At 46.9% G+C, this 69,696-nt stretch overlaps 4 protein-coding genes and 2 pseudogenes across 4 annotated transcripts; all 6 read right to left on the minus strand.

Moving 5' to 3' along the window:
• Positions 1-8,767: 8,767 nt before the first annotated feature.
• On the minus strand, positions 8,768-10,055 carry LOC147896268 (uncharacterized; annotated as a pseudogene).
• A 1,508-nt stretch (positions 10,056-11,563) lies between these two features.
• On the minus strand, positions 11,564-12,430 carry LOC147896269 (uncharacterized; annotated as a pseudogene).
• Positions 12,431-19,843: 7,413 nt separating this feature from the next.
• On the minus strand, positions 19,844-43,437 carry LOC147896270 (uncharacterized). Its single transcript, XM_087382248.1, has 8 exons — positions 42,487-43,437; positions 42,270-42,424; positions 42,006-42,197; positions 39,132-39,397; positions 35,651-35,805; positions 21,876-22,012; positions 21,439-21,581; positions 19,844-20,046 (listed from the first exon to the last, which is right to left on the minus strand). Exons 1-8 carry the CDS (start codon positions 43,435-43,437, stop codon positions 19,844-19,846), a joined length of 2,202 nt encoding a protein of 733 aa, XP_087238374.1.
• A 113-nt stretch (positions 43,438-43,550) lies between these two features.
• Positions 43,551-50,206, minus strand: LOC147896271 (uncharacterized). Its single transcript, XM_087382249.1, has 5 exons — positions 50,068-50,206; positions 49,227-49,365; positions 46,236-46,692; positions 43,946-44,029; positions 43,551-43,568 (listed from the first exon to the last, which is right to left on the minus strand). The coding sequence occupies exons 1-5, from the start codon at positions 50,204-50,206 to the stop codon at positions 43,551-43,553; spliced, it is 837 nt and encodes a 278-aa protein (XP_087238375.1).
• A 1,880-nt stretch (positions 50,207-52,086) lies between these two features.
• LOC147896272 (uncharacterized) lies at positions 52,087-54,712 on the minus strand. The gene is made up of 3 exons (XM_087382250.1): positions 54,614-54,712; positions 53,017-54,474; positions 52,087-52,254 (listed from the first exon to the last, which is right to left on the minus strand). The coding sequence occupies exons 1-3, from the start codon at positions 54,710-54,712 to the stop codon at positions 52,087-52,089; spliced, it is 1,725 nt and encodes a 574-aa protein (XP_087238376.1).
• A 254-nt stretch (positions 54,713-54,966) lies between these two features.
• Positions 54,967-57,184, minus strand: LOC147896273 (disease resistance protein Roq1-like). The gene is made up of 3 exons (XM_087382251.1): positions 56,997-57,184; positions 56,416-56,735; positions 54,967-56,155 (listed from the first exon to the last, which is right to left on the minus strand). The coding sequence occupies exons 1-3, from the start codon at positions 57,108-57,110 to the stop codon at positions 54,967-54,969; spliced, it is 1,623 nt and encodes a 540-aa protein (XP_087238377.1). The 5' UTR covers positions 57,111-57,184.
• Positions 57,185-69,696: the final 12,512 nt, after the last annotated feature.

Raw genomic sequence — 69,696 nt, forward strand, 5'->3', positions numbered from 1 at the left:
GCCTCCATCCATCATCATGTTCAAGCCCTCTTTGTCACCTAATTGTGCTCGAGAGCTGCTTTCCACGCTTTAGACTACACCTCTCATCGAAATATAACCCGAGGACCTATGCTATCGAAATATCCATCCCACACTTCCCTCCCATTCCCTTCACTCTCCACCAGCCCCTTTCCTCTCTCTACTAACCCCTTCCTCTCTCTACCACCCCTCTTCCATACCTCCTCCCCACCACCCCATGTTTCCTCCCCCCCACACACTCTCTCTCCAACCCAACACTCTCTCTCTTATTCCCCTGACTCCTCACATTCTTTGTCTAAGTTTCTCCACTTACTCTATTCCCCCCTCACCTCTCCCTCTCTCTAACACTCCCTAACTCTCTCTCTCTACCCCCCATTGTGGCTCATGCCACTCGCACACCCTCCCATGCCATCGCACACCTCGAGCAACCTCGTGAGTTGTGTGTCTTGGGTGCATGGGGCGTGAGGCACCCTGATGCCCAAGGCATGCACAATGCGAATTGCTTGCAGTGCTCGTAACGTGCGGGGTATGAGATGCTCGTAGTGTCCGAGACACTAGGGCACCATGTGCAACCCTCGTTGTTGGTCGTCAGGTCACTAGTGCCAATTCACCACTACAGCCACTGCAAAGCCATCCTTGCTATACGAGTGTTGCCACCGTGATCCTATCACCATCGTACCACTTTGCTACCATCGCACCTCTGTTATACTTCCCAAAGTCACCTTTGCTCTCTCAAATCCTATGCCACCTTGATCAACATGCCAGTGCCTTAGGTCCTTGAGAGAGAGAGAGAGAGAGAGAGAGAGAGAGAGAGAGAGAGAGAGAGAGAGAGAGAGAGAGAGAGAGAGAGAGAGAGAGAGAGAGAGAGAGAGAGAGAGAGAGAGAGAGAATTAATCAAGGGTATTAGGTAGGTTAGTACTAACTAACCATAGTTATATTAACCTTGTAATCTAACTGATAGGTTAGTGGAAACTACCTATAGTTGGCACCATAGGTTAAGTTAGTTCACCTAAAACAAAAAAGGACCCAATTAAAAAAAAAGGAGAAGAAGTTGCCCATTTTTTCCCCTACTTTGAGGGCCCATATCTTGGTCATTTGGAGGCCAATTTGCACCCCGATCAAACCCAAATTTCATTTACGCAAAGATCTACATTAAAATATGCATTTTGGATCAATTTGCCATCATTTTGGCCCCGTTTGTTGCCTCCATGTAGGCACTGATTTTGACTCGTCGATTGCATGTTTTTTGCCATTTTTGGGCTACGAAGGTTGAAATCAAATGCGGATTTTACAGCCATATGCACCCACTTGAAGGACACAATCAAGGATTGTGTATGCACCTAAGATTAAGAACAAGGCTAGCACCTATCTACTTCTGAGGACTTTCTTATACCCTCGATGCTCCCTAAGAGTTCAACCTATCCCCATTGACAAGCAACATGGAGGACCAACAATGCGCTAAAGTACTAGATGATGAAGCGGGTGCCAAAATTTTCTTCAATCAATGACGAAACAACTACAAAAACAACAACAATGACAATGGGATACTTTGATAATTTGGAAATGCCAAAGTACAATCGATATGGGGATCCTATAAGATTCCTTCAACTCTTTGACATAGCATGTTGTGCTAGCAGTGACCAATCAAATGAGACTAAAACAGCATGGTTTCCCATGGCCTTAGCTGATGAGGCCTTGGAATGGTATCTAGATCTTCTAGTGGAGGAAAGAGCCACATGGGTATTTGAGAAATTCAAAAGGAGGTTCCAAACCAAGAGGCTACAAGATCATCCCACCTTGAAGTATGGAAATGTGCTAGAAAGAGAAAGTCAGAACATACTTGGGAAGAATGAAGAGATTGATAGCCAAGTGTGTTCCCCATCTTGATGGGACAAGTACCTAATTCCACGGTTCATTTCTAGGCTCTAAAATTCCATACGCAAAGAAATGAAAAAAGTCAGAAGCTATGTGCAATTCAACGATGCTCATGAAGCTACAATTGACATCGAGGATGACATGACCAACTCTGACACCAACATTGATGACCATAAATCAAGTCATCACGACAATAAATTTTCCAAGAGGGGAAGCACTTCAACAAAGGATTGCACCACTGAGGATTGAGTGGAAGCCATGGCCTTAAGGGTAAAGGAAGAAATTATGGATGCCATAGAGTAAAAGTTGTCAGTCTCTCAGTGACCACAATACCCTAGAAGAGAGAATGTATGGTGCCCACACTATATGGCCAACCACATGGCCAATGACTGATGCCCAATCTTGAGGAGCAGATTTTAACCCACCAAAAGTGGCCCAACCACCAAAGTTATGCTATGCCATTTGCAATGTTGTGGGTCGTGATGTAAACACATGCTTCTACAGTATGAGGGTTGCATAACCCCGGCCCTAATAGTACCAACATGCATCAATCCCAGTACAGACACAGCCCTAGCACTCACGCCCAATGTGCAAGTGCTTAGGCTCAATCATTTGTGAGGACACAAGCACCCCAACTATTGAGAAATCCCAACACCCCATAGTTTCCTTGAGCTACCTTGCTCCAATATTCCCAATGCAACAAATCCAACTTGAGAAACTGGAGCTACAATATGAGTATGAATAGAATACCCTATGTACTACATGAATGGGGGTAGAAGGACTCATTTCAATGTATGCCAATCAAGTAAGACTGACCACATCTTGAGCACCCATCAAGTGCTTCAAATATAGAGAAAACCATCGGACTATTGAGTGCCCACACAAAGGCAGTCCAAATACTTTTTAACCTATGTGCAGAGATTGCGAAGGGCATGCATGCATGGATTGTCCACTCAAAGCAAAGCCACAAAAGCTTAATGAAACAAAGCCAAATATGCTCCATTGGAATCAATGGCATCAAAAGTCATAGTCTAGCTACACCAAGTGTTTGTGTCCTAGCCTACACTGGTGATAACAAGGAAGCAAATGAAAGCAACATGACAAAAACTAGTTTTTGCTTAGAAAACAAAGAGTCCAAAAGACAAACAAACCTTGCCAAACCCTAAATAAATTGAGGAAATGCCAAGCACATCCATCCCCAATGCTCTTCAAGAAGCAAAGGAAGTATACCCCAATGCTAAAGTGGGGAAAGCTTGGTATCAAGCCTTGAAGTAATGGGGTAAGGCACAAACATGAAAAATTTGAGGTAGACCAGAGAGAAATAGGAAAGGTAGGGAACCAACACCACACCATATTGACATGGTGATTGAAGCCACCACCAACCCAAGCGTAATGGATCTACATGCAACTCATCCCCAATTTGATGGCACTGCACTTGCCAGCTTGTTTAGTTGTCTCATCACAATGCTAATTGGAAACTTATTGAGAAATTGTCCTACAACATGGGAGAATTTCAAGGACTGGATAGAATCAGCACAATGCTTCCCACCACTGAAATTTGAAATTTGGTGCTAGGGGTATCCCGCTGGAGCATAAAGCCTTTGGTCAGTCCCTTGCAATAGTGGATGGTGGGGTAGGTGCCAATATTCTAGCAAAAGACCTCTGTGAAGAATGGGGACTACCACCAATGAGGAATGCCACATTCAACATACACCACTAGTCAACCACACTAAGATGAGGCCACTAGGAATTGTTGACAATGTGTTAACAAAAATTGTGGGAGTCAAGTTCGCCATACAACTCACCATACTAAATCTTCCTCAAGGATAAATAACATACAAAATATTGTTGGGGAGGCCATGTCTTAGAGAGGCTTTGGTACTCCATCATAATGGCACTAATAGGATCACAATCCATATTAAAGATACTACCTGTGAAAATAAATATGAAAATTGGGGAAATCAAGCCCACTATACCAAGAAATATTGATGATACATCTTCCACCATAGCCACCAGTCATGCATCACTTTCAACATTGAAAGAACTCAAACCCATAGAAGGTGATAGCCAAAGTGATATTGCATACAGGCATTGGCCACAATTATAACTGCAAGACAACCCAACATTGCCAGATGTGGATGCACAGATGATACAACTACAACCACTAATTTGGGATGAAGAATTAGAAGTAGTGGATGTACCTATTTTCATGGCATGTATAGAATGGGACAATGATCCAAAAGAGGCCATCATTGAAGGCTATGATGAAGATTTTGACTCAGATATGGAATAGAAGTGGATAATGCCACATTATAAGGTCAAGTCTTTGATAATGACTTGGTCATCCTTCATGCATTAATGGCGACAGACTATAGGCCCTCTGGTAGAAACAAATAACAGACTGCCAAGGAAGAAGAAAAAGGGCGTGCAATGCTAGAAGGCTAAGGTGGAGCATTATAATGAGTTTGAAAGGATGCAAGCTAGAGAGGATTACCAAAATTCGAGAGACTCCGTTCGAGCGAGCATAGATAGACTTCTGGTGATTTAGGACATTCATTAATGTTGTAAAGGCATCAAGCATTGTTGACTTTCATTCTTGCATGAAAACAATAACTGAGTTTACAGATTGCACGGGAAGGACTTCATTTACATTCTTGGCTAAAGCATCATTAGTAATAGTTTCAGGGCTAACTTTTGCGGCCCATGTCCTACGAAGTGAATATATAGAAATCAATGCTCTCATACAAAAGGAAGTACTCAAACAAGCACCAAAGAAACAAAAATGTTCACATGAAAACCAATTGATTCTACTAAAAAAGCAATCCTTCCCAAAATAGTTTGGACTGGCAACATGTCTAAATGGATCCCATGTGATTTAGTTGTTGCAATCGATATTTGTAATATCAAAAAAGTAAATGGCAAAAATGTGAGCAATTGGTTTTTAGACATTAAAAAAACAATTTTCAGAAAAAACTTGCATCTAAATTATCACAAATATGTACAAATCAATTCATTATCCTCTACTCTCTTATGTTTCATACACATTCTTGCACACAAAGTAAATTCATGCAAATGGAGAGAAGCAAGGGTACTTAGCATGTGTACTAAAAATCAAAACCATAGATTTCATTTATTTAGGTATAGATACTTTGATACCATGATAAATCCCAAATTATATCATAGATATATTTCAGAAAGCCTCTTCAAAAGTTTAGCAGTACAACCGCATATGTATTCCAAATACATGCTCTTGGAAAAAAGCTATCCTATGTAGTCTCAAAGTTTAACCAAGTCTACGACCAATACTTGGCTGATTTTGACGACAAGCCAATGCTTGGAACAATTGAACCTTGGTAAGAGCGGCCTAGGGCATGAAATCATGCACTTTGTCACTCAATCCCAACACATCAATGAAGACAAAGTAGATGTGCTTGTATGGAACTTACATCCCTTTCTTTGCATCTCACTGCATGGTCCTTGCATGGAACATACATCCCTTTCTTTGCATCTCACTACATGAAGTCAAGAGCATCAAGGGAACTTTGATATTGTCACAGTGTATGTTAGGCCTTGAGCAATTGAGCTCTCTATACACACATGAAAAAGGTGCATTTCATTAGGAATAATTATTTTCTCTTGGACCACTTCTGCATTCAAACACTAAGCCTTTTGAGTCCTCTCTTGAAAATCTTTACTCATCTTGGTCTAGAGTAAACATGGCTCATTGCTGTAGCGCTCTTGGGAACATGTGCCCTACATATGCACCCTACACATGCAAACTTCCTTCCTCCGCAAGCACAAAACCTGCTTGCTGTAGCTCTCCTTATCATGTTTTTAAATGGAATTCGCAACAGAAACCTTCCACACCCCACACAAATGACCAGGCACACCAAGGATAAATTGATCGACATTCCATTTATGAGCTATAGAGGTATTGCAAAACCACACAAACTATTCTTTAATACCATTGGGATCCTATCTTCTCCCCATGAAGCAAGTTATGGGAACACCCTTTTGACCCAAAGTATTTTATCAATGCTCCACATTTAGTCTTCATTTTAGTAATGAACCCAAATCATGTCACCACACTACATGGCTCTATTCTTATGATGGCCAATTTGCATCATGTGCATCAGTCTCTTTGCACAGATTGTCATCTTCTTATATACTAGAGAACCTAGGTCTCCTTCCACTAACTGGCCACTTGTTGGTAACATAAATATACTCTGGCCTATGTCTATCATGCTCCATCATTGCAACAAGAGGGGTAGAGCCCTAGTTTGATCCATTGATGGCCTTAACATTTTAGGCATTTAAAGGCCAGCTTCTTCTTGAACACCATGGGCTACATCAGCAACCTTTTGTAGAGACATTGTTGGAAACCCTAGTCAACATCACCTCCCTTAGTTTATCTAGAATAGGTCCTATTCTCAAATGCTTGTCAACCATGTAGGCATTATAGTGTGCACTTTGTGCTACAAACAAAACCAAGTCCATAGCATTAGCCTCATAAAATCTTATATAACCATGAGTATCCCTCATGTTGGAATGCTTGACCTCAAATAAATTCACAGCATGGAAAAACCCACTATCCTTATGTTGTTGAAGGAAAGAACCCCCCCATCGGGAAACCTGTACATCCCATGCCAACCAATTCTCAAAGTCAGGCAACTCACGTTCTTTTACATGCATTGGTGTCCACCACTTCCTAAGAGTCTCCTTATAGATCTTTGTACTAGCATTAGTTGTTGCTCTCCTTTGATTTTCGCATAGCTGCTTGTGCTCTTTTTGAAATGGTGTCCTAATGCATCTCCTTGTGTGCTCTATCATGCTCATTTCGCAATGGAATCCACATGTCCTGTCTTTACTCTCCATTACATTTATAGGCCCACCATTATACACATTTCTAACTGCAAGGAAATTTGCACCTGCATCATTAGCCATGAAGCCTTTAAACTCTAGTAAAGGGGAACCCATTCTTTAGAAATTAGTCATTAAGGAGCCTCCAAAACTTTATCTATGCACCATGATCTTCAATCTTAAATTCACATGTAGCAATCATCAAAAATTCTCAGAAGGATGCCTCCACTCTCTACTTAGAAAGATGACTTAGAGGAAGAAGATTACTATCGAGATCTATTCTGGATTGAAAGTTATATGAAGAAGATAAATGCAGATGGTTGTGGTATTCGATCGCGGAATGTTATTTGCCGTGTTGCAGATGCAGACCTAATAAATTTGTAGAGGTCTTCTTGGGCCATTGTGGGTTCTTGTGGTGGGGTGTGATAGCCTTGTGCGAATTTTGTGGTGTAGAGAGATGCGGATGATTGTGGTTGTAGACTTGTGGACTAGTTTTCATCATTCTTGCACAAGCTTGATTCTTTATTGTTGTACCCTAATAAACTAATTTCAGGATATCTTTTAATCTCCTTATCTTTTCCAATTAATGAAATGCCAAGAGTCAATGAAGATTAAAGCAGTGATGAGGGGCAATACCAGATCAAAGATCGGATGGAGCGCCTACACCATGTATCTGGTTCATTGCAACAAAAGGTAACTTTTTGCAAAGTTGTAGATGAGAAGATTTGAGGTTTGTTGTGGATTGATGCAGTCGATTCGGGTACTATCATTGCAATAATGAGGCAAAAGCTGTACATTTATGTACCAATTGAAGCTTCTTCAAGAGTGGGGCATCTCATGCCTACTATTTCTCTTTATTTATGCACTCATAGGTTCATTGCCTCAGCTCTACCTAAAAGGATTGTACTTCTTCCTATTTGCACATGCACATAAGGCATCTGGCTTCTACTCATGCGCATTGTGGATCCAAATAGTCCATTGTGAGTGCCATGTGTTAAGGCATAAACATGCATGTCTATCCTTAAGCTATGATGCCACTGGGTGTATGCATGTGATGCCAAAGTGTATGAGCCTCTCATGAAAGGTATGGATCTTCATATATACATGTGATTCATACAATACAATGGGAAATCAATTATACTTCTTCTCCATTCTTGTCTCGTGTCTTCTTGATTATAGCATTGAGAGTCTCTTGTGTATTTTGTCCCTATTGTGGCTGAGGACCCAGTAGTGATACTCCATAGGACCTCCTAAAAGCCAATCTCATCCAACTCCTTGGTGGCCTCCTTGTTTCCAGCAATCAAAATTTCCATGAAAATGTATTTTACAACACTACCCTCAATATTTTTGCAAGATGCAAAGAGGTCTCTTTAGCACATTTTGCAAGATGCAAAGAGGTCTCTTTAGCATTGCATCCGAATAGGTTAAGATATTGCAGGGAGCTGAGGTTTTTGAGGGTAGATGGAATCTCCGCCAAGCTCGTGCATCCGGATAGGTCAAGAGATTGCAGGGAGCTGAGGTTGCCGAGGGTTGATGGCAGCTCTGCCAAGCTCGTGCATTCGGATAGGTCATGAGATTGCAGGGAGCTGAGGTTGCCGAGGGTTGATGGTAGCTCTGCCAAGCTCGTGCATCTGACTAGGTGAAGAGATTGCAGGGAGCTGAGGTTGCCGACGGTTGATGGCAGCTCCACCAACAAGCTCGTGTATCCGACTAGGCAAAGAGATTGCAGGGAGCTGAGGTTGCTAAGGGTTGATGGTAGCTCCGCCAAGCTCGTGCATCCGGATAGGTAAAGAGATTTGAGGTAGCTGAGGTTGTCGAGGGGGCTTGATGGCAGCTTCGCCAAGCTCGTGCATCCGAATAGCTTAAGATATTGCAAGGAGCTGAGGTTGCCAAGGGTTGATGGCCGCTCCGCAAAGCTCGTGCATCCGAATAGGTCAAGAAATTGCAGGGAGCTGAGGTTACTAAGGGTTGATGGTAGCTCCGCCAAGCTCGTGCATTCGTATAGGCGAAGAGATTATAGGGAGCTGAGGTTGCCGAGGGTTGATGGCAGCTCCGCCCAGCTTGTGCATCCAGATAGGTCAAGAGATTGTAGGAAGGTGAGGTTGCCGAGGGTTGATGGCAACTCCGCCAAGCGCGTGCATTCAGATAGGACAAGAGATTGTAGGGAGCTTAGGTTGCCAAGGGTTGATGGCAGCTTCGCCAAGCTCGTGCATCCGGATAAGTGAAGAGATTGCAGGGAGCTGAGGTTGTCGAGGGTTGATGGTAGCTCTGCCAAGCTCGTGCATCCAGATAGGTACAGAGATTGCAGGAAGCTGAGGTTGCCAAGGGTTGATGGCAGCTCCACCAAGCTCGTGCATCCGGATAGGTCAAGAGATTGCAGGGAGTTGAGGTTGCCGAGGGTTGATGGCAGCTCTGCCAAGCTCCTGCATCTGACAAGGTGATGAGATTGCAGGGAGCTGAGATTGTCGAGGGTTGATGGCAGCTCCACCAAGCTCGTGCATTCGTATAGGTGAAGGGATTGTAGGGAGCTACGATTGCCAAGGGTTGATGGCAGCTCCACCAAGCTTGTGCATCCGGATAGGTCAAGAGATTGTAGGGAGCTGAGGTTGGCGAGGGGGCTTGATGGCAGCTCCGCCAAGATCATGCATCCAAATAGGTTAAGATATTGCAGGGAGCTGAGGTTACCGAGGGTTGACGGCAACTCCGCCAAGCTCGTTCATCCGGATAGGTCAAGAGATTGCAAGGAGCTGAGGTTGCCGAGGGTTGATGGCAGCTCTGCCAAGCGCGTGCATCCAGATAGGTCAAGATATTGCAGGGAGCTGAGGTTGCCAAGGGTTGATGGCAACTCCGCCAAGCTCGTGCATCCATATAGGTGAAGGGATTGTAGGGAGCTGAGGTTGCTGAGGGTTGATGACAGCTTCGCCAAACTCGTGCATCTGTATAGGTAAAGGGATTGTAGGCCATTGACATTGCCAAGGGGGCTTGATGGCAGCTATGCCGAGCTCGTGCATCCAAATAGGTTAAGATTTTGCAGGGAGCGAAGGTTGTTGAAGGTTGATGGCAGCTCCGCCAAGCTCGTGCATCCACAAAGGTCAAGAAATTGTAGGGAGTTGAGGTTGTCGAGGGTGTATGGCAGCTCCACCAAGCTCGTGCATCTGGATAGGTCAAGAGATTGCAGGAAGCTGTGGTTGCCGAGGGGGGTTGATGGTAGCTCCGCCAAGCTCATGCATGCAGATAGGTAAATAGATTGCAAGGAGCTGAGGTTGCCGAGGGTTGATGGCAGCTCTACCAAGCTCCTGCATCTGGATAGGTCAAGAGATTGCAGGGAGCTGAGGTTGCCAAGGGTTGATGGCAGCTCCGCCAAGCTCGTGCATCCATATAGGTGAAGGGATTGTAGGGAGCTGAGGTTGCTGAGGGTTGATGGCAGGTCCGCCAAGCTCGTGCATCCCGATAGGTCAAGAGATTGCAGGGAGCTAAGGTGGCCGAGGGGGCTTGATGGCAGCACCACCAAGCTCGTGCATCTGAATAGGTTAAGATATTGCAGGGAGCTGAGGTTGTCGAGGGTTGATGGCAGCTCCGCCAAGCTCGTGCATCCGGATAGGTGAAGAGATTGCAAAGAGCTGAGGTTATCAAGGGTTGATGGCAGCTCCGCCAAGCTTGTGCATCTGGATAGGTCAAGAGATTGCAGGGAGCTGAGGATGCCGAGGGTTGATGGCAGCTCTGCCAAGCTCGTGCATTTGACTAGGTGAAGAGATTGCAGGGAGCTGAGGTTGCCGACAGTTGATGGTAGCTCCGCCAACGAGCTCGTGCATCCGACTAGGCAAAGAGATTGCAGGGAGCTGAGATTGCTGAGGGTTGATGGCAGATCCACCAAGCTCGTGCATCCGGATAGGTAAAGAGATTGCAGGGAGCTGAGGTTGTCGAGGGGGCTTGATGGCAGCTCCGGCAAGCTCATGCATCCAAATAGGTTAAGATATTGCAAGGAGGTGAGGTTGCCGAGGGTTGATGGCTGCTCCGCCAAGCTCGTGCATCTAAATAGGTCAAGAAATTGTAGGGAGCTGAGGTTGCCAAGGGTTGATGGCAGCTCCGCCTAGCTCGTGCATCCATATATGTGAAGAGATTACAAGGAGCTGAGGTTGCCAAGGGTTAATGGCAGCTCTGCCAAGCTCGTGCATCCAGATAGGTCAAGAGATTGTAGGGAGGTGAGGTTGCCGAGGATTGATGGCAACTCCGCCAAGCGCATGCATCCAGATAGGTCAAGAGATTACAGGGAGCTTAGGTTGCCGAGGGTTGATGGCAGCTCCGCCAAGCTTGTGCATCTGGATAAGCGAAGAGATTGCAAGGAGCTGAGGTTGCCGAGGGTTGATGGCAGCTCCGCCAAGCTCGTGCATCCGAATAGGTCAAGAGATTGCATGGAGCTGAGAATGCTAAGGGTTGATGGCAGCTCCACCAAGCTCGTGCATCCGGATAGGTCAAGAGATTGTAGAGAGATGAGGTTGCCGAGGGTTGATGGCAGCTCCGCCAAGCTCATGCATCTGACTAGGTGAAGAGATTGCAGGGAGCTGAGGTTGTCGAGGGTTGATGGCAGCTCCACCAAGCTCATGCATTCGTATTGTAGGGAGCTATGGTTGCCGAGGGTTGATGGCAGCTCCACCAAGCTCGTGCATCCAGATAGGTCAAGAGATTGCAAGGAGCTGAGGTTGGCGAGGGGGCTTGATGGCAGCTCCTCCAAGCTCGTGCATCCGAATAGGTTAAGATATTGCAGGGAGCTGAGGTTGCCAAGGGTTGACGGTAGCTCCGCCAAGCTCGTTCATCCGGATAGGTCAAGAGATTGCAGGGAGCTGAGGTTGTCGAGGGTTGATGGCAACTCCACCAAGCACGTGCATCCAGATAGGTCAAGAGATTGCAGGGAGCTGAGGTTGCCAACGATTGATGGCAGCTGTGCCAAGCTCGTGCATCCATATAGGTGAAGGGATTGTAGGGAGCTGAGGTTGTAGAGGGTTGATGGCAGCTCCGCCAAGCTCGTGCATCCATGTAGGTAAAGGGATTCCAGGGAGTTAAGGTTGCCGAGGGGGCTTCATGGTAGCTTCGCCAAGCTTGTGCATCCGAATAGGTTAAGATTTTGCACGGAGCTGAGGTTGCTGAAGGTTGATGGCAGCTCCCCCAATCTTGTGCATCCACATACATCAAGAAATTGCAGGGAGCTGAGGTTGCCGAGGGTGGATGGCAGCTCCACTAAGCTCGTGCATCCAGATAAGTCAAGAGATTACAGGGAACTGAGGTTGTTGAGGGGGGTTGATGGTAGCTCCGCCAAGCTCGTGCATGCAGATAGGTAAAGAGATTGCAGGGAGTTGAGGTTGCCGAGGGTTCATGGTAGCTCTACCAAGCTCGTGCATCTGGATAGGTCAAGAGATTGCAGGGAGCTGAGGTTGCCGAGGGTTGATGGCAGCTCTGCCAAGCTTGTGCATCTGGGTCGGTAAAGAGATTGTAGGGAGCTGAGGTTGCCGAGGGGGGTTGATGGCAGCTCCGCCAAGCTCGTGCATCCGGATAGGTCAAGAGATTGCAGGGAGTTGAGGTTGCCGAGGGTTGATGGCAACTGCAACAAGCTCATGCATCTGGATAGGTAAGGAGATTGCAGAGAGCTGAGGTTACCGAGGGTTGATGGCAGCTCCGCCATACTCGTGCATCTGGATAGGTTAAGAGATTGCAGGGAGCTAAGGTTGCTGAGGGGGTTTGATGGCAGCTCCGCTAAGCTCGTGCATGTAGATAGGTAAAGAGATTGCAGGGAGCTGAGGTTACCGAGGGGGTTTGATGGTAGCTCTTCCAAGCTCGTGCATCTAAATAGGTTAAGATATTGCAAGGAGCTGAGGTGCTGAGGGTTGATGGCAGCTCTGCCAAGCTCGTGCATCCAGATAGGTCAAGAAATTGTAGGGAGCTGAGGTCACTGAGGGTTGGCCGCAATGTGGCGTCTTCGCCTCTCGATAGGTAAAGTCTTCAGAGTTCCGAGGGAAGGACCTGTGAGGTAGTAGCAGAAGAAGAAGGTGCAAGTTTAGTAGAAGTAACAAAAATGAGAGAGTGCGAATAGGCATATTACAGAGGGATATTTTGCAGAAGTTTAGTAGAAGTGAGGACCTGTGAATTAAAAGACCCCTCGTTTTGAATGCACGTGGTACACCATAATTTTGCGAGGTGAACCCCTTGATGCCAAGGTCACGTATCTCAGCGACAAAGGATGTAGATGAGAGAACTAGCATACGAAGAGGAGGAGGACACAAAAATTTTCCCTGTAGAAGCTGAAGACGTGGAGCCTTCCCATGCACACTTGGAGTAATAATGTTGACAAGACAAGACGAATTTCAAAAAATTTTCAATATAAGTACTTGTGAGCATGCCTTGTGTATAATGTTGACAAGAAAAGATGAATTTCAAAATAAAATAAAATTATAATGCCTATATATTTTTAAAACAATTTGTTTAAAAACTAATAATAATAATTCTCAAAAAGGAATTTCCCCAAAAGGTTCTATATATTTTCAAGAAGCTTTTTTTTAATAATCAACAACAGTTTTAAAAATTAAACAATTTATCCCAAAAAAAACACCCACATATGGCGCATCACATCTGGGGGAGGCCCCCCATATGCTACGCATGCCCAATGTGGGGAGAGGGAGGAAGTCAGGGGGGAGTAGGGAGAGGGGGAGGGGGAGTAGGCACTTCACATGTGGTGTGGGTGAGGGGGAGAGGGCAGGAGTGAGGTGAGTTATGAACTTGCTGGTGGCGTGATGATTAGAGTTGTAGATTGTGATTTTATTTCCCACGGATAGTATTGTCCACATAAAGAGAAAGTGGTGGATGACAAGTTAATGCATTGGGATAGGAATAAGGTTAGAAGAGGCATGTCTAGATTATAAAAAACAATATGTAGTGGGTTTTTAAAATACCCTTGAACACACAAGATATGGGGTTTTTACACAATGAATACTCGAGGGATATGTTACAGCCCGTAGATGTATAAGGAGCTCAAGTTGGTCAAACTTGATGGCAACTTCGCCAAGTTTGTGCATCCGTATAGGTGAAGGGATTGTAGGGAGCTGAGCTTGCCGAGGGTTGATGGCAGCTCCGCCAAGCTCGTGCATTCGGATAGGTCAAGGGATTGCAGGGAGCTAAGGTTGCCGAGGGGGCTTGATGGTAGCACTACGTGTCTCATGGAACACAACCTGGACTGTGCTGAGGAAGTAATGCAACTAAGGTGCCTCACACAGAAGGTATAGGATGTGGTCCTAGTCACAAGAAGGGCACGTGACACAGAAGACCCACGATGCAAAAGCTCCGAAATGGGCTGGTTGTGCAATCTGAACATGATATTGTGTGGTAGATGATGCCTGAGGTGTCCTTGAAGGGACGAGGGAATTACCAGGGGTTTCCATGCTTTAAGGAGAAGGCCTTCATTTGCTCTAATTTGATAATGAGCATCAAATAACAATATGAAAGAGAATTCTTAGAAATAGAATGGAAAGAATCCACCTAGCATAGATTAGATGTGCCAATTAGTTGCATAGCAAGGCTTGAAAATCTCTCTTCCGGAGGTCCATCAATTAAGGGGTGCCTGGCGAGACTTTCAAGATGGATTGAGGCATGGCAGAGGCAACTAATAGAAGAGGGCAAATTGCATGGAACCTGGCACTGTCTTCTGCGCTAAGACTGTGTTATTTGCCACATACCATGGGAGTGCAGGGCTTGGCCTACCGCTGTTCACAAGCTAAGGTGGTGAGATGAGCCAGCAGGATCCAGGCTGGTCTGAATCAAGATGATAAGGGCATCGGGGTTGCTGATCACAATCAAGAGAGGCTTAGAAGAAATTCGTTGGCAGAGGCTTGAAACAGATCATTGCATCTGCTAGCAAAGGCTATTGATCGCAGGTACTCATGGCAAATTTCCGGCACCTTGGCTCTGTTTGCAAAAATCGAGGCAACAAGTTGACGATAGAGGATGCAAAGGGGGCCTGTTCGATCACCAAGTCATGCAGGCAGGTATGCAATAGGATCGGTTGGTGCAGGCCATCGAGAATGATGCAAGGTGGAGGTTGACGAGAGGCACATGGTGGCTGGAAGAAGATGGCGCAATCACGTACGGCAGAAAATGGCAAAACAGAATTCTAGATTTCACGTTTTTTTGATTTGGATGCCTAGTGCTGGGTGGTGGTTACCAGAAAATTAAAACGTGGGTTTAATTAACCCTTGGGTAGTATACGGTTGGGCCTTGGGTATAGGGCTGGTTCCCCTTTAGGTACCCTTTTATAAGGTGCTTAGTGCCAAAAGGTGTGCCTATTCGAAGGGGTGTGACCCTTGGAATAGGTCTACCTTTTCATGAAGAGGTGTGACCCTGTTTTCAAAAGGGGTGTGCCCACACGAAAAGAGGTGTCCTTTTTTCCACAATGGGGTGTCTCCGTTGGGTGAGGAGTCAAAAATCTTCATCAAAAGGTGTGTCCAATGGTGGAAAAGGTGCGTCCCTTGGTTTTGGGACATGGCAGCTTCGCCAAGCTCGTGCATGCGGATAGGTAAAGAGATTGAAGGGAGCTGAGGTTGCCGAGGGTTGAAAACAGCTCCGCCAAGCTCGTGCATCTATATAGGTAAAGGGATTGCAGGGAGCTGAGGTTGCCGAGGGGGCTTGATGGCAGCTTCGCCAAGCTCGTGCATTCGAATACGTTAAGATATTGCAGGCAGCTGAGGTTGTTGAGGGTTGATGGCAGCTCCGCCAAGCTCGTGCATCCGGATAGGTCAAGAGCTTGCAGGGAGCTAAGGTTGCCGAGGGTTGATGGCAGCTCTGCCAAGCTCATGCATCCGGATAGGTCAAGAGATTGCAGGGAGCTGAGGTTGCCCAGGGTTGATGGTAGCTCCGCCAAGCTCGTGCATCTGACTAGGTGAAGAGATTGCAGGGAGCTGAGGTTGCCGAGGGTTGATGGCAGCTCCCCCAAGCTCGTGTATCCGACTAGGCAAAGAGATTGCAAGGAGCTGAGGTTGCCAAGGGTTGATGGCAGCTCCGCCAAGCTCGTGCATCCGAATAGGTAAAGAGATTGCAGGGAGCTGAGGTTACCGAGGGGGCTTGATGGTAGCTTCCCCAAGCTTGTGCATGCGAGTAGGTTATGATATTGCAAGTAGCTGCGGTTGCCGAGGGTTGATGGCCGTTTTGCCAAGCTCGTGCATCTGAATAAGTCAAGAAATTGCAGGGAGCTGAAGTTGCCGAGGGTTGATGGTAGCTCCGCCAAGCTCATGCATCCGTATAGGCGAAGAGATTACAGGGAGCTGAGGTTGCCGAGGGTTGATAGTAGCTCCACCAAGCTCGTGCATCCAGATAGGTCAAGAGATTGTAGGGAGGTTAGGTTGCCAAGGGTTGATGGCAACTCCGCCAAGTGCATGCATCCAGATCGGTCAAGAGATTGGAGGGAGCTTAGGTTGCCGAGGGTTGATGGCAGCTCCGCCAAGCTTGTGCATCTATATAGGCGAGGAGATTGCATGGAGTTGAGGTTGCCGAGGGTTGATGGCAGCTCTGCCAAGCTCCTGCATCCCAATAGGTCAAGAGATGCAGTGAGCTAAGGTTGCCAAGGGTTAATGGTAGCTCCGCGAAGCTCGTGCATCCAAATAGGTCAAGAGATTGCAAGGAGCTGAGGTTGCCGAGGGTTGATGGCAGCTCTGCCAAGCTCGTGCATCTGACTAGGTGAAGAGATTGCAGGGAGCTGAGGTTGCCGAGGGTTGATGGCAGCTCTGCCAAGCTCATGTATCTGACTAGGTGAAGAGATTGCAGGGAGCTGAGGTTGCCAAGGGTTGATGGTAGCTCTGCCAAGCTCGTGCATCTGGATAGGTCAAGAGATTGCAGGGAGCTGAGGTTGCCGAGGGGGCATGATGGCAGCTCTACCAAGCTCGTGCATCTGAATAGGTTAAGATATTGCAAGGAGCTGAGGTTGCCGAGGGTTAATGGCAGCTCCGCCAAGCTCGTGCATCCGAATAGGTCAAGAAATTGTAGAGAGCTGAGGTTACCGAGGGTTGATGGCAGCTCCGCCAAGCTCATGCATCCATATAGGCGAAGAGATTGCAGGGAGCTGAGGTTGCCGAGGGTTGACGGTAGCTCCGCCAAGCTCGTGCATTCGGATAGGTCAAGAGATTGCACGGAGGCGAGGTTGCCGAGGGTTGATGGCAACTCCGCCAAGCACCTGCATCTAGATAGGTCAATAGATTGAAGGGAGCTTAGGTTGCCGTGGGTTGATGGCAGCTCCACCAAGCTCATGCATCTGGATAGGCGAAGAGATTGCACAAAGCTAAGGTTGTCGAGGGTTGATGGTAGCTCCGCCAAGCTCATGCATCTAGATAGGTCAAGAGATTGCAGGGAGCTGAGGTTGCCGAGGGTTGATGGCAGCTCCACCAAGCTCATGCATCTGGATAGGTCAAGAGATTGCAGAGAGCTGAGGTTATCGAGGGGGGTTGATGGCAGCTCTGCCAAGCTCGTGCATGCGGATAGGTAAAGAGATTGCAGGGAGCTGAGGTTGCCGAGGGTTAATGGTAGCTTCGCCAAGCTCGTGCATTCGTATAGGTGAAGGGATTGTAGGGAGATGAGGTTGCCGAGGGTTGATGGCAGCTCCGCCAAGCTGGTGCATCCGGATAGGTCAAGAGATTGTAGGGAGCTCAGGTTGGCAAGGGGGCTTGATGGAGCTCCGCCAAGCTCATGCATCCGAATAGGTCAAGAGTTTGCAGGAAGCTCACGGTGCCGAGGGTTGACGGTAGCTCTGCCAAGCTCATGCATTCGGACAGGTCAAGAGATTGTAGGGAGCTAAGGTTGTCGAGGGTTGATGATAGCTCTGCCAAGCGCATGCATCCGGATAGGTCAAGAGATTGCAGAGAGCTGAGGTTGCCAAGGGATGATGGTAGCTCTGCCAATCTTGTGCATTCGTATAAGTGAAGGGATTGTAGAGAGTTGAGGTTGCTGACGGTTGATGACAGCTCCTCAAAACTCGTGCATACGTATAGGTAAAGGGATTGCAAGGAGCTGAGGTTCCTGTGGGGGCTTGATGGCAGCTCCGCTAAGCTTATGCATCCGAATAGGTTTAGATTTTGTAGGGAGCTGAGGTTGCTGAAGGTTGATGGTAGCTCCGCCAAGCTCATGCATCCACATAGGTCAAGAAATTGCAGGGAGCTGAGGTTGCCGAGGGTTGATGGTAGCTCCACCAAGCTCATGCATCCAGATAGGTCAAGAGATTATAGGGAGCTGAGGTTGCCGAGGGGGGTTGATGGCAGCTCCGCCAAGCTCATGCATGCAGATAGGTAAAGAGATTGTAGGGAGTTGAGGTTGCCGAGGGATGATGGCAGCTCCGCCAAGCTCGTGCATGCGGATAGGCAAAGAGATTGCAGGGAGCTGAAGTTGCCGAGGGTTGATGGCAGCTCCGCCAAGCTCATGCATCCGTATAGGTGAAGGGATTGTAGGGAGTTGAAGTCACCGAGAGTTGATGGTAGCTACGCCAAGCTCGTGCATCTGGATATGTCAAGAGATTATAGGGAGCTGAGGTTGCCAAGGGTTGATGGTAGCTCACCAAGCTCGTGCATCTAAATAGGTTAAGAGATTGCAGGGATCTGAGGTTGCAATGTAATTTCTAAACTATGTACCACTCTGTGCAATTTGTGAACCAATCATTTCCATCATTTTGAGTACCCATAAATGGTGTGAATAGAAATAACAATAGCTTTTGGAAGCCATTTTCACTACCCATAAATGGTTGAAGAGATCGCAAGGAGTTGAGCTTGTTGAGGGCCGATGGCAAGTACATAAAATAAAAAACGATCGGCTTTTTGGCAGTGGCGTGATGATCAGAGTTGTAGATTGTGATTTTATTTCCCACGGATACTATTGTCCACGTAAAGATAAAGTGGTAAATGACAAGTTAATGCATTGGGATAGGAATAAGGTTAAAAGAGGCACGTATAGATTACAAAAAACAATATGTTGGGGGTTTCTAAAATACCCTTCAACACACAAGATATGGGGTTTTTACACAATGAATGCTCGAGGGATATGTTATGGCCTGTAGATGTGTAAGGAGCTCAGGTTGGTCAAAGTTGATGGCAGCTCCTCCAAGCTCGTGCATCCGAATAGGTGAAGAGTTTGCAGGGAGCTGAGGTTGCCAAGGGTTGATGGTAGCTCCACCAAGCTCGTGCATCCATCGTTAAGATATCGTAGGGAGCTAAGGTTGCCGAGGGTTGATGGCAGCTCCGCCAAGCTCGTGCATTTGGATAGGTCAAGAGATTGCAGGAGTTGAGGTTGCCGAGGGTTGATGGCAGCTCCACCAAGCTCGTGCATGCAGATAGGTTAAGAGATTGCAGGGAGCTCAGGTTGCCGAGGGATGATGGCAGCTCCTTCAAGCTCGTGCATCCGGATAGGCCAAGAGATTGCAGGGAGCTGAGGTTGTTGATGGCAGCTCCACCAAGCTCATGCATTTGAATAGGCTAAGAGATTGCAGGGAGTTGAGGTTGCCAAGTGTTGATGGCACCTCTGCCAAGCTCGTGCATGCGGATAGGCGAAGGGGTTGCAGGGAGCTGAGGTTGTTGAGGGTTGATGGTAGCTCCACCAAGCTCGTGCGTCTCGATAGGCGAAGAGATTGCAAGGAGCTGAGGTTGCCGAGGAGGGTTGATGGCAGCTCTGCCAAGCTCGTGCATGCGAATAGGTCAAGAGATTGTAGGGAGTTGAGGTTGCCGAGGGTTGATGGCAGCTCCGCCAAGCTCGTGCATGCGGATAGGTCAAGAGATTGAATAGAGCTGAGGTTGTCGAGGGTTGATGGCAGCTCCGCCAAGCTCATGCATTTGGATAGGCCAAGAGATTCCAAGGAGGTGAGGTTGAGGAGGGCTGGCGGCAATGTGGCGTCTTGGAGTACCGATAGGTAAAGTCGTCGGAGTTGCGAGAGAAGGACCTGTGAGGCAACAGCAGCGGAAGAAGGTGCAAGTTTAGTAGGAAGTAACAAAAATGAGAGAGTGCGAGTAGGCATATTATAGAGGGATACTTTGCAGAAGTTTAGTAGAAGTGAGGACCTGTGGAGGGATATTTTGCAGCTCTAAGCGTGGGCATGCTTCCCGTCTTGTGGAGGACATCGACGTTCAATTGCTGCACACCCATGTTTATGGTTTGTAAGATCTGGAGCTTGGGCATGCTCCCCAATTGCAATTGCAACAATGGACGATCGAAGTAGAAGGGTATTGTGATGGAGAGGTAGCGAAGCTGGGCCTTTGAGTGGGCAATCAATCTGATTCATTTCCGCTGTAAGGAAACGAAGCTCTACCAAGCTCATGCATCTGGATAAGTCAAGATATTACAGGGAGCTGAGGTTGCCAAGGGTTGATGGTAGCTCTGCCAAGCTCGTGCATCCGGATAGGTCAAGAGATTGCAGGTAGCTAATGTTGCTGAGGGGGCTTGATGGCAACTCTGCCAAGCTCGTGCATTCGGATAGGTTAAAATATTGCAAGGAGTTGAGGGTTGATGGCAGCTCTGCCAAGGTCGTGCATTTGAGTAGGTTAAGAGATTGCAGGGAGCTGAGGTTGCCGAGGCTTGATGGTAGCTCCGCCAAGCTCGTGCATCCGGATAGGCAAAGAAGTTGCACGGAGGTGAGGTTGAGGAGGGCTGACAGCAATGTGGCATCTTGGAGTCTCGATAAGTAAAGTCTTCGCAGTTGATGGTAGCTCCGCCAAGCTTGTGCATCCGAATATAGTCTCTCTCTCTCTCTCTCTCTCTCTCTCTCAACCAAGGCTATCATAGGAGTAGAACAGACGAACAAGAAATACATCAAGAACCGATGTGGAATTCGGAAAAGTAGGATTGACTTGCAGGACACTGTATTGGTTTGTATAACACATGCATCAGCCAAGTGCATCACATGAGCCTCTTGCAAGGTATTTTTTAGTTGAAGCGATCGGAAGGAGTTGAGCTTGTTGAGGGCCGATGGCAAGTACACAAATTTTTTTGAAATACTTCATTAATTTCTAAACTATGTACCACTTTGTGCAATTTGTGAACCAATCATTTCCATCATTTTGAGTACCCATAAATGGTGTGAATGGAAATAATAATAGCTTTTGGAAGCCATTTTGACTACCCATAAATGGTCGAAGAGATCGCAAGGAGTTGAGCTTGTTGAGGACCGATGGCAAGTACATAAAACAAAAAACAATCGGCTTTTTGGCAGTGGCGTGATGATCAGAGTTGTAGATTGTGATTTTATTTCCCACGGATACTATTGTCCACATAAAGATAAAGTCATAAATGACAAGTTAATGCATTGGGATAGGAATAAGATTAGAAGAGGCACCTATAGATTACAAAAAACAATATGTAGGGGGTTTCTAAAATACCCTTCAACACACAAGATATGGGGTTTTTACACAATGAATACTAGAGGGATATGTTACGGCATGTAGATGTATAAGGAGCTCAGGTTGGTCAAAGTTGATGGCAGCTCTGCCAAGCTCGTGCATACAGATAGGTGAAGAGTTTGCAGGGAGCTGAGGTTGCCGAGGGTTGATGGCAGCTCCGCCAAGCATGTGCATCTGGATAGGTTAAGATATTTGACGGAGCGGAGGTTGTCGAGGGTTGATGGCAGCTCCGCCAAGCTCGTTCGTGCAGATAGAATAAGAGATTGCAGGGGGCAGAGGTTGCCAAGGGTTGATGGCAAGTCCGCCAAGCTCATGCATTCGGATAGGTCAAGAGATTGCAGGGAGCTCAGGTTGCCGAGGGTTGATGGCAGCTCCACCAAGCTTGTGCATCTGGATAGGCCAAGAGTTTGCAGGGAGCTGAGGTTGCTGAGGGTTGATGGCAGCTCCGCCAAGCTCGTGCATCCATATAGGTTAAGATATTGCAGGGAGCTGAGGTTGCCGAGGGTTGATGGCAGCTCCGCCAAGCTCGTGCATGCGAATAGGTAAAGAGATTGCAGGGAGGTGAGGTTGAGGAGCGCTGACAGCAATGTGGCATCTTGGAGTCCCGATAGGTAAAGTCTTTGGAGTTGCAAGAGAAGGACCTGTGAGGCAGCAGCAGCGGAAGAAGGTGCAAGTTTAGTAGAAGGAACAAAAATGAGAGAGTGCGAGTAGGCATATTACAGAGGGATACTTTGCAGAAGTTTAGTAGAAGTGAGGACCTGTGGAGGTATATTTTGCAGCTCATTCTGTCCAACAAGCTCTAAGACTCTAAGCGTGGGCATGCTCCCCGTCTTGTCGAGGACGTCGACGTTCAATTGCTGCACACCCATGTTCATGCTTTGTAAGATCTAGAGCTTGGGCATGCTCCCCAATTGCAATTGCGCTCTAAGGATGTGATCCATTTGCGCTCTAAGGAAGCATGTTGTGAGCATGCCTTGTGTAAGTACTTGTGAGCATGCCTTGTGTATAATGTTGACAAGAAAATATGGATTTCAAAATAAAATAAAATTATAATGCCTATATATTTTCAAAAAAATTTGTTTAAAAATAAACATAAAAATTCTCAAAAAGGAATTTCCCCAAAAGGTTCTATATATTTTCAAGAAGTTTTGTTTTATAAATCAACAAAAGATTTGTAACTTAAACAATTTATACCAAAAAAAACACCCACATATGGCATGCGTCACATCTTAGGGGAGGCCCCCCCATATGCTACGCATGCCCAATGTGGGGAGAGGGAGGAAGTCAGGGGGGAGTAGGGAGAGGGGAGGGGGAGTAGGCACTTCACATGTGGTGTGGGTGAGGGAGAGAGGGCAGGAGTGAGGTGAGTTCTGAATTGAATCTTCTTTTTGTCATGGCATTTTTCTACATACAAATTGAAAATGATAGGCTTTTGGCTGCTGGCGTGATGATCAGAGTTGTAGATTGTGATTTTATTTTCCATGGGTACTATTGTCCACATAAAGAGAAAGTGGTGGATGACAAGTTAATGCATTGGGATAGGAATAAGATTAGAAGAGGCATGTATAGATTATAAAAAACAATCATTATGGGGTTTTATTAAATACCCTTGAACACACAAGATATGGGGTGTTTATAGAGTGAATACTCAAGGGATATGTTACAGCCTGTAGATGTGTAAGGAGCTCAAGCTAGTCAAAGTTGATGGAAACTCTGCCAAGCTCATGCATCTAGATAGGTAAAGAGATTGTAGGGAGCTGAGGTTGCCGAGGGTTGATGGCAGCTCCGCCAAGCTCGTGCATCCGACTAGGCGAAGAGATTGCAGGGAGCTGAGGTTGCCGAGGGTTGATGGCAGCTCTGCCAAGCTCGTACATCTAGATAGGTTAGAAGATTGCAGGGAGCTGAGGTTTCCGAGGGTTGATGGTAGCTCCGCCAAGCTCGTGCATCCGGATAGGTGAAGATATTGCACGGAGCTGAGGTTACCAAGGGTTGATGGCAGCTTCGCCAAGCGCGTGCATCCGAATAGGCCAAGAGATTGCAGGGAGCTGAGGTTGCCGAGGGTTGATGGCAGCTCCGCCAAGCTCGTGCATCTGTATGGGCGAAGAGATTGCAAGGAGCTGAGGTTGCCGAGGGTTGATGGCAGGTCCGCCAAGCTCATGCATCCGAATAGGTGAAGAGTTTGCAGGGAGCTGAGGTTGCCGAGGGTTGATGGTAGCTCCGCCAAGCCCATGCATTGGGATAGGTGAAGAGTTTGCAGGGACCTGAGGTTGTCGAGGGTTGATGGCAGCTCCGCTAGGCTCGTGCATCCATATAGGTTAAGATATTGTAGGGAGCTGAGGTTGCCGAGGGTTGATGGTAGCTCCGCCAAGCTCTTGCATCCGTGTAGGTGAAGAGTTTGCAGGGAGCTGAGGTTGGCGAGGGTTGATGGCAGCTTTGCCAAGCTCGTGCATCCAGATAGGTCAAGAGATTGCAGGGAGCTGAGGTTGTCGAGGGGGCTTGATGGCAGCTCTGCCAAGCTCGTGCATCCAAATAGGTTAAGATATTGCAAGGAGCTAAGGTTGCCGAGGGTTGATGGCAGCTCTGCCAAGCTCGTGCATCCGAATAGGTCAAGAAATTGCAGGGAGCTGAGGTTGCCGAGGGTTGATGGCAGCTCCACCAAGCTCGTGCATCCGTGTAGGTAAAGAGTTTGCAGGGAGCTGAGGTTGCCGAGGGTTGATGGTAGCTCCGCCAAGCTCGTGCATCCCTGTAGGTAAAGAGTTTGCAAGGAGCTGAGGTTGCCGCCGAGGGTTGATGGCAGCTCCGCCAAGCTCGTGCATGCATATAGGCTAAGAGATTGCAGGGAGCTGAGGTTGCCGAGGGTTGATGGCAGCTCCGCCAAGCTCGTGCATTCGGATAGCTCAAGAGTTTGCAGGGAGCTGAGGTTGCCGAGGGTTGATGGCAGCTCCACCAAGCTCGTGCATTCGGATAGGCCAAGGGATTGCAGGGAGGTCAGGTTGAGGAGCGCTGATGGCAATGTGGCATCTTGGAGTCCCGATAGGTAAAGTCTTCGGAGTTGCAAGCGAAGGACCTGTGAGGCAGCAACAGTAGCAGAAGAAGGTGCAAGTTTAGTAGAAGGAACAAAAATGAGAGAGTGCGAGTAGGCATATTACAGAGGGATACTTTGCATAAGTTTAGTAGAAGTGAGGACCTATGGAGGAGTCCCGATAGGTAAAGTCTTCGCAATTGATGGTAGCTCTGCCAAGCTCGTGCATCCGAATATAGTCTATCTCTCTCTTTCTCTCTCTCTCTCTCTAAACCAAGGCTATCATAGGAGTAGAACATACGAACAAGAAATACATCAAGAACTGATGTGGAATTGGGAAAAGTAGGATTGACTTGCAGGACACTGTATTTGTTTGTATAACACATGCATCAGCCAAGTTCATCACATGAGCCTCTTGCAAGGTATTGTTTAGTTGAAGAGATCACCAGGAGTTCAGCTTGTTGAGGGCTGATGGCAAGTACACAAATTTTTTTGAAATACTTCATTAATTTGTAAACAATGTACCACTTTGAGCAATTTGTGAACCAATCATTTCCATCATTTTGAGTACCCATAAATGGTGTGAGTGGAAATAACAATAGCTTTTGGAAGCCATTTTGACTACCCATAAATGGTTGAAGAGATCGCAAGGAGTTGAGCTTGTTGAGGGCTGATGGCAAGTACATAAAATAAAAAACGATAGGCTTTTTGGCAGTGGCGTGATGATCAGAGTTGTAGATTATGATTTTATTTCCCACGGATACTATTGTCCACATAAAGATAAAGTGGTAAATGACAAGTTAATGCATTGGGATAGGAATAAGGTTAGAAGAGGCACGTATAGATTACAAAAAACAATATGTAGGGGGTTTCTAAAATACCCTTCAACACACAAGATATGGGGTTTTTACACAATGAATACTCGAGGGATATGTTACAGCCTGTAGATGTATAAGGAGCTCACGGTGGTGAAAGTTGATGGCAGCTCTGCCAAGCTCGTGCATCCGGATAGGTCAAGATATTGCAGGGAGCAGAGGTTGCCGAGGGTTGATGGTAGCTCCGCCAAGCTCATGCATGCAGATAGGTAAAGAGATTGCAGGGAGCTGAGGTTGCCGAGGGTTGATGGCAGCTCCGCCAAGCTCCTGCATGCGGATAGGTTAAGAAATTGGAGGGAGCTGAGGTTGCCCACGGTTGATGGCAGCTCCGCCAAGCTCGTGCATCTAGATAGGTCAAGAGATTGCAGGGAGCTGAGGTTGCCGAGGGTTGATGGCAGCTCTGCCTAGCTCGTGCATCTGGATAGATCAAGAGATTGCAGGGAGCTAAGGTTGCCGAGGGTTGATGGCAGCTCTGCCAAGCTCGCACATGCGGATAGGTAAAGAGATTGTAGGGAGCTGAGGTTGTCGAGGGTTGATGGCAACTCTGCCAAGCTCATGCATCTTGATAGGTCAAGGGATTGCAGGGAGCTGAGGTTGCCGAGGGTTGATGGCAGCTCCGCCAAGCTCGTGCATGCGGATAGGTAAAGATATTGGAGGGACCTGAGGTTGCCAAGGGTTAATGGCAGCTTCGCCAAGCTCGTGCATTTGAATAGGCTAAGAGATCGGAGGGAGCTGAGGTTGCCGAGGGTTGATGGCAGCTTTGCCAAGCTCGTGCATCTGGATAGGTCAAGAGATTGCAGGGAGCTCAGGTTGCCGAGGGTTGATGGCAGCTCCACCAAGCTCATGCATCCCGATAGGTCAAGAGATTACAGGGAGCTCAAGTTGCCGAGGGTTGACGGTAGCTCCACCAAGCTAATGCATCCTGATAGGTCAAGAGATTGCAGGGAGCTTAGGTTGCCGAGGGGGGTTGATGGTCACTCTACCAAGCTTGTGCATGCGGATAGGTAAAGAGATTGCAAGGAGTTGAGGTTGCCGAGGGCTGATGGTAGCTTTGCCAAGCTCATGCATCCGGATAAGCGAAGAGATTGCAGGGAGCTGAAGTTGCCGAGGGTTGATGGTAGCTCCACCAAGCTCGTGCATCCGTATAGGTGAAGGGATTGTAAGCAGCTGAGGTTGCCGAGGGTTGATGGCAGCTCCACCAAGCTCATGCATCCGGATAGGTCAAGAGATTGCAGGGAGCTGAGGTTGCCGAGGGTTGATGGCAGCTCTACTAAGCTCGTGCATTTGGATAGGTCAAGAGATTGCATGGAGTTGAGGTTGCCGAGGGTTGATGGCAGCTCCGCCAAGCTCGTGCATCCGGATAGGCCAAGGCATTGCAGGGAGTGAAGGTTGCCGAGGATTGATGGTAGCTCCGCCAAGCTCGTGCATCTGGATAGGTCAAGAGTTTGCAGGGAGCTAAGGCTGCCGAGGGTTGATGGGAGGTCCGCCAAGCACGTGCATCCATATAGGTCAAGATATTACAGGGAGCTGAGGTTGGCGAGGGTTGATGGGAGCTCCGCCAAGCTCGTGCATGCGGATAGGTCAAGAGTTTGCAGGGAGCTGAGGTTGCCGAGGGTTGATGGCAGCTCCGCCAAGCTCGTGCTTGCATAAAGGCCAAGAGATTGCAGGGAGCTGAAGTTGCCGAGGGTTGATGGTAGCTCTGCCAAGGTCATGCATCCGTATAGGTGAAGCGATTCCAGGGAGTTGAAGTCACCGAGGGTTGATGGTAGCTGTGCATAGCTCGTGCATCCGGATAGGTCAAGAGATTGCAAGGAGCTGAGGTTGCCGAGGGATGATGGCCGCTCCGCCAAGCTCGTGCATCTGGATAGATCAAGAGATTGCAGGGAGCTGAGGTTCCCGAGGGTTGATGGCAGCTCTACCAAGCTCGTGCATGCGAATAGGTAAAGAGATTGCAGGCAGCTGAGGTTGCCGAGGGTTGATGGTAGCTCCGCCCAGCTCGTGCATCTCGATAGGTCAAGAGATTGCAGGGAGCTGAGGTTGCCGAGGGTTGATGGCAGCTCCTCCAAGCTCGTGCATGTGGATAGGTAAAGATATTGGAGGGAGCTGAGGTTGCCGAGGGTTAATGGCAGCTTCGCCAAGCTCGTGCATTTGAATAGGCTAAGAGATTGCAGGGAGCTGAGGTTGCCGAGGGTTGATGGCAGCTTCGCCAAGCTCATGCATCTGGATAGGTCAAGAGATTGCAGGGAGCTCAGATTGCCGAGGATTGATGGCAGCTCCACCAAGCTCATGCATCCCGATAGGTCAAGAGATTGCAGGGAGCTCAGGTTGCCGAGGGTTGACGGCAGCTCCACCAAGCTAATGCATCCCGATAGGTCAAGAGATTGCAGGGAGCTTAGGTTGCCGAGGGGGGTTGATGGTCGCTCTACCAAGCTTGTGCATGCAGATAGGTAAAGAGATTGCAGGGAGTTGAGGTTGCCGAGGGCTGATGGTAGCTTCGCCAAGCTCATGCATCCGGATAGGCGAAGAGATTGCAGGGAGCTGAAGTTGCCGAGGGTTGATGGTAACTCCACCAAGCTCGTGCATCCGTATAGGTGAAGGGATTGTAGGGAGCTGAGGTTGCCGAGGGTTGATGGCAGCTTCACCAAGCTCATGCATCCGAATAGGTCAAGAGATTGCAGGGAGCTGAGGTTGCCGAGGGTTGATGGCAGCTTCGCAAAGCTCGTGTATTTCGATAGGTCAAGAGATTGCAAGGAGCTGAGGTTGTCGAGGGTTGATGGTAGCTCCGCCAAGCTCGTGCATCCAGATAGGCCAAGGGATTGCAGGGAGCGGAGGTTGCCGAGGATTGATGGCAGCTGCGCCAAGCTCGTGCATCCGGATAGGTCAAGAGTTTGCAGGGAGCTGAGGTTGTCGAGGGTTGATGGGAGCTCCACCAAGCCCGTACATCCATATAGGTCAAGATATTACAGGGAGCTGAGGTTGGCGAGGGTTGATGGGAGCCCCACCAAGCTCGTGCATGCGAATAGGTCAAGAGTTTGCAGGGAGCTGAGGTTGCCAAGGGTTGATGGCAGCTCCGCCAAGCTCGTGCATGCGTATAGGCCAAGAGATTGCAGGGAGCTGAAGTTGCCGAGGGTTGATGGTAGCTCCGCCAAGGTCGTGCATCCGTATAGGTGAAGGGATTGTAGGGAGTTGAAGTCGCCGAGGGTTGATGGTAGCTGTGCCAAGCTCGTGCATCCGGATACATCAAGAGATTGTAGGGAGCTGAGGTTGTTGAGGGTTGATGGCAGCTCCGCCAAGCTCGTGCATCTAGATAGGTCAAGAGATTGCAAGGAGCTCAGGTTGCCGAGGGGGCTTGATGGCAGCTCCACCAAGCTCGTGCATCAAGATAGGTCAAGAGATTACAGGGAGCTGAGGTTGCCGAGGGGGGTTGATGGCAGCTCCGCCAAGCTCGTGCATCCGGATAGGCCAAGAGATTGTAGGGAGCTGAGGTTGCGGTGATGGCAAGTCTTCCAAGTTGTGCATCCATATAGGTGAAGAGATTGCAGGGAGTTGAGGTTGCCGAGGGTTGATGGCAGCTCTGCCAAGCTCGTGCATCTAAATAGGTTAAGAGATTGCAGGGATCTGAGGTTGCCGAGGGGGCATGATGGCAGCTCTTCTAAGCTCGTGCATCCGGATAGGTAAAGATATTGCAGCGAGCTGAGGTTGCCGAGGGTTGATGGCAGCTCCGCCAAGCTCATGCTTTCGGATAGGTCCAGAGATTGTAGGGAGCTGCGGTTGCCGAGGGGCCTTGATGGCAGCTCCACTTAGCTCATGCATCCAGATAGATGAAGAGATTGCAAGGAGCTGAGGTTGCAAAGGGGGGTAGATGGCAACTCCGCCAAGCTCGTGCATCTGGATAGGCGAAGAGATTGTAGGGAGCTGAGGTTACCGAGGGTTGACAGCAACTTCGTCAAGCTCGTGCATCCAAATAGGTTAAGAGATTGCAGGGAGCTGAGGTTGCCAAGGCGGCTTGATGGTAGCTCCGCCAAGCTCATGCATCTGGATAGGTGAATATATTGCAGGGAGCTGAGGTTGCCAAGGGTTGATGGTAGCTCCACCAAGTTGGTGCATCTGGATAGGTCAAGAGATTGCGGGTAGCTAATGTTGCTCAGGGGGCTTGATGGCAGCTCCTCCAAGCTCGTGCATTCGAATAGGTTAAAATATTACAAGAAGTTGAGGGTTGATGGCAGCTTTGCCAAGCTCGTGCATTTGAGTAGGTTAAGAGATTGCAGGGAGTTGAGGTTGCCAAGGGGGGTTGATGGCAGCTCCGCCAAGCTCGTCCATTCGGATAGGTGAAGAGATTGCAGGGAGCTGAGGTTGCCGAGGGTTGATGGCAGCTCCACCAAGCTCTTGCATTCGGATAGGTGAAGGGATTGCAGGGACGTGAGGTTGAGGAGCGCTGACGGCAATGTAACGTCTTGGAGTGCCGATAGGTAAAGTCTTTAGAGTTGCGAGAGAAGGACCTGTGAGGCAGCAGCAGCAGCGGAAGAAGGTGCAAGTTTAGTAGAAGTAACAAAAATGAGAGAGTGCGAGTAGGCATATTACAGAGGGATACTTTGTAGAAGTTTATTAGAAGTGAGGACCTATGGAGGGATATTTCGCAGCTCTTTCTGTCCAACGAGCTCTAGGACTCTAAGCGTGGGCATGCTCCCCGTCTTGTCGAGGACGTCGACGTTCAACTGCTGCACACCCATGTTCATGCTTTGTAAGATCCGGAGCTCGGGCATGCTCTCCAATTGCAATTGCAACAATGGACGATCGAAGTAAAAGGGTGTTGTGATGGAGAGGTAGCGAAGCTGGAGGCCTTCGAGCGGGCAGTCAATCTGATCCGTTTGCGCTGTAAGGAAACGAAGCTCCATGCTTTTCAGGAGTCGAGAACATGGTTGACGAACTGTTGTCGAGACGAACAGGCATCCGAATAAGTCAAGAAATTAGAGGGGGCTGAGGTTGCCGAGGGTTGATGGCAGTTCCGCCAAGCTCATGCATCCGTATAGGCGAAGAGATTACAGGGAGCTGAGGTTGCCGAGGGTTGATAGCAGCTCCACCAAGCTCATGCATCCGAATAGGTCAAGAGTTTGCAGGGAGCTGAGGGTGCCGAGGGTTGATGGTAGCTCTGCCAAGCTCGTGCATCTAGACAGGTAAAGAGATTGTAGGCAGCTGAGGTTGCCGCGGGTTGATGACAGCTCCGCCAAAGCTTGTGCATTCTGATAGGTCAAGAGATTGCAGGGAGCTGAGGTTTTCAAGGGTTAATGGCAACTCCACCAATCTTGTGCATTCGTATAGGTGAAGGGATTGTAGAGAGCTGAGGTTGCCGACGGTTGATGGTAGCTCCTCCAAACTCGTGCATCCGTATAGGTAAAGGGATTGCAAGGAGCTGAGGTTGTCGAGGGGGCTTGATGGCAGCTCCGCCAAGCTCATGCATGCAGATAGGTAAAGAGATTGCAGGGAGCTGAGGTTGCCGAGGGTTGATGGCAGCTCCTCCAAGCTCATGCATACGGATAGGTTAAGAGATTGCAGGGAGCTGAGGTTGGTCAAAGTTGATGGCAGCTCTGCCAAGCTCGTGCATTCAAACAGGCCAAGAGATTGTAGGGAACTGAGGTTGCCGAGGGTTGATGGCAGCTCCGCCAAGCTCGTGCATTCAGATAGGTAAAGAGATTGCAGGGAGCTAAGGTTGCTGAGGGTTGATGGCAGCTCCGCCAAGCTCGTGCCTCCGGATAGGCCAAGGGTTTGCGTGGAGCAGAGGTTGCCGAGGGTTGATGGCAGCTCTGCCAAGCTCGTGCCTCCGGGTAGGTCAAGAGATTCCAAGGAGGTGAGGTTGCCGAGGGTTGATGGCAGCTCCGCCAATCTCATGCACTCGGATAGGCCAAGGCATTGCAAGGATTTGAGCTTGTTGAGGGCCGATGGCAAGTACACAAATTTTTTTGAAATACTTCATTAATTTCTAAACTATTTACCACTTTGTGCAATTTGTGAACCAATCATTTCCATCATTTTGAGTACCCAAAAATGGTGTGAATGGAAATAACAATAGCTTTTGGAAGCCATTTTGACTACCCATAAATGATTGAAGAGATCGCAAGGAGTTGAGCTTGTTGAAGGGAGTTGAGGTTGTCGAGGGTTGATGGTAGCTCTGCCAAGCACATGCATCCGGATAGGTCAAGATATTGCAGGGAGCTGAGGTTGCTGAGGATTGATGGCAGCTCCGCCAAGCTCATGCATGTGGATAGGTCAAGATATTGCAGGGAGCTGAGGTTGCCGAGGGGGGTTGATGGCAGCTCGGCCAAGCTCGTGCATGTGGATAGGCCAAGAGATTGCAGGGAGCTGAGTTTGCCGAGGGTTGATGGCAACTCCGCCAAGCTCATGCATGCGGATAGGTAAAGAGATTGCACGGAGCTGAGGTTGCCCAAGCTTGATGGTAGCTCCGCCAAGCTCGTGCATGGGGATAGGTAAAGAGATTGCAGGGAGCTGAGGTTGTCGAGGGTTAATGGCAGGTCCGCCAAGCTCATGCATACAGATAGGTCAAGAGATTGTAGGGAGCTGAGGTTGCCGAGGCTTTTTGATCGCAGCTCCGCCAGGCTCGTGCATGCGAATAGGCCAAGGGATTGCAGGGAGGTGAGGTTGAGGAGCACTGACTGCAATGTGGCATCTTTGAGTCCCGATAGGTAACATCTTCGCAATTGATGGTAGCTCTGCCAAGCTCGTGCATCCGAATACAGTCTCTCTCTCTCTCTCTCTCTCTCTCTCTCTCTAAACCAAGGCTATCATAGGAGTAGAACATATGAACAAGAAATACATCAAGAACCAATGTGGAATTGGGAAAAGTAGGATTGACTTGCAGGACACTGTATTGATTTGTATAACACATGCATTAGCCAAGTGCATCACACAAGCCTCTTGCAAGGTATTGTTTAGTTGAAGAGATCGCAAGGAGTTGAGCTTGTTGAGGGCCGATGGCAAGTACACAAATTTTTTTGAAATACTTCATTAATTTGTAAACTATGTACAACTTTGTGCAATTTGTGAACCAATCATTTCCATCATTTTGAGTACCCATAAATGGTGTGAATGGAAATAACAATAGCTTTTGGAAGCCATTTTGACTACCCATAAATGGTTGAAGATATCGCAAGGAGTTGAGCTTGTTGAGGGGTTGATGGCAGCTCCGCCAAGCTCGTGCATCCGAATAGGTCAAGAGTTTGCAAGGAGCTGAGGTTGCTGAGGGTTGATGGCAGCTCTGCCAAGCTCGTGCATTCGTATAGGTGAAGGGATTGCAGGGAGCTGAGGTTGCCAAGGGTTGATGGTAGCTCCCCCAAGCTCATGCATCCGGATAGGTCAAGAGGTTGCAGGAAGCTGAGGTTGCCGAGGAGGGTTGATGGCAGCTCCACCAAGCTCGTGCATTTGGATAGGCCAAGAGATTACAGGGAGCTGAGGTTGCCAAGGGTTGATGGCAGCTCAGGTCGTGCATCCAGATAGGCAAAGGGATTGTAGGGAGCGGAGGTTGCCGAGGGTTGATGGTAGCTCCGCCAAGCGCGTGCATATGGATAGGCGAAGGAATTGCAGGGAGCGGAGGTTGCCGAGGGTTGATGGCAGCTCTGCCAAGCTTGTGCATTCGAATAGGCCAAGGGATTGCAGGGAGGTGAGGTTGAGGAGCGGTGACGGCAATGTGGCATCTTGGCATCCCGATAGGTAAAGTCTTTGGAGTTGCGAGAGAAGGACCTGTGAGGCAGCAGCAGCGGAAGAAGGTGCAAGAAGGAACAAAATGAAATTGAAAATGATAGGCTTTTTGCTGGTGGCGTGATGACCAGAGTTGTAGATTTTGATTTTTTTTCCCATGGATACTATTGTAGACATAAAGAGAAAGTGGTGGATGACAAGTTGATGCATTGGGATAGGAATAAGGTTAGAAGAGGCATGTATAGATTATAAAAAACAATATGTAGGGGGTTTTTTAAATACCCTTGAACACACAAGATATGGGGTGTTTACACAGTGAATACTCAAGGGATATGTTACAGCCTATAGATGTGTAAGGAGCTCAAGCTAGTCAAAGTTGATGGCAGCTCCGCCAAGCTCGTGCATCCGGATAGGTAAAGAACTTGCAGGGAGGTGAGGTTGCTGAGGGTTGATGGCAGCTCCGCCAAGCTCGTGCATCTGGATAGGTAAAGATATTGGAGGGAGCTGAGGTATCCGAGGGTTGAGGGTAGCTTCGCCAAGCTCATGCATGTGAATAGGCTAAGAGATTGCAGGGAGTTGAGGTTGGCGAGGGTTGATGGTAGCTTCGCCAAGCTCGTGCATCTGGATAGGTCAAGATATTGCAGGGAGCTCACGTTGCCGAGGGTTGATGGCAGCTCCACCAAGCTCGTGCATCCCGATAGGTCAAGAGAATGCAGGGAGCTGAGGTTGCCGAGGGGGGGTGATGGCAGCTCTGCCAAGCTTGTGCATGCGGATGGGTAAAGAGATTGCAGGGAGTTGAGGTTGCCAAGGGTAGATGGTAGCTTCACCAAGCTTGTGCATCCGGATAGGTGAAGAGATTGTAGGGAGCTAAAGTTGCCAACAGTTGATGGTAGCTCCGCCAAGCTCGTGCATCCCTATAGGTTAAGGGATTTTAGGGAGTTGAGGTTGCCGAGGGTTGATGGCAGCTCCACCAAGCTCGTGCATCCAGATTAGGGAGCTGAGGTTGCCGAGGGTTGATGGCAGCTTCGCCAAGCTCGTGCATCTGGATAGGTCAAAAGATTGCAGGGAGCTGAGGTTGCCGAGGGGGCTTGATGGCAGTTCCGCCAAGCTCATGCATCTGAATAGGCTAAGAAATTGCAGGAAGGTGAGGTTGAGGAGGGTTGATGGCAGATCCGCCAAGCTCGTGCATTCAGATAGGTCAAGAATTTGCAGGGAGCTGAGGTTGCGGAGGGTTGACGGCAATGTGGCGTCTTCCCCTCCCGATAGGTAAAGTCTTCAGACTTGCGAGGGAAGGACCTATGAGGCAGCAGTAGCAGAAGAAGGTGCAAGTTTAGTAGAAGTAACAAAAATGAGAGAGTGCGAGTAGGCATATTACAGAGGGGTATTTTGTTGAAGTTTAGTAGAAGTGAGGACTTGTGAATTAAAATACCCCTCCTTTTGAATGCACATGGTACACTAAAATTTTGCAAGGTGAACCCCCTGATAGATCTCAGTGACAAAGGATGTAGATGAGAGATCCAGCAGAACACAAACATTCTCGATGCAGAAGCTGAAGATGTGGAGCCTTCCCATGCACACTTGGAGTAATAATGTTGACAAGACAAGATGAATTTCAAAAAGTACTTGTGAGCATGCCTTGTGTATAATGTTGACAAGAAAATATTAATTTCAAAATAAAAAAAAAATATAATGCCTATATATTTTCAAAACAATTTATTTAAAATTAAAAATAAAAATTCTCAAAAAGGAATTTCCCCAAAAGGTTCTATATATTTTCGAGAAGTTTTGTTTTAAAAATCAACAAAAGTTTTGTAAATTAAACAATTTATCCTTAAAAAAAAACCCACATATGGCATGCGTTACATCTAGGGGGAGGCCCCCCATATGCTACGCATGCCCAAAGTGCGGAGAGACGGTGCATTTACCTGACTGATTCAACAACCCACCATGAATACTCGAGGGATATGTTATGTCCTGTAGATGTATAAGCAGCTCAGGTTAGTCAAAGTTGATGGCATCTTTGCCAAGCTCATGCATCTGGATAGGTTAAGAGATTGCAGGGAGCTGAGGTTGCCGAGGGTTGATGGCAGCTCCGACAAGCGCGTGCATCCGGATAGGTCATGATATTGCAAGGAGCAAAGGTTGTCGAGGGTTGATGGCAGCTCCGCCAAGCTCGTGCATGCAGATAGGTAAAGAGATTGCAGGGAGCTGAGGTTGCCGAGGGCTGATGGCAGCTCCGCCAAGCTCATGCATGCGGATAGGCTAAGAGATTGCAACGAGCTGAGGTTGCCGATGGTTGATGGCAGCTCCGCCAAGCTTGTGCATCCAGATAGGTGAAGAGATTGCAGGGAGCTGAGGTTGCCGAGGGTTGATGGCAGCTCCGCCAAGCTCATGCATCCGGATAGGTCAAGAGATTGCAGGGAGCTGAGGTTGCTGAGTGTTAATGGCAGCTCCGCCAAGCTCGTGCATATGGATAGGTCAAGATATTGTAGGGAGCTGAGGTTGCCGAGGGTTGATGGTAGCTCCGTCAAGCTCGTGCATCCGGATAGGTCAAGAGATTGCAGGGAGCTGAGGTTGCCGAGGGTTGATGCTAGCTCTGCCAAGCTCGTGCATGTGGATAGGTAAAGAGATTGCAGGGAGCTGAGGTTGCCAAGGGTTGATGGCAGCTCCACCAAGCTCGTGCATCTGGATAGGTCAAGAGATTGCTGGGACCTGAGGTTGCCGAGGGTTGATGGCAGCTCCACCAAGCTCGTGCATCTGGATAGGTCAAGAGATTGTAGGGAGCTGAGGTTGCCCAAGGTTGATGGCAGCTCCGCCAAGCTCGAGCATGCAGATAGGTAAAGATATTGGAGGGAGCTGAGGTTCCCGAGGGTTAATGGCAGCTTCGCCAAGCTTGTGCATTTGAATAGGCTAAGAGATTGCAAGGAGCTAAGGTTGCCGAGGGTTGATGGCAGCTTCGCCAAGCTCGTGCATCTGGATAGGTCAAGAGATTGCAGGGAGCTCAAGTTGCCCAGGGTTGATGGCAGCTCCACCAAGTGTGCATCTGGATAGGTCAAGAGATTACAGGGAGCTCAGGTTTCCCAGGGTTGATGGCAGCTCCACCAAGCTCATGCATCCTGATAGGTCAAGGGATTGTAGGGAGCTCAGGTTGCCGAGGGTTGATGGCAGCTCGACCAAGCTCATGCATCCCGATAGGTCAAGAGATTGCAGGGAGCTGAGGTTGCCGAGGGGGGTTGATGGTAGCTCTGCCAAGCTTGTGCATGCAGATAGGTAAAGAGATTGCAGGGAGTTAAGGTTGCCGAGATTTGATGGTAGCTTTGCCAAGTTCGTGCATCCAGATAGGCGAAGAGATTGCAGGGCGCTGAAGTTCTCCAGGGTTGATGGTACCTCCACCAAGCTCCTACATTCGTATAGGTGAAGGGATTGTAGGGAGCTGAGGTTACCGAGGGTTGATGGTTGCTCTAGCAAGCTCGTGCATCTGGATAGGTCAAGAGATTGCAGGGAGCTGAGGTTGCCGAGGGTGGATGGCAGCTCTGCCAAGCTCGTGCATCTGGATAGGTCAAGAGATTGCAGGGAGCTGAGGTTGTCGAGGGTTGATGGCAGCTCCGCCAGGCTCGTGCATCCGAATAGGTCAAGGGATTGCAGGGAGCAGAGGTTGCCGAGAATTGATGGTAGCTCTGCCAAGCTCCTGCATCCGGATAGGTCAAGAGATTACAAGGAGCTCAGGTTGCTCAAGGCTGATGGCAGCTCCACCTAGCTCGTGCATCCCGATAGGTCAAGAGATTGTAGGGAGTTCAAGTTGCCGAGGGTTGATGGCAGCTCCACCAAGCTCATGCATCCTGATAGGTCAAGAGATTGTAGGGAGCTGAGGTTGCCGAGCGGGGTTGATGGCAGCTCTGCCAAGCTTGTGCATGCGAATAGGTAAAGAGATTGCAGGGAGTTGAGGCTGCCTAGGTTTGATGGTAGCATCGCCAAGCTCATGCATCCGGATAGGCGAAGAGATTGCAAGGAGCTGAAGTTCTCGAGGGTTGATGGTAGCTCCGCCAAGCTCGTGCATTCGTATAGGTGAAGGGATTGTAGGGACGTAAGGTTACCGAGGGTTGAAGGCAGCTCCAGCAAGCTCGTGCATCCGGATAGGTCAAGAGATTGCAGGGAGCTAAGGTTGCCGAGGGTTAATGGCACCTCCGCCAAGCTCATGCATTTGGATAGGTCAAGAGATTGCAGGGAGTTGAGGTTGTCGAGGGTTGATGGCAGCTCCGCTAGGCTCATGCATCTGGATAGGCCAAGGGATTGTAGGGAGCGGAGGTTGCTGAGGATTGATGGCAGCTCCGTCGAGCTCGTGCATCCGGATAGGTCAAGAGTTTGCAGGGAGCTGAGGTTGCTGACGGTTGATGGCAGCTCCGCCAAGCACGTGCATCCATATAGGTCCAGATATTACAGGGAGCTGAGGTTGTCGGGGGTTGATGGCAGCTCCACCAAGCTCGTGCATGCAGATAGGTCAAGAGTTTGCAGGGAGCTGAGGTTGCCGAGGGTTGATGGCAGCTCCTTCAAGCTCGTGCATGCGTATAGGCCAAGAGATTGCAGGGAGCTGAGGTTGCCGAGGGTTGATGGCAGCTCCGCCAAGCTCGTGCATATGGATAGGTTAAGAGATTGCAGGGAGCTGAGGTTGCCGAGGATTGATGGCGGCTCCGTCAAGCTCGTGCATCCGGATAGGTTAAGGGATTGCAGGGAGCGGAGGTTGCCAAGGGCGGTTGGTGGAAGCTCCGCCAAGCTCGTGCATATGGATAGGCGAAGGGATTTTAGGGAGCGGAGGTTGCCGAGGGTTGATGGCAGCTCCGCCAAGCTCGTGCATTCGGATAGGCCAAGGGATTGCAGGGAGGTGCGGATGACGAGCGCTAATGGCAATGTGGCATCTTGGAGTCCGGATAGGTAAAGTCTTCGGAGTTGCGAGAGAAGGACCTGTGAGGCAGCAGTAGCAGAAGAAGGTGCAAGTTTAGTAGAAGGAACAAAAATAAGAGAGTGCGAGTAGGCATATTACAAAGGGATATTTTGCAGAAGTTTAGTAGAAGTGAGGACCTGTGAATTAAAATACCCATCCTTTTGAATGCACGTGGTACACTAAAATTTTGCGAGGTGAACCCCCTGAGAGATCTCAATGACAAAGGATGTAGATGACAGAACCAGCGGAACACCAACATTCTCCTTGCAGAAGCTGAAGACGTGGAGCCTTCCCATGCACACTTGGAGTTATAATGTTGACAAGACAAGATGAATTTCGAAAAAATTTAAAAGTATAAGTACTTGTGAGCATGCCTTGTGTATAATGTTGACAAGAAAATATGAATTTCAAAATTAAAAAAATTATAATGCCTATATATTTTCAAAACAATTTGTTTTAAAATAAAAATACAAATTCTCAAAAAGGAATTTCCCCAAAAGGTTCTATATATTTTCAAGAAGTTTTGTTTTAAAAATCAACAAAAGTTTTGTAAATTAAACAATTTATCCCAAACAAAACACCCACATATGGCATGCATCACATCTGGGGGGAGGCCCCACATATGCTACGCATGCTCAATGTGGGGAGAGGAAGTCAGTGGGGAGTAGGGAGAGGGGGAGGGGGAGTAGGCACTTCACATGTGGTGTGGGTGAGGGGGAGAGGGCAGGAGTGAGGTGAGTTGTGAATTGAATCTTCTTTTTGTCATGGCATTTTTCTACATAGAAATTGAAAATGATAGGCTTTTTGCTGGTGGCATGATGACCAGAGTTGTAGATTGTGATTTTATTATCCACGGATACTATTGTCGACATAAAGAGAAGGTGGTGGATGACAAGTTGATGCATTGGGATAGGAATAAGGTTAGAAGAATGAAGTATAGATTATAAAAAACAATATGTAGGGGGTTTCTTAAATACCCTTGAACACACAAGATATGGGGTGTTTACACAGTGAATACTCAAGGGATATGTTACAGCCTATAGATGTGTAACGAGCTCAAGCTAGTCAAAGTTGATGGCAACTCCGCCAAGCTCGTGCATTCGAATAGGTCAAGAGTTTGCAAGGAGCTGAGGTTGCCGAGGGTTGATGGCAACTCCACCAAGCTCGTGCATCCCGATAGGTCAAGAGATTGCAGGGAGGTGAGGTTGCCGAGGGGGGTTGAAGGCAGCTCTGCCAAGCTTGTGCATGCGGATAGGTAAAGAGACTGCAGAGAGTTAAGGTTGCCAAGGGTTGATGAAAGCTAAGCAAGGCTCGTGCATCCGGATAGGCAAAGGGATTGGAGGGAGTTGAGGTTGCGGAGGGGGTTGATGGCAGCTCCGCCAAGCTCGTGCATTCAGATAGGTCAAGATATTGCAGGGAGCTGAGGTTACCGAGGATTGATGGTAGCTCCACCAAGCTCGTGCATCTGGATAGGTCAAGAGATTGTAGGGAGCTGAGGTTGCCGAGGGTTGATGGTAGCTCCGTCAAGCTCGTGCATCCGGATAGGTCAAGAGATTGCAGGGAGCTGAGGTTGCCGAGGGTTGATGCTAGCTCTGCCAAGCTCGTGCATGTGGATAGGTAAAGAGATTGCAGGGAGCTGAGGTTGCCAAGGGTTGATGGCAGCTCCGCCAAGCTCGTGCATCCGGATAGGTCAAGAATATGCAGGGAGCTGAGGTTGCCGAGGGTTGACGAAAATTTTGTTTTAAAAATCAACAAAAGTTTTGTAAATTAAACAATTTATCCCAAAAAAAACACCCACATATGGCGTGCGTCACATCTGGGGGGAGGCCCCCCATATGCTACGCATGCCCAATGTGGGGAGAGGAAGTCAACGGGGAGTAGGGAGAGGGGGAGGGGGAGTAGGCACTTCACATGTGGTGTGGGTGAGGGGGAGAGGGCACGAGTGAGATGAGTTGTGAATTGAATCTTCTTTTTGTCATGGCATTTTTCTACATAGAAATTGAAAATGATAGGCTTCTTGCTGGCGGCATGATGACCAGAGTTGTAGATTGTGATTTTATTATCCACGGATACTATTGTTGACATAAAGAGAAAGTGGTGGATGACAAGTTGATGCATTGGGATAGGAATAAGGTTAGAAGAGGCATGTATAGATTATAAAAAACAATATGTAGGGGGTTTTTTAAATACCCTTGAACACACAAAATATGGGGTGTTTACACAGTGAATACTCAAGGGATATGTTACAGCCTATAGATGTGTAAGGAGCTCAAGCTAGTCAAAGTTGATGGCAGCTCGGCCAAGCTCATGCATTCGGATAGGTAAAGAACTTACAGGGAGGTGAGGTTGCTGAGGGTTGATGGCAGCTCCGCCAAGCTCGTGCATCTGGATAGGTAAAGATATTGGAGGGAGCTGAGGTTGCTGACGGTTGATGGCAGCTTCACCAAGCTCGTGCATTTGAATAGGCTAAGAGATTGCAGGGAGCTCAGGTTGCCCAGGGTTGATGGCAGCTTCGCCAAGCTCGTGCATCTGGATAGGTCAAGATATTGCAGAAAGTTCAGGTTGCCGAGGGTTGATCGCAGCTCCACCAAGCTCGTGCATCCCGATAGGTCAAGAGATTGCAGGGAGCTGAGGTTGCCGAGGGGGGTTGATGGCAGCTCTGCCAAGCTTGTGCATGCGGATAGGTAAAGAGATTGCAGGGAGTTGAGGTTGCCGAGGGTTGATGGTAGCTTCGCCAAGCTTGTGCATCCGGATAGGCGAAGAGATTGCAGGGAGCTGAAGTTGCCAAGGGTTGATGGTAGCTCCGCCAAAGCTCGTGCATCCATATAGGTGAAGGGATTGTAGGGAGCTGAGGTTGCTGAGGGTTTGATGGCAGCTCCACCAAGCTCATGCATTCAGATAGGTCAAGAGATTGTAGGGAGCTGAGGCTGCCGAGGGTTGATGGTAGCTTCGCCAAGCTCGTGCATCTGGATAGGTCAAAAGATGCAGGGAGCTGAGGTTGCCGAGGGGGCTTGATGGCAAGTCGGCCAAGCTCATGCATCTGAATAGGCCAAGAAATTGTAGGAAGGTGAGGTTGAGGAGGGTTGATGCAAGGTCCGCCAAGCTCATGCATCCGAATAGGTCAAGAAATTGCAGGGAGCTGAGGTTGCGGAGGGTTGACGGCAATGTGGCGTCTTCCCCTCCCGATAGGTAAAGTCTTCGGACTTGCGAGGCAAGGATGTATGAGGCAACAGCAGCAAAAGAAGGTGCAAGTTTAGTAGAAGTAACAAAAATGAGAGAGTGCAAGTAGGCATATTACAGAGGGATAATTTGTTGAAGTTTAGTAGAAGTGAGGACCTGTGAATTTAAATACCCCTCCTTTTGAATGCATGTGGTACACTAAAATTTTGCAAGGTGAATCCACTGACAGATCTAAGTGACAAAGGATGTAGATGAGAGAACCAGCAGAACACAAACATTCTCCTTGTAGAAGCTGAAGACGAGGAGCCTTCCCATGCACACTTGGAGTAATAATGTTGACAAGACAAGATGAATTTCAAAAAGTACTTGTGAGCATGCCTTGTGTTTAATGTTGACAAGAAAATATGAATTTCAAAATAAAATAAAATTATAATGCCTATATATTTTCAAAACAATTTGTTTAAAATTAAAAATAAAAATTCTCAAAAAGGAATTTCCCCAAAAGGTTCTATATATTTTCGAGAAGTTTTGTTTTAAAAATCAACAAAATTTTTGTAAATTAAACAATTTATACCAAAAAAAACACCCACATATGGCATGCGTCACATCTGGGGGGAGGCCCCCCATATGCTACACATGCCCAATGTGGAGAGAGGGAGGAAGCCAAGGGGGAGTAGGGAGAGGGGGAGGGGGAGTAGGCACTTCACATGTGGTGTGGGTGAGGGGGAGAGGGCAGGGGTGAGGTGAGTTCTGAATTGAATCTTCTTTTCGTCATGGCATTTTTCTACATAGAAATTGAAAATGATAGGCTTTTTGCTGGTGGCGTGATGATCAGAATTGTAGATTGTGATTTTATTTCCCACGGATACTATTGTCCACATAAAGAGAAAGTGGTGGATGACAAGTTAATGCATTGGGATAGGAATAAGGTTAGAAGAGGCATGTATAGATTATAAAAAACAATAATTACGGGGTTTTATAAATACCCTTAAACACACAAGATATGGGGTGTTTACACAGTGAATACTCAAGAGATATGTTACAGCCTGTAGATGTGTAAGGAGCTCAAGCTAGTCAAAGTTGATGGCAACTCTGCCAAGCTCGTGCATCTAGATAGGTAAAGAGATTGTAGGGAGCTGAGGTTGCCGAGGGTTGATGGCAGCTCTGCCAAGCTCGTGCATCCGACTAGGCGAAGAGATTGCAAGGAGTTGAGGTTGCCGAGGGTTGATGGCAGCTCTACCAAGCTCGTGCATTCGGATAGGTTAAGAGATTGCAGGGAGCTGAGGTTTCCGAGGGTTGATGGCAGCTCCGCCAAGCTCATTCATCTGGATAGGTTAAGAGATTGCAGGGAGCGGAGGTTGCCGAGGGTTGATGGCAGCTCCGCCAACCGCGTGCATCCGGATAGGTCAAGATATTGCAGGGAGCTGAGGTTGCCAAGGAGGGTTGATGGCAGCTCCGCCAAGCTCGTGCATTCAGATAGGCCAAGAGATTGCAGGGAGCTAAGGTTGCCGAGGGTTGATGGCAGCTCTGCCAAGCTCGTGCTCTGGATAGGTGAAGAGATTGTAGGGAGTTGAGGTTTCCAAGGGTTGATGGCAGCTCCGCCACCCTCGTGCATCTAGATAGGTTAAGAGATTGCAGGGAGCTGAGGTTGCCAAGGGTTGATGGCAGCTCCGCCAAGCTTGTGCATCCAGATAGGTCAAGAGATTGGAGGAAGCTGAGGTTGCCGAGGAGGGTTGATGGCAACTCCGCCAAGCTCGTGCATCCAGATAGGTAAAGAGATTGCAGGGAGCTGAGGTTGCCGAGGGTTGATGGCAGCTCCGCCAAGCTCGTGCATCCGGATAGGTCAAGAGATTGCAGGGAACGGAGGTTGCTGAGGGTTGATGGCAACTCCACCAAGCTCATGCATTCGAATAGGTAAAGAGATTGCAGGGAGCTGAGGTTGTCGAGGGTTGATGGCAGCTCTGCCAAGCTCGTGCATGCGGATAGGTTAAGAGATTGCAGGGAGCTGAGGTTGCCGAGGGTTGATGGCAGCTCCTCCAAGCTCGTAAGGTAAAGACATTGTATGGATCTGAGGTTGCCGAGGGTTGATGGCAGCTCCGCCAAGCTTGTGCATCCGAGTAGGCAAAGGAATTGCAGGAAGCGGAGGTTACCGAGGGTTGATGGCAGCTCCGCCAAGCTCGTGCATAGAAATAGGTCAAGAGTTTGCAGGGAGCTGAGGTTGCCGAGGGTTGATGGCAGCTCCGCCAACCTCATGCATCCGAATAGGTCAAGAGATTGCAGGGAGCTGAGGTTGCTGAGGGTTGATGGCAGCTCCGCCAAGCTCGTGCATGCAGATAGGCCAAGAGATTGCAAGGAGATGAGGTTGCCAAGGAGGGTTGATGGCAGCTCCGCCAAGCTCATGCATCCGGGTAGGTCAAGAGATTTCAAGGAGGTGAGGTTGCCGAGGGTTGATGGCAGCTCCGCCAAGCTCGTGCATTTGGATAGGCCAAGGGATTGCAGGGAGGTGAGGTTGAGGAGCGTTGACGGCAATGTGGCTGAGGTGAGCGTTGATGGCATTTGGATAGGCCAAGGGATTGCAGGGAGGTGAGCGTTGACGGTAAAGATATTGGAGGGAGCTGAGGTTACCGAGGGTTGATGGCAGCTTCGCCAAGCTCGTGCATTTGAATAGGCTAAGAGATTGCAGCGAGCTGAGGTTGCCGAGGGTTGATGGTAGTTTCGCCAAGCTCGTGCATCTGGATAGGTCAAGAGATTGTAGGGAGCTCAAGTTGCCGAGGGTTGACGACAGCTCCACCAAGCTCGTGCATCCCAATAGGTCAAGAGATTGTAGGGAGCTGAGGTTGCCGAGGGGGATTGATGGCAGCTCTGCCAATCTTGTGCATGCGGATAGGTAAAGAGATTGCAGGGAGTTGAGGTTGCCGAGGGTTGATGGTAGCTTCGCCAAGCTCGTGCATCCGGATAGGCGAAGAGATTGCAGGGAGTTGAGGTTGGCGAGCGTTGATGGTAGCTTCACCAAGCTTGTGCATCCGGATAGGCGAAGAGATTGCAGGGAGTTGAAGTTGCCAACGGTTGATGGTAGCTCTGCCAAGCTCCTGCATGCGGATAGGTAAAGAGATTGCAGGGAGTGTAGGTTGCCAAGGGTTGATGGTAGCTTCGCCAAGCTCATGCATCTGGATAGGCGAAGAGATTGCAGGGAGTTGAGGTTGGTGAGCATTGATGGTAGCTTCGCCAAGCTCGTGCATCCGGATAGGCGAAGAGATTGTAGGGAGCTGAGGTTGTCGAGGGTTGATGGCAGCTCCACCAAGCTCGTGCATCCAAATAGATTAAGAGATTGTAGGGAGCTGAAGTTGCCGTGGTTTGATGGCAGCTTCGCCGAGCTCGTGCATCTGGATAGGTCAAAAGATTGCAGGGAGCTGAGGTTGCCGAGGGGACTTGATGGCAGGTCCGCCAAGCTCATGCATCTGAATTGGCCAAGAATCTGCAGGGAGGTGAGGTTGAGGAGGGTTGATGGCAGCTCCGCCAAGCTCGTGCATCCGGATAGGTCAAGAAATTATAGGGAGCTGAGGTTGTCGAGGGTTGACGAAAATGTAGCGTCTTCGCCTTCCGATAGGTAAAGTCTTCAGAGTTGCGAGGGAAGGACCTATGAGGCAGCAACAGCAAAAGAAGGTGCAAGTTTAGTAGAAGTCACAAAAATGAGAGAGTGCGAGTAGGCATATTACAGAGGGATTTGCAGAAGTTTAGTAGAAGTGAGGACCTGTGAATTAAAATACCCCTCCTTTTGAATGCACATGGTACACTAAGATTTTGCGAGGTGAACCCCCTAACAGATCTCAGTGACAAAGGATGTAGATGAGAGAACCAGCAGAACACAAACATTCTCCTTGCAAAAGCTGAAGACGTGGAGCCTTCCCATGCACACTTGGAGTAATAATGTTGACAAGACAAGATGAATTTCAAAAAAATTTAAAAGTATAAGTACTTGTGAGCATGCCTTGTGTATAATGTTGACAAGAAAATATGAATTTCAAAATAAAATAAAATTATGATGCCTATATATTTTCAAAACAATTTGTTTTAAAATAAAAATACAAATTCTCAAAAAGGAATTTCCCCAAAAGGTTCTATATATTTTCAAGAAGTTTTGTTTTAAAAATCAACAAAAGTTTTGTAAATTAAACAATTTATACCAAAAAAAACACCCACATATGGTGTGCGTCACATCTGGGGGGAGGCCCCCCATATGCTACACATGCGCAATGTGGAGAGAGGGAGGAAGTCAAGGGGGAGTAGGGAGAGGGGGAGGGGGAGTAGGCACTTCACATGTGGTGTGGGTGAGGGGGAGAGGGCAGGGGTGAGGTGAGTTCTGAATTGAATCTTCTTTTCATCATGGCATTTTTCTACATAGAAATTGAAAATGGAGGCGTGATGATCAGAATTGTAGATTGTGATTTTATTTCCCATGGCTACTATTGTCCACATAAAGAGAAAGTGGTGGATGACAAGTTAATGCATTGGGATAGGAATAAGGTTAGAAGAGGCATGTATAGATTATAAAAAACAATAATTACGGGGTTTTATAAATACCCTTGAACACACAAGATATGGGGTGTTTACACAGTGAATACTCAAGAGATATGTTACAGCTTGTAGATGTGTAAGGAGCTCAAGCTAGTCAAAGTTGATGGCAGCTCCGCCAAGCGCGTGCATTCGGATAGGTCAAGAGATTGTAGGGAGCTGAGGTTGCCGAGGGTTGATGGCAACTTCGCCAAGCTCGTGCATGCGAATAGGTTAAGAGATTGCAGGGAGCTGAGGTTGCCGAGGGTTGATGGCGGCTCTACCAAGCTCGTGCATTCGGATAGGTTAAGAGATTGCAGGGAGCTGAGGTTTCCGAGGGTTGATGGCAGCTCCGCCAAGCGCGTGCATCTGGATAGATCAAGATATTGCAGGGAGCTGAGGTTGCCGAGGGTTGATGGCAGCTCCGCCAAGCTCGTGCATCCGTGTAGGTTAAGAGTTTGCAGGGAGGTGAGGTTGCCGAGGGTTGATGGCAGCTCCTCCAAGCTTGTGCATTTGAATAGGTAAAGACATTGTATGGAGCTGAGGTTGCCGAGGGTTGATGGCAGCTCCGCCAAGCTCGTGCATTCGAGTAGGCGAAGGAATTGCAGGGAGTGGAGGTTACCGAGGGTTGATGGCAGCTCCACCAAGCTCGTGCATAGGATTAGGTCAAGAGTTTGCAGGGAGCTGAGGTTGCCGAGGGTTGATGGCAGCTCCGCCAAGCTCGTGCATGCGGATAGGCCAAGAGTTTGCAGGGAGCTGAGGTTGCCGAGGGTTGATGGCAGCTCCGCCAAGCTCGTGCATGCGGATAGGCCAAGAGTTTGCAGGGAGCTGAGGTTGCCGAGGGTTGATGGCAGCTCCGCCAAGCTTGTGCATCCGAGTAGGCCAAGGGATTGCAGGGAGGTGAGGTTGCCGAGGGTTGATGGCAGCTCCGCCAAGCTCGTGCATCCAAATAGGTTAAGAGTTTGCAGGGAGCTCAGGTTGCCGAGGGTTGATGGCAGCTCCGCCAAGCTCGTGCATCCGTATAGGCGAAGAGATTGCAAGGAGCTGAGGTTGCCGAGGGTTGATGGCAGCTCCGCCAAGCTCGTGCATGTGGATAGGTCAAGAGATTGCAGGGAGCTGAGGTTGCCGAGGGTTGATGGCAGCTCCGCCAAGCTCGTGCATTCGGATAGGTCAAGAGATTGCAGGGCGCTGAGGTTGCCGAGGGTTGATGGCAGCTCTGCCAAGCTCGTGCATGTGGATAGGCCAAGAGATTGCAGGGAGCTGAGTTTGCCGAGGGTTGATGGCAGCTCCGCCAAGCTCGTGCATTCGGATAGGTCAAGAGATTGCACGGAGCTGAGGTTGCCGAGTTGATGGCAGCTCCGCCAAGCTCGTGCATTCGGATAGGTCAAGAGATTGCAGGGAGCTGAGGTTGCCGAGGGTTGATGGCAGCTCCGCCAAGCTCGTGCATGTGGATAGGCCAAGAGATTGCAGGGAGCTGTGGTTGCCGAGGGTTGATGGCACCTCCGTCAAGCTCGTGCATGCGGATAGGCGAAGAGATTGCAGGGAGCTGAGGTTGCCGAGGGTTGATGGCAGCTCCGCCAAGCTCGTGCATGCGCATAGGTCAAGAGATTGCAGGGAGCTGAGGTTGCGGAGGGTTGATGGCAGCTCCGCCAAGCGCATGCATGCGAATAGGCCAAGAGATTGCAGGGAGCTGAGGTTGCCGAGGGTTGATGGCAGCTCCGCCAAGCTCGTGCATGCGGATAGGTCAAGAGATTGCAGGGAGTTGAGGTTGCCGAGGGTTGATGGCAGCTCCGCCAAGCTCGTGCATGCGGATAGGTCAAGAGATTGCAGGGAGCTGAGGTTGCCGAGGGTTGATGGCAGCTCCGCCAAGCTCGTGCATGCGGATAGGTCAAGAGATTGCAGGGAGCTGAGGTTGCCGAGGGTTGATGGCAACTTTGCCAAGCTCGTGCATTTGGATAGGCGAAGGGATTGCAGGGAGGTGAGGTTGAAGAGCGCTGACGGCAATGTGGCGTTTTGGAGTCCCGATAGGTGAAGTCTTGGAGTTGCGAGAGAAGGACCTGTGAGACAGCAGCAGCGGAAGAAGGTGCGAGTTTAGTAGAAGGAACAAAAATGAGAGAGTGCGAGTAGGCATATTACAGAGGGATACTTTGCAGAAGTTTAGTAGAAGTGAGGACCTGTGAGGCGATATGTTGCAGCTCTAGGACTCTAAGCGTGGGCATGCTCCCCGTCTTGTCGAGGATGTCGACGTTCAACTGTAAGATCTGGAGCTTGGGCATGCTCCCCAATTGCAATTGCAACAATGGACGATCGAAGTCGACGGGTGTTGTGATGGAGAGGTAGCGAAGCTGGAGGCCAAGAGATTGCAAGGAGGTGAGGTTGCTGAGGGTTGATGGCAGCTCTGACAAGCTCGTGCATCTGGATAGGTGAAGAAATTGCAAGGAGCTAAGGTTATCGAGGGTTGATGGCAGCTCCGCCAAGCTCATGCATCTTGATAGGTTAAGAGATTGCAGGGAGCTAAGGTTGCCAAGGGTTGATGGCAGCTTCGCCAATCTTATGCATTCGTATAGGTGAAGGGATTGTAGAGAGCTGAGGTTGCCGATGGTTGATGGCAGCTCCTCCAAACTCGTGCATCCGTATAAGTAAATGGATTGCAACGAGCTGAGGTTGCCGAGCGGGCTTGATGGTAGCTCCGCCAAGCTCATGCATGCGGATAGGTAAAGAGATTGCAAGGAGCCGAGGTTGCCGAGGCTTGATGGCAGCACCGCCAAGCTCGTGCATACGGATAGGTTAAGAGATTGCACGGAGCTAAGGTTGGTCAAAGTTGATGGTAGCTCTGCCAAGCTCGTGCATCCAAATAGGCCAAGAGATTGCAGGGAACTGAGGTTGCCGAGGGTTGATGGTTGCTCCGCCAAGCTCGTGCATTCGGATAGGTAAAGAGATTGCAAGGAGCTGAGGTTGCCGAGGGTTGATGGCAGCTTCGCCAAGCTCGTGCATCCGGATAGGCCAAGGATTTGCACGAAGCAGAGGTTGCCGAGGGTTGATAGCAGCTTTGCCAAGCTCGTGCATCTGGGTAGGTCAACAGATTCCAAGGAGGTGAGGTTGCCGAGGGTTGATGGCAGCTCCGCCAAGCTCGTGCAATCGGATAGGCTAAGCGAGTTGAGCTTGTTGAGCTTGTTGAGGGCCGATGGCAAGTACACAAATTTTTTTGAAATACTTCATTAATTTCTAAACTATGTACCACTCTGTGCAATTTGTGAACCAATCATTTCCATCATTTTGAGTACCCATAAATGGTGTGAATAGAAATAACAATAGCTTTTGGAAGCCATTTTCACTACCCATAAATGGTTGAAGAGATCGCAAGGAGTTAAGCTTGTTGAAGGCCAATGGCAAGTACATAAAATAAAAAACGATAGGCTTTTTGGCAGTGGCGTGATGATCAGAGTTGTAGATTGTAATTTTATTTCCCATGGATACTATTGTCCACATAAAGATAAAGTGGTAAATGACAAGTTAATGCATTGGGATAGGAATAAGTTTAGAAGAGGCACGTATAGATTACAAAAAACAATGCGTAGGGGGTTTCTAAAATACCCTTCAACACAAAAGATATGGGGTTTTTACACAATGAATACTCGAGGGATATGTTACGGTCTGTAGATGTATAAGGAGCTCAGGTTGGTCAAAGTTGATGTTAGCTCTGCCAAGCTCGTAATCCGAACAGGCCAAGAGATTGTAGGGAACTGAGGTTGCCGAGGGTTGATGGCAGCTCCACCAAGCTCGTGCATCTGGACAGGTCAAGAGATTGTAGGGAGCTGAGGTTTCCAAGGGTTGATGGTAGCTCTGCCAAGCTCATGCATCCCGATAGGTCAAGAGATTGCAGGGAGCTGAGGTTTCCGAGGGTTGATGGCAGCTCCACCAACCTTGTGCATCCTGATAGGTGAAGAGATTGCAGCGAGCTGAGGTTTTCGAGGGTTGATGGCAGCTCGGCCAACCTCGTGCATCTGGATAGGTCAAGAGATTGCAAGGAGTTGAGGTTGCTAAGGGTTGATGGCAGCTCCGCCAAGCTCGTGCATTCAGATAGGACAAGAGATTACAGGGAGCTGAGGTTGGCGAGGGTTGATGGCAGCTCCGCCAAGCTCGTGCATGCGGATAGGTCAAGAGATTGTAGGGAGCTAAGGTTGTCGAGGGTTGATGGCAGCTCCGCCAAGCTCGTGCATTCGGATAGGTGAAGAGATTGCAGGGAGCTGAGGTTGCTGAGGGTTGATGGCAGCTCCGCCAAGCTCGTGCATCCGGATAGGTGAAGATATTGCAGGGAGCTGAGGTTGTCGAGGGTTGATGGCAGCTCCACCAAGGTCGTGCATCCGGATAGGTCATGAGATTGCAGGGAGCTGAGGTTGCCGAGGGTTGATGGCAGCTCCGCCAAGCGCGTGCATGCGGATAGGTCAAGAGATTGTAGGGAGGTGAGGTTGAAGAGCGCTGACGGCAATGTGGCGTCTTGGAGTCCCCTTAGGTAAAGTCTTCGGAGTTGCGAGAGAAGGACCTGCGAGGCAGCAGCAGCAGCGGAAGAAGGTGCAAGTTTAGTAGAAGGAACAAAAATGAGAGAGTGCGAGTAGGCATATTACAGAGGGATACTTTGCAGAAGTTTAGTAGAAGTGAGGACCTGTGGAGGGATATTTTGCAGCTCATTGTGTCCAACGAGCTCTAGGACTCTAAGCATGGGCATGCTCCCCGTCTTGTTGAGGAGGTCGACGTTCAATTGCTGCACACCCATGTTGATGCTTTGTAGGATCCAGAGCTTGGGCATGCTCCCCAATTGCAATTGTAACAATGGACGATCGTAGTTGTATACTCGTGCATCCGTATAGGTAAAGGGATTACAAGGAGCTGAGGTTGCCGAGGGGGCTTGATGGCAGCTCCGCTAAGCTTGTGCATTCGAATAGGTTTAGATTTTTTAGGGACTTAGGTTGCTGAAGGTTGATGGCAGCTCCGCCAAACTCGTGCATCCACATAGGTCAAGAAATTGCAAGGAGCTGAGGTTGCCGAGGGTTGATGGCAGCTCCGCCACGCTCGTGCATTCGGATAGGTCAAGAGATTGCAGGGAGCTGAGGTTGCTGAGGGGGGTTGATGGCAACTCCACCAAGCTCGTGCATGTAGATAGGTAAAGAGATTGCAGGCAATTGAGGTTGCGGAGGGTTGATGGCAGGTCTGCCAAGCTCCTACATGTAGATAGGCGAAGAGATTGCAGGGAGTTGAAGTTGCCGAGGGTTGGTGGTAGCTTCGCCAAGCTCGTGCTTCCATATAGATAAAAGGATTGTAGGGAGTTGAAGTTACCAAGGTTGATGGTAGCTGCGCCAGGCTCACGCATCCGGATACATCAAGAGATTGTAGGGAGCTCAGAAGTTTACTAGAAGTGAGGAGCTGTGGAGGGATATTTTGCAGCTCTTTCTGTCCAATGAGCTCTAGGACTTTAAGCGTAGGCATGCTCCCCGTCTTATCGAGGACGTCGATGTTCAACTGCTGCAGACCACCCATGTTCATGCTTTGTAAGATCCGGAGCTTGGGCATGCTCCCCAGTTGCAATTGCAATTTCAACAATGGGCATGCTCCCTGCTTTTCACGAGCCGCTCTAAGGAAACAAAGCTCCCTGCTTTTCAGGAGCCGCTCCAAGGAAACGAAGCTCCCTTGCCGAGTAGCTCCTCCTCCCCATTTTGTGAATTGAATCTTCTTTTTTTCATGGCATTTTTCTACATAGAAATTGAAAATGATAGGCTTTTTGCTGGTGGCTTGATGACTAGAGTTGTAAATTCTGATTTTATTTCCCATGGATACTATTGTCGACATAAAGAGAAAGTGGTGGATGACAAGTTAATGAATTGGGATAGGAATAAGGTTAGAAGAGGCATGTATAGATGATAAAAAACAATATGTAGGGGGTTTTTTAAATACCCTTGAACACAAGATATGGGGTGTATACATAGTGAGATGGCAGCTCCACCAAGCTCGTGCATCCGAATAGGTCGAGAGTTTCCAGGGAGCTAAGGGTGCCGAGGGTTGACGGTAGCTCTGCCAAGCTCATGCATCCGGACAGGTCAAGAGATTGTAGGGAGCTGAGGTTGTCGCGGGTTGATGACAGCTCCGCCAAGCGCGTGCATCCGGATAGGCCAAGAGATTGCAGGGAGCTGAGGTTGCCAAGGGTTGATGGCAGCTCCGCCAATCTTGTGCATTCGTATAGGTGAAGAGATTGTAGAGAGCTGAGGTTGCCGATGGTTGATGGCAGCTCCTCCAAACTCGTGCATCTGTATAAGTGCAGGGATTGCAACGAGTTGAGGTTGTCGAGGGGGCTTGATGGCAGCTCCCCCAAGCTCATGCATGTGGATAGGTAAAGAGATTGCAAGGAGCTGAGGTTGCCGAGGGTTGATGGCAGCTCCGCCAAGCTCGTGCATACGGATAGGTTAAGAGATTGCAGGGAGCTAAGGTTGGTCAAAGTTGATGGCAGCTCTGCCAAGCTTGTGCATCCAAATAGGCCAAGAGATTGCAGGGAACTGAGGTTGCCGACGGTTGATGGCTGCTCCGCCAAGCTCGTGCATTCGGATAGGTAAAGAGATTGCAAGGAGCTGAGGTTGCTGAGGGTTGATGGTAGCTTCGCCAAGCTCATGCATCCGATAGGCCAAGGGTTTGCGCGAAGCAGAGGTTGCCGAGGGTTGATGGCAGCTTTGCCAAGCTCATGCATCCGGGTAGGTCAACAGATTCCAAGGAGGTGAGGTTGCCGAGGGTTGATGGCAACTCCACCAAGCTCGTGCAATCAGATAGTCTAAGCGAGTTGAGCTTGTTGAGCTTGTTGAGGGCCGATGGCAAGTACACAAAATTTTTTGAAATACTTCATTAAATTCTAAACTATGTACCACTTTGTGCAATTTGTGAACCAATGATTTCCATCATTTTGAGTACCCATAAATGCTGTGGATAGAAATAACAATAGTTTTTGGAAGCCATTTTCACTACCCATAAATGCTTAAAGAGATCGCAAGGAGTTAACCTTGTTGAAGGCCAATGGCAAGTACATAAAATAAAAAACGATAGGCTTTTTTGGCAGTGGCGTGATGATCAGAGTTGTAGATTGTGATTTTATTTCCCACGGATACTATTGTCCACATAAAGATAAAGTGGTAAATGACAAGTTAATGCATTGGGATAGGAATCAATTTAGAAGAGGCACGTATAGATTACAAAAAACAATACGTAGGGGGTTTCTAAAATACCCTTCAACCTCGGGGGGGTCACTATGTATAAACCCTCTATATCACGTGCGTTCAAGGCCTATTTCTAAAATCCCTTATCTGTAAGTTTTTCATTAATAAAATGTACCCCTTTTCTATACAAATCTGTAAATTTTTTTCAAAACTTTTTTAAATAGTCCCTTATGTATATGTATTTCTGTAAATTTTGGAAATTAAAAAAATCTTTCTATTGAAGTCATGTGATAGGGTTACATATTATGAGTGACCCCCCCGAGCCTTCAACACACAAGATATGGGGTTTTTACACAATGAATACTCGAGGGATATGTTACGGTCTGTAGATGTATAAGGAGCTCAGGTTGGTCAAAGTTGATGGTAGCTCTGCCAAGCTCGTGCATCCGAACAGGCGAAGAGATTGCAGAGAGTTGAGGTTGCTGAGGGTTGATGGCAGCTCCGCCAAGCTCGTGCATTCGGATAGGTTAAGAGATTGCAGAGAGCTGAGGTTGCCGAGGGTTGATGGCAACTCCGCCAAGCTCGTGCATTCGGATAGGTCAAGAGATTGCAGGGAGCTGAGGTTGCCGAGGGTTGATGGCAGCTCCGCCAAGCTCGTGCATCCGGATAGGTCAAGAGATTGCAGGGAGCTGAGGTTGCCGAGGGTTGATGGCAGCTCCGCCAAGCTCGTGCATCCGGATAGGCCAAGAGATTGCAGGGAGCTGAGGTTGCCGAGGGTTGATGGCAGCTCCGCCAAGCTCGTGCATCCGGATAGGCCAAGAGATTGCAAGGAGCTGAGGTTGCCGAGGGTTGATGGCAGCTCCGCCAAGCTCGTGCATCCGGATAGGTCAAGAGATTGCAGGGAGCTGAGGTTGCCGAGGGTTGATGGCAGCTCCGCCAAGCTCGTGCATCCGGATAGGTCAAGAGATTGCAGGGAGCTGAGGTTGCCGAGGGTTGATGGCAGCTCCGCCAAGCTCGTGCATCTGGATAGGCTAAGAGATTGCAGGGAGCTGAGGTTGCCGAGGGTTGATGGCAGCTCCGCCAAGCTCGTGCATCCGGATAGGCCAAGAGATTGCAGGGAGCTGAGGTTGCCGAGGGTTGATGGCAGCTCCGCCAAGCTCGTGCATCCGGATAGGCCAAGAGATTGCAGGGAGCTGAGGTTGCCGAGGGTTGATGGCAGCTCCGCCAAGCTCGTGCATCCGGATAGGTCAAGAGATTGCAGGGAGCTGAGGTTGCCGAGGGTTGATGGCAGCTCCGCCAAGCTCGTGCATCCGGATAGGTCAAGAGATTGCAGGGAGCTGAGGTTGCCGAGGGTTGATGGCAGCTCCGCCAAGCTCGTGCATCCGGATAGGTCAAGAGATTGCAGGGAGCTGAGGTTGCCGAGGGTTGATGGCAGCTCCGCCAAGCTCGTGCATCCGGATAGGTCAAGAGATTGCAGGGAGCTGAGGTTGCCGAGGGTTGATGGCAGCTCCGCCAAGCTCGTGCATCCGGATAGGTCGAGAGATTGCAGGGAGCTGAGGTTGCCGAGGGTTGATGGCAGCTCCGCCAAGCTCGTGCATCCGGATAGGTCGAGAGATTGCAGGGAGCTGAGGTTGCCGAGGGTTGATGGCAGCTCCGCCAAGCTCGTGCATCCGGATAGGCGAAGAGATTGCAGGGAGCTGAGGTTGCCGAGGGTTGATGGCAGCTCCGCCAAGCTTGTGCATCCGAGTAGGCCAAGGGATTGCAGGGAGGTGAGGTTGAAGAGCCTTGACGGCAATGTGGCGTCTTGGAGTCCCCTTACGTAAAGTCTTCGGAGTTGCGAGGGAAGGACCTGCGAGGCAGCAGCAGCAGCGGAAGAAGGTGCAAGTTTAGTAGAAGGAACAAAAATGAGAGAGTGCGAGTAGGCATATTACAGAGGGATACTTTGCAGAAGTTTAGTAGAAGTGAGGACCCGTGGAGGGATATTTTGCAGCTCTAAGCGTGGGCATGCTCCCCGTCTTGTCGAGGACGTCGACGCTCAACTGCTGCACACCCTCGTTCATGCTTTGTAGGATCCGGAGCTTGGGCATGCTCCCCAATTGCAATTGCAACAATGGACGATCTAAGTCCAAGGCTGTTGTGATGGAGAGGTAGCGAAGCTGGAGGCCTTGGAGCGGGCAGTCAATCTGATCCGTTTCCGCTCTAAGGAAACGAAGCTCCCTGCTTTTCAGGAGCCGCGAACATGGTCGACCAACTCTTGTCGAGATGATTCCTCGAGCCTTGCCGAGCAGCTCCTCCTCCCGGCCGGTTGCAGAAAGAGTTCCGTCGTGGGTTGTTGAATCAGTCAGGCAAATGCACCTCTCTCCTTGGCGTGCTTCTTAGCTATGGCGAGAAACACATCGTGAACCTGCACGCGATGCTCCACCTCCCAAACCAGCGACTGGTCTAGCAGGCACCCCAGCACGTCTTCATCGTTCTTTTCCATGAGAGAATACCGCGCCTCATCCCATTCCCAGCCACGGAAATACAGCGCAGCATCCAAGAACGCACCCTGCACCAGATTTGTCTGAAAACTGAAGCTTGCCTCCAGCCGTGCGAAAACGTCCTCTTGGCTGTTTGATACCACAGAGCCGCTCCGCAGGCGCCCTTCGACCCTCTGCCACTCGTCTTTCTTGCGCCTTTCCTCTTCCTCGAAGTAGGATCCATACACCCTTAGCACCAAGGGAAGGCGGCAGCACAACGGCACTATCGTCTTCACGAGTTCCTCGTACCGGGGCAGCAGCGGGTTCCCTTTCCGCGAAGCTCTCTGCACGAACAGTTGCTCTGCATCTTGCTCTGTCAACAGCGGAGGTTTGAATTCCATGTAAATCTGCTTCATTGCTTCTGTGGACCGGCTGCAAAGCTTACCCAATGCACGGGCCACTTCTTGGGAGCGGGAGGATACTAGAAGGTAGCTCGATGCCGGAAGAACGCTGGCTAGATCTTCAGGGAGTAACGCCTTCAAATGCTCCTCTTTCCACACATTGTCTACAAACAAGCAAAGCCCCTTTCTTCCGCTTGATTTCATGCATTCTCTTAATCTCTGTCGCCCCTGAGCCTCGTCCGTGAATTCCTCTTTCTGTTTCTCTAGTTGGAACACCAGGTCTTGTTGCAATCGCGTCAACGCCGGAGGTTTCTCCCCGACTTCTACGAAGGCGATTGCATGTTTCTTTTCACTCGCCACCGCTCGGCGCACTGCTTGCAGCAGGGTAGTTTTCCCCAGCCCACCTTCGCCATATACGCCAACTACGCGAATTCCCGCCTGTTTGTTGAGGAAACGCAGCACCGTCTCCGTACGTTCTTCTAAGCCGATTAGATCCGAAGGCTTCTCCGGTTGAACGTTGGCAGGATGCGGAACACGGCCTGCAATGACTCGCTCGAATGCCGTGTTGAGTTGCAAGTTGAGCTGCGTCAGCTGAGCAGCCATTTGATCGAGCATCCTGGCGTCGCATTGTGCACAAAGCACAGCCCTCAACAACGCACCACATCGTTGCCTGCTTATGACATTGGAAACGTAAAGCAGTGATTAGGTTACCGTCACAAGTTCGTCTACAAAACAACCCCTAATGTACGCGCTCATTTTCAAATTGGAATTCGAAGCGCATATGGTAATCTTGGTGCAACCGCGCACACTTAAATCGGAACCCCTGTCTCTCAGATTTCTACTACCACTCACCTTCTCTCTCTCTTTCTCTCTCTCACCGATCATAGAACAAGCAACACATGGTGCGGAACAGGAAAAGCCGGGACTGACCTGCAGGACGCCGTGTTGGTTTGTATAACACACGCATGAGCCAAGAGCATCACAAGAGCCTCTTGCAAGGTCTTGTTCAGTGACTCGTCTTCATCAGAAAGATTCTGAGACCTGAGTTTCTTGAGGTTGCCATCGATGAATTGAGCATACTCGAGGACGCTATCTCGCTTTTCTTTATTACCCATGGCCGTCCCAATGCTTCCGATAAGAAACGCCACAGCTTTGATGGCTAATCCCACGAGAGGCACTCCCTCAGCAAGCTGCGCACTTTCATCTGCCACGATCTTGACAAAATCCGGATCTAGAGCAGCGTGCAACACCTACAGTACAATCGATTAAGTATCCTGACGACAAATTCTTTGGAAGTTTGGAGCACGAACGCTCACCAATTAGTCAGCAGTTACGCGACGTAATCGATCGATAAGATAAGGAGCTCAATCAAGAACGGCCGGGTGCATCGAGAAGATACAAACAGGCAATGAAATCCGGCCCACGGCGGCTCGGAGCTCCATCCGAGTTTTTAACGTCTGACATACAATTAGAAGTACATTCAAATCGCACAGGACAGGAGCTGCGCACACCTTGCGGAGACGCTTTCTGTGCTTTTTCACAATTGTGGGAACGAAATCAAGTAAATCGGGTGCATTTGACGAGGTGGATGGGACTGATGCAGCTGCACTTGCAAACGAACTCATGCTTGATGCGTGCTTGCAAGATGGGGGCCAAAGGTTGTTTCTGAAATGATCTGATGAGCGATGTAAAATGAAGAGCGAAGCTCCGACGTTTTAAAGGCCGTGATGAATCGCATAATCTTTGGGAATGCACCTACGGAGCTTCTATTGATCCTTCCTTGCGTGATGCACGCTCATCCTGCGAGGCTGCAAACTTTTGCAAAGCATGGCATTTTGCTCTCCTCCGCCCTTTTCGTTACCGTCACGAAAACGTTGTTTTAATTCAAAAATTCGAATCTAGCTTCCCCAAAGAATTACATAACTTCTCAGAAGTGAATTCGCATGATGCACCCTCGTTTGAGGGAGATGGTCCTTTGTTTGAATAGTTAACGTCTAGGCTAAATCACTCAGGGTGGTGGTATAAATGACTAAGAAAATTTTAGTGGCATCAGACTTACACGCCGACATATGAAAGGCATCAACTTTTGGAGTTTTCTCTTATAAGGTTTCCTTCATATGAAGCATAGTGTGCTTTCTACCACATTGTGTTATGGAATCCTTGCTTTGCTTCTTCCCCTCTTCACATGGCATGGCTTGGGATGGAAGTGAAATGTGGGGTAAGTGGCACATGGCGCATGCCATGGTTGTCTAAGTCACAGATGTGGGGTAAGGGTGGATCCCATACTTGTCAAATCCTTGCAATGCTTCTTTCTCAAGTGACATGCTTCAAATGTGCCCCCTTCACATGGCATATCTTGGGAGGCAAGTGAAGTGTGGTGCCTCCAAAAGCTTATGACATGCTTTAAATGTACCGGTACCCCTTCACATGGCATAGCTTGGGATACAAGTGAATTGCACTGCCTCCCATATTCCGTATAACAACTTCAAAAGCTTACTTTATGCTTCAAATGTATCGCCTTCATGGCATAGCTTAGGATGCAAGTGAAGTGTGGGGCCTCTCATGGTTGTTAAACCCTTGCAATGCTTCTTCCTCTTAAGAACTTTCCAAAGCTTATGACACACTTCATTCGTACCCCTTCATATGGCATAGCTTGGGAAGCAACTGAAGTGCAAGGTATGCGAGATCCTCTTACGAGTTTGGACCCCTTAACCATAAACTAGCTCAATTTATAAGCCATCAACTTATAAATTGATTTAAATCTTCAAGGGTGCAAAAAAAAGTTTAAAATCATTCATTTGGATGGATGATTTCTTAGTGGTGACTGATTAAGTCCAATCATAGCATGGCATTTCTTACTAGCATGTGATAAATAATAATTGTATATGGTACACCATGTGGTGAAATGATATATCAAGTAGTCAATAGATTGCCACTTGTTGGTGTGGATAGGGCAATTAGTATATCGGTAGCAAAGTGGGATGATGTTCTAGTCTTTATTGTAGCGTGTATCCTAGTATCATCTTATTCTAGAAACATTGAAGATGAGGTCATCTCAAAAGGAGTCCATTGTGTACTTTGTTATTTAACCCATGGTGGTATAGGAATGTATTAAAGAGCCTTTGAGGAAATTTGGAAAAATCCCAATTCCCACTTGGGTATGTTAAACATAAAATTCAAGTATTTAAGCATTATTATACACATAGATCCTTGTTGGGAATGGATGAATTAATGTTACAAATAGAAGAAGCATATACAAAGCATCACTTGATTAGAAATTTCACAAGATTGAAGTGCAACTTAATTCTAAAAGTTTTATTTTCTATATATAAGATATTATGAGAAGCTCATGAATGAAACGGATGAGATATCATATATATTAAGGTGTGACACGTCATTGATGTTATATCATACATATGAAGATGTGTGTTCACATCATTGTTAAGACATATGTGGTTTTCACATCATGAATCTCACCTAAAGGAATCACTGCCTGGATCATCTTTGGGAATTGAGAAAGAATGAAGTATGACAAATAACATCAAGAAATAATTCATTGATAAATATTACAAGGATGACATATGACAACAAATTCTAAAAGTATTCTTTTCAAAATTTTAACAAATTAGGTCAAAAGCTAAGAGATAAAATTGACAAAATCATTTGTGGTGATAGATCCAATAGATATGTGGCGTTGAGGAAACACCTTTCAAATTGTGAATCTATCTCATGATTTTCTTGAAGCTCGTTCACTATGTTAATGGACAAGATTTTCAAATTTTAGAAAGTAGACAAATCCAAGAGAATGGAAAGAGTTCATCTCCTACCTTGATATTACAAATAGTTTCAACATAAATGTAGCCATATTCACCCATGCTAAGCCCCACACTCCCCTTATGCTGAGGGGGTAGACATGGTGAGAAGACATAGTGCACATTAAGTCTATGTTTACCATCTTTGCATCTATTTATATAACCAGCCACATTTCCATCTTGCACATCACCCACAATATATACTCTATCCTCCTCTAGATCCACCTTTCGATTTTCAAGGATAGAGTAGCTTCGAACTCTAGGATTCATAGCACGTAACTCTATCCAATCATTATGCAGATATTTTGGGCCTCCATAGTGCAACAACATCATTCCATATGGCACATTTGAATGAAAGAACAATCCTAACCAACTCCTTTAATTGTTGAAGCCTTTACCATAAATTCCACATTCTTGATGTAGAAGGCTTCCCCCACATTTATTGGCCAACATGATGGACGTACATCATCTTCATTGAAATGGTATCCACATAAAGGGGTTAAATTCAAACTCTTTTATGATATATCTATGATATAACACAAAAATTGCAGAGTATTAGTAACCCTAAGGAGAAAGTATGAACAATCCTAAAACCTTTAGACCCAATGGCTTTGGGTAAAAGTAAACCTAGCTTCTCTTTGATTGACGTTGATGGCGCTCTTTTCTAACCATAGAAATGTACATCATATTATAAGAGAGGAAGATACAAGGAAAGGAGAAAAGAGAGTCTCTTGAATGGACTCAGGTAGCCTTTGCCTCAAGTACCATGTTAGCAAATTAATAGACTCTGATTTCTTTCCAAGCTGTTTTAAGTTGCCCAAAACTTCCTTTTTTACTAAGTCTAACTAAATATGACATTCATGGTACTCTTGAAGTTGTAAAATAAATCTCTTAGCCGTAGCTCCAATGATGAACCTTTTACTATATAACCCACTTGTTGGGCATAATGCATTGCTGACATTTCCTTTAGTGTAAAAACTCCTGGGACTATTTTTAATATCATTAAATGTGCAGTACTACGATAAGCAGGAGGAGAATGATTTATACGTGTTGCTTTAATATTTATTTCTTGTGCTTCATGATTGTTACATTCATCATGATTCACTTCACAGTTCATGCAATATAATTGCATCAGGTTCCATACATGCACGTTATCTTGATGTTTTAGTCATGTCCTTATACATCTCATTCCATTCTAAAATCATCCTTTGGAAACAAGCATACAATGGATGTCCAAGTCTAACCGGCTCTTGTCCATAGCTGTCTGAAGCTAAAATGCTATGCATATCTTTTGCACTATTCAAACGACACAAGTAGTGGAGGAAATCCATTAAAGTATCGTCCTTATCATCAACATTGAATGTTGTCGGAGAAATACGATTTGATAATGCACTTGAGCATCCTCTATAAGGAATATCATCAATTAGTAGAGTTATATCTGCATGACAATAATCTCCATACTAATGCCACAATTTCAGGAGAGGTTTGAACATTACTTCCACGACCATCCTATCTGGCCTGTAAATCTTCTCCAACTCATATGCATAACACTCCTCTTGACCCCAACCCATGAAGAATGGTAATTTCCTTCCGACATGTTGTTCCAAGGTTCTTATCATGTCCATAATATTTTCCCTCCTTCTTGTAGACCATATCCCTACATGAAATTCATGGAATAAGAAATTTAAAAATTCCATGCACCCAAGATGAAGCACTATCCAATGTTCCTTGAAGCGTAAGCTTGTATGCCTATTTGACTTGGTGAAGCAACATTGCAATAATAATCCATTCATATCCAAAATAATAGACATCTTTTGTCTATTAGTATGTGCTTCTAACTCATGTACTTGATCTTGTACACTTTCTAGCAAGGGATTATCTATTCCATAACAAGAAGCTTGTCATGAAAAGACAAAATTTGTTCATTCCTCAATTTCAAAGCCTTATAACTAGCTGAAGAGTTACTTAAGAGACTTAGGAATGTGAAAACAACAATCGTTACCAAGCGCAATGGAACAAATCAAAACCTTAGACATTGTTATAGTTTAGCTAGATCTTATGTAAAATATCAATATTCAAAAAAAGTATTAAGATCATTTAAATAAATAAATCCATATATGAATTTACTTAAATAATCTTTTTTAGGAAAATTTAAAAAATATTATATTTTCTTGAATATACATAAAGAGAATCAAGATCACACAAAGCTAAAAAATTAAGCTTTTATATTTAAAGGTAGTTCGGGAAATGCATAGCTAAAGCTATGTGATCATATCTTTGGGTATGTGACCTATTTAGTATGAATCTTTATTTACAATAATCGAGCAATAATCTAATCAAATATCCAAACAATATATAAATGGGTTCACACCCAATACAAATTTCACAAAGACGTAAATACACCTTCAACGTCCTTATGATAACCAAATGTGTGTGCTCTTGTTTTGATATGTGGATCGAGTTTTGATCACGTGACCTAATGTTGTTTCACATTAATAACAACTATTAATTGAATCAAATTATGTCTCCATTCTCAACCAATGTAAATCTTATAACACATTTAAAATGATCAGCTATTCTCATATGTAGAAGAAATGATAACAAAAACCTAAAGCTTTCTACACAAGAGTAGAAAATATCCTCTATTACAAAGGTTTGCAAACACAAGTACTCAATAATATAGCATAGAGAAGAAAGTTATCTTTTGATAGTAGCAATTTTAAACACCTGATTCAGCGCCCTAGTTACCTTCAGACAGTTCATATGCAAAGCTTGACATCATCTCTTTATTTTCTGTTGTCAATGTAGGAAGACTCTCAACTATCGGACCCTCAATCCCAAGAGTATATGTAGAAGTGGGATGAACTGTCTCATCCTTAGTGATCCCAGCCCATGAGCTAATATCAGGGTGGTTTTCAGCATATGTTGAAAGCATTGCTTCTATTCTCTTAGTGCCACCGTAGCCACTATCCTTCTTTTGTTGGCTAAAGCCATTTTTGAAGCTCTCGCTAAGCCAAATAAATCATGGACATATTCATCTTCTCTGCAAAAAGCCACGATTGTATCATTATTGACACTTTCCATCTTTTTTAAAAGTGAATGTGTTTTTCAAATCTATCACAACCCCAATCTTTGCACTCAAGCCCATAAGCCACATCCACCACTACTAAACCAACCACCATAGGTTCTTTATAACCATATCGTAAGAACTCCAATCCCTCCATTTGATAACACTCCATGGATATTTTCTAGTGTGCACATTTCTTCCTTCTTTTTGACCTATTATCCACTCGATGTATCCAATAGTAGACCTTGGAAGCTCCTCAATTTCTTGACATGCAATTTTGTGCTCAAGCCAAAGTTCACAACATCCTGCAATCTTTTGATAGAGTTCTGATGTGTTGTTATAATATTTCTCCCATTATCTCCATGTCCTCTTAACCTTATCGCTGGATTTATCTTTGAATACTTTGACTAGCTCTTCTTGTAATATTCTATCTTCTTTCAATTGTCTAGCCATGCTTGCCATGTGTATTTGATGCATCCATTCTTGCTCCTTGCTAAGACAATCTTTGACTCTAAAATTTCCTTTTGTATTATCCTTACACTCGCCTCATCCAACCCTTGCAAACACTTGAACATTTGAGATGTTGGTTGGTGACCACCTTTTTTTGTAGGAGTGCTTGAATCAAGACATCCTAGAAGATTACATGCATTGTAGTGATGCATTATTTACATCCATTTCTCAAACATGTCATCGTGGCATATTTTGTGTGTGTGTCCTTTGTAGCAACAGTGTCACCAAATGCAACTCTCACTAATTTAATAAATTTCTATCATAAAGAAAAGGTATTAACTAGTCACATCTCAAACATACACTTCTTAAGTTGAAACATAAAAAATTAAATTGATTCATGTATCTTGAGATTTGATCACATGACCAAATCTTTAAGAGAACATATAGAGTTCTTAATAAATAGATGACTTGTTACAAACAACATCATTTACTTACATCCCAATTTGATCGTGACTCGCTTCCCTTAGCTTGCCCTTGATGAGGTTTTGGCGGTGTATTAAAAGCTATGCATTGGTCATGTACTCTCTTTAGATTGTCTTGGTAGGGGGATTGTCTCATTATATTTTGAGACTCTAGGTTAGCCATCCTAGATATCTCAACACTTCTTTTGGAGAACATTTTAAAACTATTCTTACATTTCCTTCCATTTAATGGCTCTTTCACCTTTTCATGCTCTCATCAATCACACTTTTAGTCAACACCCTCGAAGCATAGATTGAATGTTGTCTAGAGAGGATCCAATACTTACAGCTATGAAGCTTATCGTTTTCAACAACCTCCAGTGGACTTTTGGTAGCTTCATCATAAGGCATCAAATTGGCACATGCTGCAGATGGTCTAAAATTAAGACCAAAATCTAGTGCCAACTTTTTTACATGGTCTTTGTTCAACCGCCCACAAATATATTGTGTTGGAGCAGCAATACAATTCTTCACAGGTATAGGAAATGTTAATGTAATCCAAATGGATAGAAATGCTCATATGCCACCAGAGCTTGTCTACTTTTCTTTGCCAATTTTTTGTGTGTTTGATCATAGTTCATAGTAACTGCAGAACCACTAAAAGGTATAATTGATGATCCACTTGCTGGAGTCACCAAAGCCAAAGAGCTTGAGGATTCACTTGTTCACCTAAAAATAGTTTTTTCTTTGACTTCTTCAATTTACTTGAATCTATTTTTAAAAGATTGACACAAACTTTTTAAAAACTTTCTATGAACTGATTTATTAGAGGACCACCTTCATCTTCATCAATTTTCCAACCTATGTCAAGCATATTGTCCCCAACATCTGTTTTCATATTTGCTTCATCTCATAAGAAGATGGATCGAGAAATTATGACATAGTTTAGTGTTTGATATTTACTCATACACAAGGAATGCCCTCCTCTGATCCAGCAAAGACCTTGGACTACACCAAAAAAAAAATTATGAATCTATTTTTGGCTTGCGTACAAATAACAATATGTGATACAACCTTTTCCCATCAATATAATGGAAATACAAGAGCCATTCCCAAGCCAGCTCTATGTTTACTCCATCAATAAAGTCAATCCTTGAACTATCTTGGGTGTTGGAAGGCTTTCTCTTTGCCATTTTGTTCTGTAAGTTAAAACACAATAGGCAAATTAGATTATGTGAATCTCAAAAATAAATCTTCTTGTAATCACTAAATTCAATATCATTATGTAGTAAGAGTTAAGTTTTGATCACATGACCAAATCTATGGAGTCTCCACAATCTATGGCTTGCAAATTTGACCATGTAACAAAGAAGCATCACTTGAGTTAATTGAATTTTTTTAAGAGGATAGAACAAGAGAAATCAAAATGTGGTCACATGATCAAATCTGTGGATGAGTGTACAATAAGAGAAATGACCAAAAAGAGGTTATAAAAGAAGAGCTGAAGTTTTGATCAATGAAAAAAAATCTATAAAATGAGGCCATAATCAATTACGAGATAGGGGTTGAACTTTGATCACATGTCCAAAAATATATGGAGGAGGCTATACCAAGGAAAATACAGATTTGATCACATGACCAAACTTATGGAGGAGGATACTACAACAAGGGAGATGAGGTTTCCGTCATGTGAAAAAATCTATAGAGTGAGGCCATCACCAAATCTATGGACTCTCCACAATCTATGGCTTGAAAATTTGACCATGTGACAATGAAGCATCGCATGAGTTCATTGAATCTTTCTTAAAGACTAGAACAAGAGAAATCAAAATTTGGTCACAAATCTATGGAGGAGTCTACAATAGAGAAATGACCAGAAAGTAGTTATAAAAGGAAATATGAAGTTTTGATCAACTAGAAAATTCTATAGAATGTGGCCATTATCAATCATGAAATAGGGATTCAACTTTGATTGCATGTCCAAATATATGGAGGACGCTATACCAAGGAAAATAAATACTTGGTCACATGACCAAAAATTATGGAGGAGGATACTACAACAAGGGACATGAGGTTTTGGTCATGTGACGAAATCTATAGAGTGAGACCATCATCATCAAGATCATCTTTAGGTCACATGTCCACAACAAGAATATTGAATATATAGAATAAGGCCATAAGCTAAAAGATGTTTAAGTCACATGGCCATAATCAAGAAGATCATGCTTAGGCTCTAATAAGAGAGATAAAGTTTTGGTTATGTGACCCCATCTATGGTCTCTCCAAGACCTTTGGAAAAAGTACACAATCATGAAAATATAAATTTAGTCATATTACAAGTGAAGATTTCATAAGGTCTTAATAAAATATATCACATGAACAAATTTGTGAGGAAGCTAAAACAAGTTTGAATCACATGAGCAAAATGGTGGAGGAGACTAAAACAAGGGAGATGAGAGATTTGATCACGTAAGTACCAAATTTGTGGAGAAGGAGACTATAACAAGGGAGATAAAGTTTTGTTCATGTGACCAAATATATAGAATGAGACCATAATCAAGAAGATTATGACATAGCAATTAAGTTTTTGTCACATGACCTAATATTCAGAGGAGGTAGCTAACAAGGACCTAATCTTCAGAGGAGGCAACTAACAAGTTTTTGTCACATGACCTAATCTTCAGAGGAGGGAACTAACAAGGAAATAAAGTGTTGGTCACATGTAAATCTATGGAGGAGGAGGCTATAGCACATATATGGAAATGAACTTTTGGTCATATGGTCAAATCTATAGAATGAGACCATAATCAAGGAAGATCATGTTCAAAACACATGGCTATCATCAAGATGATTAGATCAAATCTATGGAGAATACTACAACAAGGAACTCAAAGATTTGGTCACATGATCAAATTTGTGAATGAGGAGATTGTAACAAATCTGTGGAGATGAAGCTTTGGTCATGTGACCAAATGTGTATAATGAGGCCCTAATCCAAAAGATCATTCGTAGGCCACATGGTTATAATCAAGATGATTAAGCTTGGATTATAACAAAGTGAATATTGACCATGAAATCTAAAGGCTCTTAGTTATCGAGGTGTTGAGTAAATCATAAGAAATATGCCAATATGTAGATCTATGGAAGATCTCTAAGTTGTAAAAAATGTAGATTTGGTCATGTGACTAGATCCATGGAAAAGGAGACTCTAGTAAGGGAGGCAAAGTTTTGGTCACATGTGACCGAATCGATGGGCTCTCAAAGATCTTTAAGGAAATCATTAACTTGGTCTTTTGACTAGATTTATGGAAGATTCATGGGTTTAAGGAAAGTGCAAATTTTGTGTAGGATCTATGAAAAAAGTTTCGGTCACATGACTAAGTCTAAGATCTAACATGGAAGTTTAGACTACTTGGCCAAATCCATGGTTTAAGTTCTAATCTCCTAATCAATTATACAAGAAAGAAATGCAAATTTGATCATCTCTATGAGTAGGAGTTCATAAAAAGAGGATTTCATGCCTTATTAAGTCTTGTTCTAGATGATCATTGGTGTTAGGCAATAGGATTGTTGGCATGACCAAATCTATGGGGAAAAAAAGCAAAGATATGAAAAGATATACGATTTTTTAACTAATAATCTCCAAGTTTACTGCACGTAAGCCATGATATAAATGGAATGAAGCACCAGAATCCAAAATCCAATCTTGGGAATATGCATCATCTGAAGTGGTAAGCAACTCTGCAGATAAACTAGACATGAAGAGAACGTCATTGTCACTATCATGTGTGACTGCATTGATCTCCTCGATTTTCACTTTTCCTTTGTCCTCCCTTGGACTCTTTTCCTTTTGATTTGCACCCCAATTTGCATTCTTTTTCTTATCCTTTTGCTCTCTTTTCAGCTTGTAGCAATCTTTTTTCATATGGCCCTTCTTGCCACAGTGGTAACACTCAATGTTCCGTGCCCTAGATTTGCTATGTGACTTCCCTCTTTCTTGGGATGTCCCCCTGAACTGTGATCTGCCCCTTTGCACATTTAAGGCTGCATCTTGCTTGTTGCCATCCATAAACTTCTGTCTAATCTCCTCGGCCAACAAGCTACCCACAACATCATCAAATTTCAGTACTCCACCAGGTGTAGAGTTACTGACAGCTGTATGGAAGGTATCCCATGAGGATGGCAATGAACATAAGAGAAATATTGCCTTAGTCTCCGCATCAAAATTCATCTTCTGAGCCTGAAGCTGGATGAAAATAATATTGAATTCATTCAAGTGAGAAGCAATGGAGACCCCTTCCTTCATCTGCAGCTCAAACAACCTCTTCATGAGGTAAACTTTATTAGAGGCAGTTTCCTTTTCATAAGTGGCTTCATAAGTGGCACACAGTTTCTTCCATAAATCTTCCGTAGTCTGCTCATTTACTACTATGAAAATAAACTGACTCTGCAAGATGAAGTCTAATAGTAGACTTTGCTAATGCATCCAACTCATTCCAATCATCCTCAGACATATTTGCAGGCTTAGCTTCAATACTTGCCAAGGGTTTAATCTGCTTCTTTTGAATAAGCACATCCCTTATTTGTTCTTTCCACAAAGAAAAGTTTGTCCCATCAAACTTTTTAATGTTGAAAAACTCCTTTTCAGACATGGAAGAGGATGCCATGATGCAAATGAAGCAAAAATCCCAAATACTAGTGCCTACAAGAGAGAATCACACCAAATACCACGTGCACCCAAATGTGTATGCCACAATAGAGTGAAATATCACCAAAACTCATGTCTCAGAGCATCTGACTCATGTGCATATACTATGCATCCATATGAGCAAATCTGGCCCAAAAGAAAATGCCAACTGCAATGGCAATCCAAAATGCCAATAAGTGCCAAATGACTCAAGCATAAACACCGTCCACTGGCATATGCATTGATAATATCTCATCCAAGAGAGCATAGCACTATCAGTGCATCACCTGCAATGTGTCAAAGCTGTCCCTTAGCATAAAATAGCATCCATGTGCAAAGCGTCCATAAAAAATAGCATCCCATAAGGCAATTTGGGCCTATCAGCGCATCCAATAAGGACCGTAATGCATCCAAATTGCCTATAAATCATCCACTGCAACCCAATGCATACCACGAATGAGCGCACATTGCTCAAACTGCAACCAGAGTGATCTGCATAAGGTATGCTCAAGAAATCATAGTCCCACGGTAATGATCGCTACTGAAAAATAGAACCTGAGATGCCTCAAAACATGGGCGCCATTGCATAATCGGACTCAGCAAAAAAATCTGCAAATATGTCTCTTTTGCCGGAACTCCAAAATCCCAACCGATGAGTGAGAAATGGGAGTCAACACTTCTCCACTGCCATGTGGCGTAAATCTAAGGTTTCAAAACCTTAGAATGAAAAATGCATAACAGAGAGATGAAATCGAATACACAGAGATGTATAACTCTAAAAATCCTCCACCGAATCGCGCAAAGAACTGACAGGTAGGGGTTTTTGGGTGTCCGAAATGCAATGGGACAGACGGTTTTGGAAACCGTGGTCTCAATCACTGGGTCCAACACACAGACTGAAAAACGTTTTTGGAAACAGAGCTGTTTGTAAACTCCACCGGAGTGCAAATGATGAGCAACATAGAAGTTTTAGGACCTCCTGAGTCCACCGGAACTGACAGATCTGCAAATGGTTGCTCCAAACTTGAGTTCCAACACCCGAGCAGAGAAACGCAGAAACTAACACAGTGAGTCAGAAATCCAATTAAATGATCCCAGATTCAAGAATGAAGGTGTTTCCAAGCTCCTGAAGTGAAGTGGACACCAAAAGCAAGCAATAGTTGCCTCTACAAGTCAATGTGGAGTCTCTGTCATTGAATGGAACAGGGAAAAGCTCAAAAAACGACTTTTTCTTTAAAAACACTTAACAGGCTCTCAAAACCACTTCGCAAAACCAAAGTGACTTTTCCAAAGGTTCCTCCAAGGTCTCTACACACTCGGATGCAAGTAAAGTCACCCACAAAGCTTCCCATAGAGCTTCTCCTTCCTCCCACAGAGCTGCTGAGCTTCTAGGCATTCACGCACGCTCAGCTAGATCACCCGGGCTCTGATACCAGTTGAGAGTGCTCTCAACGGAAGCAAGAACGGAAGAGGGAGAGAGAGAAACAGAGAGCCACACAAGTTTTGGTGGGTGCAGAACCACCCTAATCTTCTTTTTCATTCATTTATATATGTGTTTGAGTATTGTACATAACCGGGGTAAAGGCACAGTGATCTTTAACCCCCACATGCTCCATACTGTAGAGAGGTCTTCCTACATCAGCTCAGAGTTGAGGAGAACTTGTTAAGGAAGTGGATTCTCTTGTGACCATTTTGATTATTGACACCTCGATGGTTGATGAAAAAGTTATAGTG

Source organism: Dipteris shenzhenensis, chromosome 12, assembly GCF_047967505.1.
Source record: "Dipteris shenzhenensis isolate YYH24624 ecotype China chromosome 12, Dip_SZ_1.0, whole genome shotgun sequence".
NCBI classification, from domain to species: domain Eukaryota; kingdom Viridiplantae; phylum Streptophyta; class Polypodiopsida; order Gleicheniales; family Dipteridaceae; genus Dipteris; species Dipteris shenzhenensis.

Coding starts and splice junctions, on each gene's coding strand:
- LOC147896271 (XM_087382249.1), bottom strand. CDS start 50,206: ATGGGTGTGCAGCAATTGAACGTCGACCTCCTCAACAAGACGGGGAGC. Junction 49,366..50,067: donor TTCTACTAAACTTCTGCAAA/GTATCCCTCTGT, acceptor TTCACCTATCAG/GATGCACAAGGTTGGTGGAG. Junction 44,030..46,235: donor TGCAAACTCTTGGCCTATCC/GCATGCACGAGC, acceptor AGCTTGGCGAAG/CTACCATCAACCCTTGGCAA.
- LOC147896272 (XM_087382250.1), bottom strand. CDS start 54,712: ATGCCCAAGCTCCGGATCCTACAAAGCATGAACGAGGGTGTGCAGCAG. Junction 54,475..54,613: donor GCATGCCCACGCTTAGAGCT/GCAAAATATCCC, acceptor GCTGCCTCGCAG/GTCCTTCCCTCGCAACTCCG. Junction 52,255..53,016: donor CCAACCTGAGCTCCTTATAC/ATCTACAGACCG, acceptor AACAAGCTCAAC/TCGCTTAGACTATCTGATTG.
- LOC147896273 (XM_087382251.1), bottom strand. CDS start 57,110: ATGAGTTCGTTTGCAAGTGCAGCTGCATCAGTCCCATCCACCTCGTCA. Junction 56,736..56,996: donor ACAGAAAGCGTCTCCGCAAG/GTGTGCGCAGCT, acceptor ATTGTACTGTAG/GTGTTGCACGCTGCTCTAGA. Junction 56,156..56,415: donor ACCAACACGGCGTCCTGCAG/GTCAGTCCCGGC, acceptor TGTCATAAGCAG/GCAACGATGTGGTGCGTTGT.
- LOC147896270 (XM_087382248.1), bottom strand. CDS start 43,437: ATGCCATCAACGCTCACCTCAGCCACATTGCCGTCAACGCTCCTCAAC. Junction 42,425..42,486: donor ACCTATCTAGATGCACGAGG/GTGGCGGAGCTG, acceptor TCACCTATCCAG/AGCACGAGCTTGGCAGAGCT. Junction 42,198..42,269: donor GACCTATCCGGATGCACGCG/GTTGGCGGAGCT, acceptor CAGATGAATGAG/CTTGGCGGAGCTGCCATCAA.